Source organism: Gouania willdenowi, chromosome 17 (assembly GCF_900634775.1).
Source record: "Gouania willdenowi chromosome 17, fGouWil2.1, whole genome shotgun sequence".
NCBI lineage: Eukaryota > Metazoa > Chordata > Actinopteri > Blenniiformes > Gobiesocidae > Gouania > Gouania willdenowi.
In genome coordinates, this window is record NC_041060.1 from 5,490,296 (window position 1) to 5,556,313 (window position 66,018).

A 66,018-nucleotide genomic window follows, 5' to 3' on the forward strand; every position below is an offset into this window, starting at 1 on the left:
AACCCAAACATATGGGGCAGGTTGCTACATGCTAAGGTAACATTAAACCTATAGAACTGGTCGTTACATGCTAAGCTAATCAAAACATGTGGGACTGGTTGCTCCATGCTAAGCTAACGCAAATATATGGGACTGGTGGCTACATTCTAAGCTAACCCAAACATATGGGACTGATTGCTACATGCTAAGCTAACCCAAACATATAAGACTGGTCACTATATGCTAAGCTACCCAAACATGTGGGTTAGGGTAGGGAAGAAAAACAACTTGTTTAAAATGAATATGAAACGGCTGCTGTTTGTGTTTTTTCAGATCATTTTGGGTTTAATTGCATGTTTTTCTGCTTCCAGTGAAAGGTGTGTGTGTGTGTGTGTGTGTGTGTGTGCGCGTGTGCGTGTGCGCGTGCGCGTGTGTGTGTGTGTGTGTGTGTGTGTGTGTGTGTGTGTGTGGAAGGTCATGTGTGGGAGTTTCTGGGTGTTTTTGGTGCATACTGCTGCTCCTCTAGGACCCAGAGGAGTGTTTTTATGATTGTTCCAACGTCTGTAGGCATGTGTGCTGCTGATGTTTGCTCTGGCTGAGCTGGATTAGGCTGTAAACGGGTTTGCAGGTGCTCGATCCGAACGTCTCGGCCTCACGTTAACCATTAACACGCCCATATAAGGCAGTTAGTGATTAGTTGGGAGCAGAGCAGAGCGAGGGATGGCTCCTCCCACTCAAACTCAACTCAGCCTTTGTTGGACTCACTTCCTACTCTGACCTTCATCGCCCGCTTTTATCACCTTGGCCGTAAAAACACGCCGTGTTTCGTACAAAGTTGAGGGAGACGATGGCAGCTAAGCATGGAGGTGAAGGTTGAAGGTTGATCAGCGACTTCTGAGAAAGCAGGAAACGCCTTGTTGTCTTTCAGACGATTCACTGCTAACATCATACCTGAGTTCACTTTAGATATTGAGTTTATATCTAAAAGTTTAAATTGAAAACCTCTACTGTTGTGATCATTTTAATCACACTCTCTGCTGCATTAATAAACCCCCTTCGCATTTAAAGCACAACGTCCTTTTTTTTTTTTGCTAACCTCTTTTGGGTCCTGACCCTCGGGTTGAGAACCTGTGCAGTAGCCTCCATCCTTCCTTTATCACATGGTGACCAACACATCAATCACATCTCCACCTGTTCCTCCCCCTGCTCCTAAAGCTGCACGTAATTGGCTACTTCAGGAGCCAATCGTGGAGCTGCAGTTTAAACTAACATTGTTTTTCATTATTAAATAAGAACAAACAAACTGTCACTTTGTTTTAATACTTATTATTAATATTTAGGATGTTATTAGACTGTGATGTTAAAAGGTATGAGAGGCCGATTTAATGCTCCAACTGCACATTGAACCTTTGTCATCATGGATTATCAATAATCATCAGTAATCAATAATCACACACTTTAGGAAAGAAACTGTGTTATCTTGTAAACAATACAAACGTAACACAATCATCCTCCATCTGTGCTTTGGTACGTTAGGACTAAACACACACTGAGGATGTTAACCATCAATAACAACAACAACAACAATAACCAGCTCGATAACCAGTTCATCCTTTACACCAGGGTCTCAAAGAACAGGTTTACATTTAAAAAAGAAACACAAAGTTGACGTGAATCAATAAAACCTGTGCTTTTATTTTGAAGGAAGTTTATTATGTTTATTTTGTTCAAAGTTTGGAAATATTCTTCAGAATGTATTCTTCAAGAATATATTTTTTTTAGAATATTCTTAAATCTTCACAAAGAAGAAATTACTTTTTCTCACAGTTTTTTTCTTGAAATTCCACACACTGATCAATTATTATTCTTATGCTGACACGGATGTTGATGTGTGTGTACTGATGTGTGTGTGTCCATGTGTATGTGTCTATGTATGTGTATCCCTAAGGTGTATCCTGCTCCTTTCTGTGTGTGTGTGTTAAATGAGAGTCAAGGCTTTCAGACGGCGGTGAGCGTAGAAATGGCCTCGCCGTGAACATCTGATAAGAAACAAGGAGTCGGAGCTCCAGCAGACGAGTGTGTGACTTCCCTCTGCCTTCTGTGAACACACACACACACAGACACACACACACACTGTGACTCAGCCGTCAGACAAACACTGTGGCGTTCCAGGCCTTTTGTTAGAGTGAGCGAGCAGCTCTGATATTTTTATCAAACACAAGCTGCTGTTTGCTCACAGAGCTGCTGGAGCTGATTTGAACGCTGACCTCTGCGTGGAGCTCAAGGTCGTATCAGTGCAAACTGCAGCTCTTTGTGTTCAGACCTACTGATGTGACTTCATCACTAACATCACTTCCTGTCTGCATCACGTCCACATCAGCAACATTTCATAACCACAACTTTGAACTGATGGAAAATGTCTCCTCCACATCTATCAGGGCTTTTATTCTGACAGTCTTTGCTTTTATTCTGACCGTCTGTGCAGCTTCTGTTTCATATCTTTCAGATGAAGGAGAAGGAAACTAAAGATTAATCTTTGTGTTCCACATGTTACAGATGGTAAATGTTCTTCTTCCTCTGAGACTTATCTTAGCTCGTAGACACCAGTCCCACATGTTTGGGTTAGCTTAGCACATAGCCACCAGTACCACATGTTTGGGCTAGCTTAGCCTGTAGTGACCAGACCCACATGTTTGGTTAGCTTAGCATGTATCCACCACTCCCATATGTTTGGGTTAGCTTAGCATGTAGCCATCAGTTCCACATGTTTGGGTTTGCTCAGCATGTAGTGACCAGTCCCACATGTTTGGGTTAGCTTAGCATGTAGCCACCAGTCCCACATGTTTGGTTAACTTAGCATGTAGCCACCAGTCCCACATGTTTGTCTAGCTTAGCATGTAGCCACCAGTCCCACATGTTTGGTTAGCTTAGCATGTAGTGACCAGTCCCACATGTTTGGGTTAGCTTAGCATGTAGCCACCAGTCCCATATGTTTGGTTAGCTTAGCATATAGTGACCAGTTCCACTTGTTTGGGTTAGCTTAGCGCGGAGGCTGAGCAGGGGTGGGGCCTGAAGAGGAGGACCTGTGCTGTAAAAACTCTGTATAGTTTGATAATCATGTTTCTGAGAAACAGAATCATCTTTAGTCCTGAATGTTCAGATGTTTGTGAAGATGTGCTTTTATTTCAAAAGGCTTTTATAAAAGCACTTCTAATGGGAGTAACAACTCAGGTTGGATGACCTGGATGATGGATGAATAATTGATGGATGGATGATAGATGGATGGATGACTGATCGATGACCAATGGATGATTGACGGATGGATGGATGAGGGATGAATGGATGGATGGATGGATGTAGCTGTACTCCGACTCAGGAGGAGGAGGAAACAGACACCAGTAAGGAAGCAGTGCGGTTTTCCAAGTCCCACCCTCTCTGTGAACCAATGACTAATGTACTGATGATAAACCACAGAAGAAGAAGAAGAAGAGCATCCATGTGTGATGATGAAGTGTGTCTTTGTTTCTCTGTGACCTTGGAGCTGTAACCTTGACTATGTGGGCTGTTCCAAGCCCCCCCCCCCCCCCCCCCCCCCACAGAGCCGACCTTCTCCTCTGAGACTAAACAGGAACGCACATCAGGCTTCAATAACAGCACTTCTCCACCTGTGTGATGTCACTTCCTCTTTCAGAGAGCCATGCTTCCTGTCTGTGGATGCTACTTCCTGTGAGGTGAGCAGATGAAGCAGTGAGTCCTACAGAACTCATGTTGATGAAGGAGAAATGAACTAATGAACATATTTCCTGTTTACAGATGTTACAGGTAAAGGGGCGTGGCTTAGCTCAGAGGCTTCAGGTTGGTTCTGTTTTAAAGTGAGCGTCACACATTAGTAACTTTACCTGTTGTGTATGAATGTTGTTTATAGATAACTTAAGCTTTTGTGTCTTTGGAGCACTTTGAATCTCTGAATCAGCCAAAGTTTGGTGTTAAAGCAGTGGTTCTCAACCTTTTTTGGGTCGTTACCCCATTTTTACATCACAAATTTGTGTGTTACAATATTCTAGTAGTATTACAAATACAGAGTAGTGTTACAAAAACATAGTAGTGTTACAAATAGAGTAGTGTTACAAATAGAGTAGTGTTACAAAAACATAGTAGTGTTACAAATAGAGTAGTGTTACAAAAACATAGTAGTGTTACAAATAGAGTAGTGTTACAAAAACATAGTAGTGTTACAAATAGAGTAGTGTTACAAAAACATAGTAGTGTTACAAATAGAGTAGTGTTACAAATAGAGTAGTATTACAAATACAGAGTAGTGTTACAAAAACATAGTAGTGTTACAAATAGAGTAGTGTTACAAATAGAGTAGTGTTACAAAAACATAGTAGTGTTACAAATAGAGTAGTGTTACAATATTCTAGTAGTATTACAAATACAGACTAGTGTTACAAAAACATAGTAGTGTTACAAATAGAGTAGTGTTACAAAAACATAGTAGTGTTACAAATAGAGTAGTGTTACAAAAACATAGTAGTGTTACAAAAACATAGTAGTGTTACAAAAACATAGTAGTGTTACAAATAGAGTAGTGTTACAGAGTAGTGTTACAAAAACATAGTAGTGTTACAAATAGAGTAGTGTTACAAAAACATAGTAGTGTTACAAATAGAGTAGTGTTACAAAAACATAGTAGTGTTACAAATAGAGTAGTGTTTCAAATAGAGTAGTGTTATAAATACAGAGTAACAAGGATTAGTGACACAGTGACAAGATGTGCCAGCTCAGTTTTTTTTATACTGCATTTTATTATGAGAAAGTGAAAGTGTGATTTTCCCCCCATTGTGTGTGGTAAAGAAGAAAAGTATAATAATTAAAAAAAACACAAAAATATGATTTTAATCAGTGATTTTTCATCAATAATTAGACATTCTAGGAGACCCCACATGGGGTCATGACCCCAAGGTTGAAAAACACTGTTAATGTGAAAGCTGAGAAAGCGTCCTCACATTTAAACACACAATCATTAAATTAATCAATATGTGAAATTAAATTATTTAAACATGTAAATGTCAACGATCGGCTTTAGTTTCTTATTATAACTGAAAAACAAACCAGTGTTGGTCTTTATGTTGGACTGTAAGACACAATCATTAATATACTAATTATTTTAATAATGATAATACATAATATTCAGACTCATCTGTTTTCTTTAAAATCTTTTTTTTTTTAATGAATCAATCATTAATCACATTATTTTTTATTTTTACTGTTATTATATTTTATTGAAGCCAAAGTAAACAGACCCTCACATTGATGTGACAGAGATAAACAACAACAGGTAAATAAACAACAATTAATTAATACACAACGTTCTGTTTTCTGCTCTTTGGTGGTCACAACTTTCCTTTGAAGGTCTTCATGACACACACACACACACACACACACACACACACACACACACACACACACACACACACACACACACACACACACACACACACACACACACACCAGTGTTGGGGTAAATTATAATTGATGATTAATTACAGTTACTTTGTAATTGTAATTAGCATGAAAGTTCTATAAAAAATGTCAATTATAATTTAACGCTTACCTGGTGAACCTTGTTAGAGTTCCATGTACAGTTCTACACATATGTAGCTAATAATTATTAAAATAAGTTTCATATCAAGTTTTCCCACATTCTACCATTTTTTAAATATATAAATTTATGGGTATAGTGACAGAAAAAAAGGCTCAATGTGAACTTGTATGATTATATAAGACACATAATATAATTCTAATAACAGACGCCCACACCAACAATAGTAATACCAATATTGTCATTGATTATCTGTAAGCCTAACAAGGTAACCAAGAGATGAGAAATTCATTTGATGATAAATAATTTTTTTAAAGGTATTTTACAGCTGATTTAAGACATGAGTCAAATTGAGTCATTTGCATTAGAGATGCTAACAGGAAGCTAACACAAGAGGAAGATTACCTGAAATAAGGCTTATTTATTAAAAGATCAGAAATTGGGATTAATTGTAATTGAACTTTAGTAACTGAGAACAAAATTGTAATTGGCTTTTCACTGAAAAACAATAATTATAATTGGAAAAAACATAATCATAATTGAGTTTTAATTGAACATGGGTAATTGAAGAGGTAATTGTAACAGCAAAAATGTAATTGACCCAAACCCTGACACACACACACACACACACACACACACACACAGTGGATGACAAAGGTTAGGTCACACCTGTCTCTCTCATTAATCATTAGCTCTGCTGCTGCTGCACAAACTGAATAAAATACAACAACCGTCACTTTACACACACACACACACACACACACACACACACACACACACACACACACACACACACACTGATTGATTATTGATATATGGCTGTGTTTATTTATCACAGGGATGTCAAACTCATTTTAATTCAGGAGCCAAATATACAATTGTTTGATCTTATATAGGCAAATGAGCAATTTCAACATTATTGTGCCTGAGTTTATATTTTACACAACTTATAAATGATATATTAACTATGTATATGGCTGTATACAAGATTTTCTCTTTGAGATTTCATTGATTTTGTGAATAATTTTTGGGGAAATTATTTGAAATAATTTCAGAAAAGTGTAGCTCTCTGAACAATTTGAGAAATAAAATGACTGCAGTCATGTGATAAAAGCATGGGAAAAATACCATCCTCCCAATATTGTGAAGTTTAATTGAATTAATGTATTAAGAACGACTGAGAGATCTACAACTGAATTATTTGGTACGGTGGCTGGGAAGTGTCAGGTGAATGCATTTACAGAAACGAACACAAATGGAAAAAGGTCACAACATAAATGCAAAATGGCCACAACGGAAGTGTTTCCTACGGACCAGTATTATGATATGATAGCCTAATATGAAAAATATAAGAGTATCCTAATCAACTTTCACTTACTTTCATACGTGTTTTGATGTCTTCTTGTTCTTCTCTGTTCTGGCGGGTTAAAAACATCCGCCAGAAACGTGTTCGTCTGTAATACCGGTCCGTCGGAAACACTTCCGTTGCGGAAACCCGGTGGCTGGGAAGTGTCAGGTGAATGTATTTAAAGAAATGAACACAAATGCAAAAAGGTCACAACACTAATGCAAAATGGCCACCGTAATTTGGTCATGTATTTACACAATAATTAATGTTTTTTCTGACTTTTTATCATTCTGCTGCGGGCCGAATTGGAGCATCTAAATGGCCGGATTTGGCCCCCGGGCCTTGAGTTTGACACATATAATTTGCCTGCTGCTGGTGGATGGACGGTGAGCTCATGTGATGATAAAGATGATGGAGACAGACGGTCTGTCCTCTGTGTGGCCACGCCCCCTCCCAGCACGCTCCAGTGATGGAGTCTAGACTCACCTGGAGGAGGAGGCGGGGCCTCTGAGAGAGACACAAGTCGCGCGCACACACACACACACACACACACACACACACACACACACACACACACACACACACACACACAGAGCAGTGTGTGTGTGTGATTAGATTAGAAGAGCTGCTGATGGTGATTGGAAGACACGTGATGAAGGTCTGATGGTATCACACACACACACACAGACGCACGCACACACGCGCGCGCACAGTGCTGCAGTTGACACTCTGACGTTTGATCAGCGCATGTAAATTGGACGTGCGCGCGCTCACACTCACACAGAGCGTCTCCCCAAAGTAAACTAATTAGAACATGTGATCATCAGAGAATCAACAAACACGATTCATCACCTCTAACACACACACACACACACACACACACACACACACACACACACACACACACACACGCACACGCACGCACGCACGCACGCACACACACACACACACACACACACCTCCATGAATCTGATCCACCACAAAAATAATACAGACAAATCACACAAAACAAGCTTTAATAATAACACAAATAAAGTAAAAACATGTAAACACAAACAATAAATAAACTGTATGATAATAATAATAATAATAATAATAATAATAATAGTAAATAGGATTAATCATTATTCACAAATGTTATTAATAATAACACTAATTTTGTCAAAAAAGCTGAAGCTGTAATCAACATTTAATAATAAGTAAAAACTGTATACATTTGATGACGTCATGACCTAGATTCTAACAATCTCTAATGTGACCTGATAATAATCAGTGTTAAACAGATAACACCAAAGGAAACCAAAACACTTAGTATACTATTCAATGTCCAATGTAAATCTACAGAAATGTGAGTTGGATTAATTATAACAATGTTTTTTAAAGGTTTCATTTCATATATGTTATCTTTAATTCATCCAAAATATACAATAAAGGTTCACTGGAAGAAAGCTTTCATTTATTACATTTACTTAATAATAATAATAATAATAATAATAATAATGATAATGATAATATTTAAAAACATGAAACAAAAATATTTTACCTGTAATCCGACACAAATATATTTACAGTAGTTGGATCAGAACAATCTGTAAAAGCTTCAAACATGTTGAAGAAATTTTATATTAATGTAAATAAATATATTAATTAATATTAATAAAGACATTTATTTATTATTTAGTCTGACAAACTCAGAAAAGGCCTGAGAATTAAATAAGTTATTATTATTTATAAACGTTTTTCTTTATTTAAATGTTTAAATAATGTAATTACTGAGGCTCTGCGGGCGCGCTCCCGTCTCTCACTCGGTCTGCGGGCGCGCACCCTGCCACTCTGCTGACTTCTGATTGGTTGCCGGCCTCCACAGGCTCCTCCCCTCATAAAGCTCCTCAGTGCGCTCCCACAGTTCCCAGTATTTACTGTTCAGAGCTGATCACTGATGGACCAGAGGCTGGATCAGCAGCTGTAGAAGGAGCTGAAGGTAAGGCAGGATTGGGCACACTCGGTTATTATCGGTTATTATCGGAACGGTTCGGCTCGCTCCAAACTTTCTGCTCGTCCTCATCAGCGGCTGATCTGTGCGTGTGCGCGCTCCCTCTTATCTGAGCTGCTTCTTATCAAAGAGTTATCAGCGTGTGTGTGTGTGTGTGTGTGTGTGTGTGTGTGTGTGTGTGTGTGTGTGTGTGTGTGTGTGTGTGTGTGTTACACTGTGTTTGTGTATGTGTGTGTTACACTGAGTGTGTGTGTGTGTGTGTGTGTGTGTGTGTGTGTGTGTGTGTGTGTGTGTGTGTGTGTGTGTGTGTGTGTGTGTGTGTGTGTGTGTGTTACACTGTGTTTGTGTATGTGTGTGTTACACTGAGTGTGTGTGTGTGTGTGTGTGTGTGTGTGTGTGTGTGTGTGTGTGTGTGTGTGTGAGAGAGAGAGAGAGAGAGAGAGAGTGTGTGTGTGTGTGTGTGTGTGTGTGATCCTCTCCTGGATTCTCATTGTGAATGTGTTACTTTCGCTCTCTCTCTCTCTGTGTGTGTCTGTCTGTCTGTGTGTGTGTGCGCGTGTGTGTGTGTGTGTGTGTGTTCCTTCTGACGTTCCTCAGATGTTTGCAGATGTTCCACTGACTCTCCTCCTGTTCTTCTTCTTCTTCATCATCATCTTCCTCCTCCTCTTCCTCAGGGTGAACAACCTCCAGCCTGTCTGTCTGTCTCTCGTGCACGCGCACAGCACCTCCTGCATGGAGCTCGGTGATCAGTGGTCGTCGGTGAAGCGGGAGGTGTGCAGCAGCAGCCCGGGCTCCCCGGACCGCTCCTACCTGTCCGCGGACAGCCGGGGGCCGCGGACCCCCCCGGACCACAGACCGCTACACTCCTACGTGCACTTCGGACACGGGACCGAGGACCTCCCGCTGTTCACGGACTTAGACCAGGCCAATAAGCAGTTGGTCCTGGGGGGGGACATGTACCAGACGTTGGCCCTCGCGGCTGCGCAGAGCGCACCGGGCTATGAGCCCTCCTCCTCCTCCGGGGGAGGCTACATGCACTCCAGCCCCGCGGCCCCGGTTTTCGTGCCCACCTCCCGGATGGGCTCCGTCATCCCGGGTCTGTCCTACCTGCAGGCGGGGGGCGCGGCCCAGCACGGGCCATCAGTGTGGAGTCAGGCGGCCCCGGAGAGCCCGGACCCCTCCCGGAGCTTCCACTACTCCCCCAGCCCCCCAATTAGCGGGGGGCCCGCCCGGGACAGCGGCTACGGCCCCGGGAGGGACCAGTACGGACTAGGCCGGCCTCTGAGCGGGGGGTACCCCCCCTACCCGCCCTACGGACCCCCACAGCTGGCCTCACCCTGGACCGGACCTCCGTTTGACAACAGCATGCTGCACAGCCTGCAGGGCCGGGGGGGCCCTCTGATCAGAACCCCCAGCGGAGGTGAGACACATAATCAATCATTTTTATTATCAATAATAATAATAATAATAATAATAATAATAATAATAATAATAATAATTTATTGTAAAAATAATTCAGTTTGGAGAATTTGAAACAAAATAAATATCGCATGCAGTGAAACTTGTTAAAAACATTAAATATAAATCACACAAAGTTTCAGAATTTAGCAGATGTTTTATTGACGTTATTAATTATATCATAAATCTACTGCTACTATTTAAAGTAACAGATTCATTTTATTTTTAGGTCAGCTTCTATTTAAATATAAAATTTGCAATAAAAGTGAATTTCTAACGAATATAAATTAAATACAATGAGTGAATCGACACATTATTTCTTGATTTTACTTTATCAGTGAAAAAATGTAGTAAAATTAGACTGAACATATACATATAATGTAAAGCCTGAATTAGAAATTATATCAGAATAATTTCCTTAAAAGAAAAACAAATTATTTCGTTCAATTTTATTTGTGATAAAAAAGAATATTTATTATCATTTTAATTTACTTTTTAAATAAAGCTTAATGAATGTATTGGTTGATCCGGGTTAAACGGACCAATGAGAGTGTTATTAATCATCTTTAATGTATTTAATGTCTCTAATAATGTGTTTAAAATGTGTTTATTGTATTTAAAATGTATTTCATATTGTGTTTAATTGTATTTAATATGTTCTCTTAGTGTCGGAGCTGCTGGACGACATGTCTGAGAGCAGAGAGTGCGTGAACTGCGGCTCCATTTCTACTCCCCTGTGGAGACGCGACGGTACCGGACACTTTCTGTGCAACGCGTGCGGACTTTACAGCAAAATGAACGGCCTGAGCAGACCTCTCATTAAGCCTCAGAAACGGACGGTGAGCGACATCATCATCATCATCATCAACAGACAAAATAATTAAATATAATGTATTATTTATAATATTGTATTGTGTATAATTCATATAAAGTAAAACAATTGAACAAAACCGAACGCATTTAATGTTTAGATGCAGTAAATAATCATTTTATTCTCTGTTACATTTATCATAAAACATTTGATCATCCGCTACACACATATATCTTCACCTTATAAACATACATGTGCTTTAATGTATTAATAATTACACTGATTGGTTATTTTATCATATTAATATATTTGACATGATTACATAATTTATAAAGTGTGACTAAGTTTGTTTCCGATACGTTAAAATGTAACAATGAATCAGTATTTAAATAAACTCTTCATCTTTAGGAGGATCTCCTCCTGCGGTGCCGTTACGCACGTTTTTTACGCGCGGGTTTTACGCACAGACTCAGAAAAACTAAAAAGTTTTAATCACGTGTTCTTTAAGTCGCGCTGTGTGTTTTATGAGTTTATTCACGTCAGAGCTGATGTTCAATGTTGTTCATTGTCATTTTAATGTCCTCAGTCCACGTCCCGGAGGATCGGCCTCTCCTGCGCCAACTGTCAGACTAGCACCACCACCCTGTGGCGCAGGAACGCGGAGGGAGAGCCGGTGTGCAACGCATGCGGACTTTACACCAAGCTGCACGGAGTGAGTCAGACACACACACACACCTGATACACACTCACTGTTCACACACACACACACACACACACACACACACACACACACACACACACACACACACACACACTCTGTGGTTGACCCTCAGCCTGTTCTGTTCCAGGTTCCTCGGCCTCTCGCCATGAAAAAAGAAGGAATCCAGACGAGAAAAAGAAAACCAAAAACTCTGAATAAAACCAAAGGATCTTCTTCCGGTGAGTTTCTCTTCATTTTATTATTTTTTTTCTTCTTCTTCGTTAGTGATCAGTTGTGTATAGTAAAGTGTGTGTTTGTGTGTGTTTTATAGGGAATAACTCGGTTTCTATGACTCCCACATCAACATCTTCCTCTAATTCAGAGGATTGTTCTAAAACCAGCTCTCCTTCTGGGACAGGGGTAAGATCTGCTCCGCTTTCACCCACTCTTCATCATTAATAATGTGTTCATGTTATAGATTAAATGATCATTAATGTGTTCACTTAAAATTAAAGGAGCAGATTCACTTTTAAATCAATTCAAAACAAGAAGACAAATATAAATATTAGAGGGATGAAATACGAAACAAAAAACACTTGGATGGATCAACGATGTGACTCTAAATATTCTGTCCACCTGCATTTGTTTTTGGTAAAAAAAAAAAAAAAAGGTTTAAATGCATAAAAATATTCTAAATATGTAATAACTTAGTATATATGTGCTCACTTAGATTATTATTATTTTCTAAATGTTACTAAATAATTTCTTTAATTTATTGTGTTATTCAAAGTGTCCAAATATCATGATAGAAATCTTTACAAATCTATTCACATGTATTTTCTGCCCTATTTTAATTCTATTTAAGTCCTGTATAACAGTTATAAGAATTTATATTTTAATTTCCATCATAATAATATTTATGCAAACCTTTGCATGATGATGAACATTTTATGAAATATCACGCAGTGAAATCCAAATGTTATTGATCCAAATACTGCTAAATATTGTCCTTTTATAATAATTAACATTTAATTTATGTAAAAAGCTTATCCTAATAAAACCTTTGTTTATCTATTTATTTATTTATTCAAACAGGTTAAAATGCAAACTGACTATATAAAATACACTGAGTGCTCAGAATAAATTAAAGAGATAATAGGTATATATCAACGTAAGAGCAGTTTATACGACCAGCCAACCTTATCAATAAGTCTGTTTGAGTTCTAACTGTTGCAAACCTAAAACACACAAGAAACAAAACATACTGTGATTTTAAAAATAAGAAAGAGCTGAAATGTCACTGTGTTTATCTCTTTAAACAGACACGATTATTTATCTGCACTCAAACAAATAAAGTCTCATGAGTCTTAAAACGCTTTAGTCAAACGTCAGCGAAATCTGAGTTTTTTTCTATACAACATGTGTCTTATAAAGAAAAAAAGCATGAGCAGCAGGAATAATAATAATAGCAATAGTTATAATAATAATAATAATAATTATAATAATAAAGGTTATAATAATAATAGTATACACTAAAATAATGGATGATGATAATTTTATATTTATTTTATTAACAATAATAATACTACTAATAATAATAATACACAGAGGTAATTTCACAGGGTTCAGGTGTAAAGAACAAACTGTTGATAATAAAGGTTTCAGAGGATTTCAGTTCAGCTCAAATATGTTTTAGTGATCAAACCTTTAAAGCAGTGGTTCCCCACCTTTTTCAGGTCGTGACCCCATTTTAACACCATACATTTCCAGTGACACTCGAGACATTTTCCCCGTAGAATTACTTTTTATCATTTTTTTTTTTTTTTTTTTACTGCATTTGAACAAGAATTACATTTGAAAAAGTGAAAGTATATAGAATGCTTATGTTTGAGATCATGTGTGGTAAAGAATAACAATAAAATAATAACAATAATGTATTAAAAATTTAGAAATATATAATTTTAATGAGTATATATTTATATTTATCAATTACTAGACATTCCAGGTGACTCCATTTTAGTTCCAGGTATAGACCCCAAGGTTAAAAAGACTTCTTTAATGTCTACTAAATAATGCAGAGGATGTGATTCTACAAACAGTTCTAGATTATAAAGATTATTCCTTCAATCAATCAATCAATCAATCAATCTTTTATTTGTATAGCGCCAAATCATAACCAATGGTATCTCAAGACACTTTACAGTAGAGCAGTCTTAAGGACGGACTCTTCATTTTATGGATACACACATATGCATATATACGTATATGCACATACATATGTATCCCACACCCAACATGAATTCATCATGGCGGCAAGGAAAACCTTCTGTTAAGCAGCAGGAACCTTGTGTGGATCCCATTCCTATGATGAACAGCCATCCACGTTATGCTGTGTTGGGTGTGTGCAGAGGAAAGGGTGGAGACAGAGTTGTTGAGTCCTATACGTGTGAAACAGTTTAGGTTTGGCCTATTTACATTTAATGGTACAGCAGGCCCAGGTGAAGGCAGGGAGTGGCTAATTTTATCTCTAATCTTATGAATTTTATCGTTAAAAAATGTCATAAAGTCCTCACAGCTGAGGGCTAGAGGAATCATGGGCTCAATAGAGCTCTGACTTTGTGTTAGCCTGGCTACAGTGCTGAAAAGGTACCTCGGATTATTTTTATTTTCTTCAATTAGTGAGGAATATTATGTAGATCGACTATGTCGTAAGGCTGTCATGTATTTACTATGGCTTTTCGTGACTCCTCTGTTTTATTGGAGCGCCACATTCTCTCTAATTTACGGGTTGTTTGTTTGAGTGTGTGAGTTTCAGAGCTAAACCACGGAGCTTTCCTCTGACGTTTAATAGTTTTTTCCCTCAATGGGGCAATTGAGTCCAAGGTGGATTTTAGTAGACTAGCAGAGCTATCGACAAGCAGATCCAGTTGAGAGGGGTTATAATTAATATCATAGTTATTTATTGGATGGTGCACTGAGTTTAAGGCAGCAGGAATGGCCTCTTTAAATTTAGCCACAGCACTATTGGACAGATTTCTACTCGTAACTATTTTATTGCACAGTGCGAGATCCTCTAGGATAATGTTAAAAGATATTAAAAAGTGATCTGATAGCAGAGGATTTTCAGGGTAGACTTTTAGTTCATTAATATCAAGGCCATATGTTAGAACAAGATCAAGAGTATGATTTAAACGATGAGTAGCTTCATTAATAGTTTGAAAAAAGCCAACTGAGTCTATTAGGGACATAAAGGCTGAGCTCAGGCTATCACTATCTTTGTCCACATGGATATTAAAATCTCCTACTATCAGTATTTTATCAGAACTGAGGACTAAGTTGATATAAACTCAGAGAATTCTGATAGAAATTCAGAATAAGGGCCTGGAGGACGGTAAATTATCGCAAATAAGACTGGCTGGCAGGTTTTGATTCGGTATGAGATAAATTTAGAACCAGGCTTTCAAAGGAAGTGTAACTGGCCTTTGGTTTAGGATAGATTAGGAGAGAGGAATGATAAATAGCTGCTACACCACCTCCACGGCCTATGTCTCGTGGCATATGAGTATTTAAATGACTGGGAGGAGTGGCTTCATTTAAACTAACATATTCATCTTGATACAGCCATGTTTCAGTTAAACAGAATAAATCAAAGTTATTTCTGAGATAAGGTCATTTACTAGTAGAGATTTGGATCTCAGTGATCTAATATTTAATAGAGCACATCTAATGGTTTTATGTTTTGGTGTTTCTAGATTTGAGATTTTAATTTTTTTCAGATTTTTATAATTGATAGCTCTTTTATTTGATTTTATGTTAAAATCATTGTGAAATTTGGGTCGGGGGACTGACACCGTCTCTATAAAATAATATTCACCACCATCACAACAGTTGTCATGGCGATGAACACAGCTATCATAATAGCAATGGGAGGGAAACTGTCCTAAGGCAAGCGCAGAGGGGCGTGGAGGACTCCGCCTCTGTAACATGGTCTCATTCATGAGATGTCATAACAGTCACTGTCAGAGCTTTATTGTGAAGGTCTGAGCCTGTGTTTATAACAGAGCGCATCACTAAATAAAGGATATAGAATCTATCAGTTGATCAGAAACCATCAGTTCACATGGTCACTGTAGACCTACACACACAGAGACTGAAGCTTTTTAATCAGTTCAACACCACTCTGTGTTGTGATTCTTCTTCTTCTGACAGAGGAACGAGTCTGTGCTACGTTCAAATGTTCTAAAGTTCTAAAGCAGTGTTTCCCAAGTGTTATTGCCTCATATACACCTTAGCTGATGTTATACATTATTTATTTGTGTCTGCAGGCTTGTCTAAACATGTGTCTCATCCAACATTAACCTTGAATTTAGGTCTTTTTTTATTTATTTATTTCTGATGTTTTGCTCATTTTCGAACTTGAATTTCACCTTTTGGTGTATTTGAAAAAGTTGTGCCACAAATTATTATTGATGGATGAGGAAAAAAAAGTCTGTATGCATGTAAAAAAAATAATAAAATAAATCTAAATGTTAAAAAATAAACTGACAAATGTTTCTACATGTGTACCTCCTGAGAGATGTTCAAGTACCCCTAGGGGTACATGTACCCCAGTTTGAGAAAGCTGCTCTAAAGCTTATGCTGACCTCCAGCTGGTCTCCAAATAATTCTCCAAAGGGTCAAAATCACTCCTACAAAATAAAATGCACAGACCAAACGCTATAGTGACCCACATCATAGAAGCTGTAACGGGTCCTTCACGTCTAAATATAACACAATTGTTGTGTATTTTTGTCCTAAAAGATGGATGTTAAATTATTCTAATGATTAATAATGATGGATTAACCAAAGACAGACCAGAGTCATTTAGAAAATATTGAATTTTATCCTTAAACTAAGCATTTTGTGTATTTCTGTGGATGAAATGTGTTAACGTGTGTATTAATGCGTGTTAATGTGTGCGTGTCCTCAGGTGGGTTCCTCAGCTCTCTCCTCCCCCTCAGACCCCTCCTCGTCCTCTCTAAAGTTTCCCCCCCAGGACAGCCTGTACACCACGGTGTCTCTGAGCCAGTCTGACGTGTCTTCAGTGAGGGACTCATGGTGTCCCTTAGCTTTGGCCTGACTCCGCCCACTGCACCGCTGACTCCGCCCACTGCACCTCTGACACTGGTTTAACTCCCGCTGAGCTGGAATAAGAGGATTTATTACTGGAATATGGACCACAGACACTTTTATTTTTATTCTTCCATGACTGGAATCAAAGCAAGGGGGCGGAGCAACGAATCTCAGAGTATTTATGATGATGAAACCAATGCTGATTGGTAATAAATGTGAGCCTCGCGCTCATGACTCCGCCTCTCTCAGCTTTGTCCTTCATTCTTCTTCTTCATGTGTTCTACAACCAAACCTTTTATCACACTGGAATCCTCCCATCATCATCATCATCATCATCATCATCATCATCATCATCATCATCATCATCATCACAGTGGTTTAGTGTCCACGATCAAGTCAATTAGAACTGTAAAATATATATATATATATATATATATATATATATATATAAAAATATATATATATATATATACTTTTTTTTTTTTAATTACACAAATTTATTTATATATTTAAGGTTTTATGATCAATAAATTACATATTCTTTTACAAATATAGCAAATAAATAAATAAAATAGTCTTATCATTGAATTATTTTTTTTAATTGATTACCAGTAAATTATAAACAGCAAATATTAAAATAAACAATAAATAAAGCTGCACGATGACTCATCACATGATGACGACAAATCTCAGTCCGATAAGACAGTTTGAACCAATAATTTGAACTGATAAGTCAACTTTTACCTTGAATCTGCTCAGCCAGCGCAGCTACATGCTAAGCCAACCAAACAACTGGGACCGGTGGCTATGTGCTATGCTAATCAAACCAGTGGGACTATTCGCTACATGCTAAGCTAACATAACATGTGGGACTGATGGCTCTATGTTAAGCTAACCAAACGTGTGGGATTGTTCGCTACATGCTAAGCTATCCGAACATGTGGGATTGGTGGCTACGTGCTAAGCTAACATAACATGTGGTACTTGTGGCTACGTACTAAGCAAATCAAATGTGTGGGACTGGTCACTACGTGCTAAGCTAACCAAACATGTTGTGCTAGTTGCCACATGTTAAGCTAACATAACATTTGGGACTGGTAACAACATGCAAAGCTAACTAAACATGTGGGACTGGTCACTATGTGCTAAGCTAACCACATATATGGGACTGGTGGCTAAATGCTAAGCTAACATGTGGGACTGGTGGCTACATGCTAAGCTAACCAAACACATTTTGCTAGTTGCTACATGCTAAGCTAACATAACATGTGGGACTGGTGGCTACACATTAAGCTAACTTAACATTTGGAACTAGTCGCTACAAGATAAGCTAACCAAACATGTGAGACTGGTGGCTACATGCTAAGCTAACATAACATGTGGGACTGGTGGCTAAGTGCTAAGCTAAATAAACATGTGGGATAGGTTGCTACATGCTAAACTAACCAAACATAATGGACTAGTCACTAAATACTAAGCTAACTTAACATGTGGGACTGGTGGCTACATGCTAAGCTAACCAAATATGTGGGACTGGTCACTACGTGCTAAGCTAACCAAACATGTGGGACTGGTGGCTACATGTTAAGCTAACCAATTATGTTGGGCTAGTTGCTACATGCTAAGCTAACGTAACATGTGGGACTGGTGGCTACATGCTAAGCTAACATGTAGGACTGGTCATTACATGCTAAGCTAACCAAACATGTGGGACTAGTTGTTACATGCTAAGCTAACCAAACTCTCTGTATGGAGCTCCTCCAGTCTCAGAGAAAGAAGCACATTTATCATCTGTAATACTTGGAACACAAAGATTCATCTTTAGTTATTTTTCCCTCACAAAACAACAGAAAAAGAAACTAAAAGGACCAAAAACTGATTTAAACTGAATATGACTTTACAAGATGAAATGTTGAGAAAAGTACTCAAACAACTCAAAAAACTACAAAAAGGAACAAAAAGGATGAAATGAGATGGAGAAAACTGAAGAAGACCTTTTGATGGATCGTTGGTGAAGAGTTCAGATCTGAAACGGTAAGCAGGGCTTTGGCAATGTTTACAGTTTTCAGAGTTTGGGATCGAGGCTGTTTCCATGGTAACGGGAGGGAGGACGGATAAACACGGCTGCACTGAAATCCTCCCTGTTCTCCTGTGGAGTAGGAATACCTCATCATCATCATCATCATCATCATCATCATCATCATCATCATCATCATCATCGTCGTCGTCATCAGAGGCCGTGAGGAGACGGAGCAGAGCTGAAGGTGCTCTAAGGACAAGAGGGTCCACGTTCCCACCGGAGGACAGCCATGATGTTTCTGTGAGGAAAAGAGACGAGATGAGTCAGCACGTTTCAGTGACACACACACACACACACACACACACACACACACACACACACACACACACACACACACACACACACACACACACACACACACACACGCACACACACTGTTCAAAACAAAGTTAAACTGATAAATAGTTTCATGTGTTTTAAGTAAGCTTGGGCAATATGGACCAAAACTTATATCTCAATATTTTTTCTCAAAATGGCGATATACAATATTAATCTCAATATTTTTAGAAAGACAATTCTGGGTTAAATTTGCTGATGAAAAATGCCACACAGGCACATTTATTAACAAACAGCAGCATAATATGTCCACTTTTGGATTTGTCTCCTCTAAGGGACAGCACATGTGAGTGAGTTCTGTTGTGTGACTTGTTTAGGGGAAGGTCTGGGTTGGGACACACTCAGTGATCCATCTAACTGTGCTTTTCATGCTGTTCTGAGAAGTAACAAAAGCAACGACTCCTAAAATGACTATTTTAATACAAAATAAGCAATAAAATATATACGTCTCAGAAATATTGAAAAACTGTAAAGTACACTGACTGTACTCTAACTATTAAATACTTGTATGATGTCATTTGTACCGTATGATTGTATAGCTAAAAAACAAGTTAAAAAAATATATATATATCTCTCGATATTGTCATTTTTTATATTGTTAAAATAGAAAACTCGATATATCTTGAATCTCAATATATTGCCCAGCACTAGTTTTAAGTAAACAAAACAAAATTTGACTTAATCCAACCTGGATTAATTTATCTCAAATTAATTTAATTTAACTGAAGCTTAACTTAAACTATATTTCACTAAATTCAACTAAACTCCACCTAATTTAACCTAAACTCAGGCTAATGTAAGCCAAACTCAGTTTCACTGATCTTGACTTATTTTACAGTTTTTTCTCAATTCTTAATTCCCTGAACCATTTCTGCTAAACTACAAACACAATTCCTGCTTTTTATTCAATTTGCAGTTCTTAAACACACGTTTTTCAAAACACTGCACACAGTTCTCTACATTTGACACAATTTTCATGGAGAAAATATGTTGTTTTCACAAGGTACACACTGTCATTCAGAAATCTAAAGTAGATCTAAGCACACTGACTCATCACATGGGCAAAACACCTGTCACACAATTTTACATCCGAGCTTTAGCATAAAAAGGCAACAGGTGAGCTCTTCTGTGTTGGACCAATGGAGGCCAACATTGGAAACAGAGGCTTGTGATGTGGATGAGGTGCCGTGGCCAGACTGACATAGAAGAGAGGATGCAGCATAGTTTATTTTATTTTATTTTTTTAATTTTACTGTAACTGTATACAGTAAATTAGTTTGCTTTGTATGTGCAAGTTTGTGTTTGTTGTGATGTACAGTGTAAATTGTTTTTGAGGGAAAAATAAAATATAATTGATCGTGTGTTTGTGTTTTTCTGTGTATAAAAACAATATTCTCAAATATTTTACAACACACTTATATACTGTATGTACTGTCTGTAGTAAGTATAACACTGACCAAAAGAAGGCCTAAGCCATTATGATGAATGGAGAAGAAGTGTTTTCCATTGAGCACATCAGTGTTCAAATGGTTCTTATAAATGTCTATTCATATGATGGTTTGTGTGTGTCATTGTAAAACAAAATACCATTTTGAGAGGAAATTACAATATTTTGAATGTGAAGTTTCATTTTGCAGGAGAATTGAGTGGTTTTGCCAGTATGAGGCATGTTTTCAGAAAATGTGTGTAAACAATGGAGAAAAACTTAGTGCAGGTCAGTGCAGCGTGTTTGTCTTTATGAAACCTCTTTATGACGGTAAACGCTCAGTGAGGCAAAGGTTCACCTGGACAACACACACACACTGACTGTTTCTAAGGTAGGTGAGTGTGTGTGTGTGTGTGTGTGTGTGTGTGTGTGTGTGTGTGTGTGTGTGTGTGTGTGTGTGTGTGTGTGTGTGTTTAAGGTGTGTGTTCATATTGTGCTGCCAGGACTTTGTCAGTAATGTTAGTTAGAGGAAGCAGTTGTGTTTTAAAGTTGTTAAAGTTTTATTGTGCAGCAGGGCTCAGCACACACACACACAAACACACACACACAAAAACACACACGCACACGCACGCACACACCAGGGCTGGGGAAAAGTTGTAATTGTAATTGAGAAAAATCTGTTGCTGTTGTAGACATAATTCAATTGTAATTGAGTTCAGATAAATACATAAATAAAATACTGTAAATATATTTACAGAAATAACACAAACCTGACTTAAAAGAGAATGGGATTAAATGTATGTGTGTAAATATAGTTCAGAGATGAATGCTTTTGATCAATGGAGTTCAACTCATTTTATTTCAGGGGCCAAATATGGATAAGTTTGATTTCAGAGGTTAGGAATCGAACAATTTCCACATTAGTGATACTTTGTATTTCCATGTATAAATGATATGCCAGATATTTTATTCCCCTTTTCAACCCTACTGAGATATCCACAACTAAATTACTTGGTCATTTACGCAATGATTAATGCTTTTTCAGACATTTTTACTTTATCTTGCTGGCCGATTTGAATGTTTTAAAGGGCCGGATTTGGCCCCCGGGCCTTGAGTTTGACACATGGTTTAAACTTTAGTTTTCCGACAGTCTGATGGTTAGCAGGTTGAATCAAGATGAATGAAAATATGATCTAGCCACAATAATGGTGTGTAAAGCAGATTCTGTTGGTGTTTATTGAATCACTAAAAAACTGTTTCTGTGTTTACAACAAAAACTGTTTCCCAACACGTCTGAGATCAGGAACAGCAAACATTACACACACACACACACACACACACACACACACACACACACACACACACACACACACACACACACACACACTGATACATTTTAACTTATCAGGCCAATAATCAATAAAAATCTCTCAGGGCTTTTATTCTGACAGTCTGTGCAGCGTTCGTTTCATATTCCTTGTCCAACACATGTTGTGTCTTTAAGGTGAAGGACAGTAAATGAATCAGAAGCTACGTTCGTGATGTTTTTTATATGTTCTCAGTAATGTGTAACGTTTTTATGAAACATCTCTGCAGTGCAGGAGCAGCAGCCTCTAAAGCTCGTGTGATTTATCGTCCTCTCCTCTGTGGGATTAACTCCAGAGCTCGATGGAGATTTATTAGTGCTCAGACGTTGGAGGGCCTAATGGTGTTTACACAAGCATACTTGGTTCTGAGAGTGTGTCGGTACGACGCCACCACAGCTGATTAGTGCTCAGAGCCAGGCAGAAAGTGACCATCACACATTCACTACAAGCACCAACGTGTGAGAAGTTCATCTGAGGATCTCACTGTAGTGAAGTTAGTGAGGGAATACAGATTTAACCTCACCGTGAACCCCAAACTATCTCTGCCAACAGCGTTGGTTTCTAAGGTTTTTACTTCCTTTTTAGGAGGATGTTTTAAGTTCTGCTTTATTTTCCTTTTATTTAATAATGTGAGCTTTACTTAAATCCTACAGTCTACATTTTATATCACAAAGCCATCGCCTCCTCATCGTTCTGTGGATCCAACAATAACTGCTACGTTCTACCTAGTGCTGTCTAAAGTAACGCCTTAATTTAAAATGTTTAATTCATTCAAAAACATTAACGCAGTTTTGTTTACTTCCAGTGTTGACTGACCCCTGACCTTTGGTTTAGTGTGCAGCCTGTGCAGCCATAGACATAGAGACATAGATCAGATGAATACCACGCAACGATGGGAGACGGAATATTAGGCTGAATGTTGCACTTTAAAAAGTTGTGACACTTAGTGATTATTTGTGTCAGTAGATATACAAGTATATATTACTGAAGCTTTGTTCATGGAACAACTTTAAAACTTCTTTTCTCTAAATATTTATTCTCAAAGTGGTGAGCCTGTACTTTAACATATAGCTCTGGGTTTTCTTATATTCCGTTAGTGATATAAGAAAGATTTTAATTTTATTTTTGCTAAACTTGGAAACTGAGTTAATTCAAAGCTGAAAGAAAGTTAGTAAACTTTCTGTGTGTTGATTATTATTATTATTATTATTATTATTATTATTATTATTATTGTTGTTGTTGTTGTTGTTGTTGTTATTATTATTATTATTTCCATGACTTTCCATAAATAAATAAAATCTACGACAACCTTCAATCTTAAGTAGAAAAATGAAATTAATCACAAATAATAAAAAAATCGATTGACAGCCCTAGTTCTACCACTACTACCATTAATCGTCTCTAATACATCCAGTAATTACACTCCTCGTGTAAATATCACTTAATTTGTTTGTTTTTTGTGAAAACACATTTTTAAAAAGGATTTTTGTAAAAAAAACAAAAACAAAAAACGTCATGTCAAACCGACATTTATTGTCTTTTTATTAACTGAGGGGAAGAAACGTCCGAAATTATAGATAAAATGAAAATAAAGCCAATATGCGGAACTAAAGTGTCCAACTGCTGCTGCTGCTGCTCGGGACATTTAAAGAGACGGACAGAGCAGCGCAAAACACACCAAACAGCGGGAAAAACGGCAGCTAATGCTAATGCTAACACTGAAAGCAAAGAGCTGCTGTGGTAAGAGGCACAGACTTTAAAGTTTGACAGTTCATTTTTTTTTAATTCCTGAATTTTAAATGCCATCTTATTATTTGTTCACAATTTGCTGAGGCATTTCTCACACTGTTTAAATGAATGGTGAAAAGCAGGGAAATGAACTTCAACCCTAGAAAGCTTTGATTGGTGGATGAACGTGCGATTGTGTTGTTGAGCAGGAAGTGGCGTGTGCGTTTTGAACTTTCACTTCCCTGTAACTTCATCTGGATGAAGGATTTCTATCGTGAACATGTCTGTAAATCTAGGAGACTTTTTAAATTCATAATTTGGAGGTAGATTTCTTGTGTAGATTAATGAGCTGAGCTGATTAAAAAGATTTCTGATTCTGATCTAATTTATTGTTGAACCTAAACTCATATTACCTGGTTTAAAGTTATAGTGATGTCTGATTATTTAACAGCTTCTTTAGTAGAAGTTGGAAAACTCATGGGAATGACTTCTTTGTGTATTTAACATTGATCTTGTATTTAATAGTAAGTTTTTTCTGATAACAGCGTGTGAAGCCTGATGGGCATCGCTCTTAGCAATGGCCACACCCACAAACAAAGTCTCAGTGAGAGATGATATAACATCAAAGTTTGGAGGAAATAATGACGTTTTTTAAATCAAGTATAAAGCAGAGAGCTGCTCATTTTGCTCTGTTGATGGACGAGAGCTAAGTTAGCATAGCGCTATAAGCTAACTGTTGATGTGTGTGCGTTCATGTAAACACGCTCACACTCCAATCTGCTACAACACACATGTGTTACAGGTGTGTAGATGCGACGATGTGACACGGCAGAAGAACAGCTTGCTGTGGCGGCCATCTTACTACAGACTAAAGTCCCTCAGCATTCTCTCTGTACGTGAGTAAACATTCACTACATCACAGAATCTGTGGTCACAGATTATTTTTCAGGTTCAACTGTTTTATCCTCTTTCTGTAAACTAAAGAGGTCAACATCTTATACATTTCCTGATTTTTTAGAGCAACCAAAAGCAGCACAAGTTGTTAGTTTGAGTGAAAAAGCTGTTAAATGATCTTATGATCAGGGCAGCATGGTGTCCTAGTGGTTAAAGAAGCGAGTTTGTAATCGGAGGGTCGCCGGTTTGAAACTCACCTCGGCCATCACTGTGGAATGTTGAGCAAGTCCCTTGACCCCAACTGCTCCCAAGGGGCTACACCGTGGCTGCCCACCACTCCTCAGGGATAGGTTAAATGCAAAGATTGAATTGCCCCTCGGGGACAAATAAATCTTCTAAAAAAAAAAATTAAAAAAAAGGGCTGCTAAATGAACTAAAAGACTATTAAATGATCTAAAAAACTCCTAAATGATCTAAAATTAGGCTGAATTCTCTGCTCCAATAGAAAACCATGGGATGTTTACAGGCAGTGGGGCCGTGTGACATCGTCAATCACGTGATTTCAAGATGGAGGAACACAGACTCTAAAACTGTAAAGTAGTCACATTTTTAAAAGTTAATTAAGTGAATATGGAGCATAATAATGTGTTTTATTAGACAGAGATCTACTAATAAGGACATTTAGAAGATTTTAGGCCTCATTTTAAAAAACATTGGAGGATAACTTTAAAGTGTCAGCACAGTAACACAGAGTGGGCTGTGAACTCATGATGACTGTAACAACAACAGCACGGCGGTGGCGTCCTCGTGTTCCTCTGACCACGCAGACCCCTCGACTCAGACCTCCAATTAATTATAGCATCCCTTCCTGTTTCCCTTTTTTAATTAAAGAGAGGAAACGCTTTAAAATAGCTTCTGATTTATTTCAGCACCATCAATTATTGGCCTCAGATTATCATCAGCCGTGTTAATGTGGCGATGGACGGTGTTTGAACCTTCAGTGATCGTCCCTTCCTGCCTCTCAGCTCTAATGTGGGAATCGCTGGGAGGTTGGCAGTGCCCGGGCTGGGATTCAAACTACGTGCCCTGAGTGAGGCCAGCGCTCATCCATCTCTGCCTGCATGTTTATTATTACACCCACTTACTCCGAGGAAAGCAGAAAACGCTGATTTATGCCTCCACTGTTACTCCTTCCTGTTCTCATTTATGAAAACAAAATTCCAGTGAATTCCAGCGGCGAGCTTTGCTCTGCGCTACGCTGTGTCTGCAGAGCCACAGAGTCCATGAGCTGAGGATCTGATGAAGGTCTGCAGTTAAACCTGCTCACATCACTGTGTTTAAACAGAGAAACCGTGTAGTTGTTAAAGCTGTGAGAGAGTCGACTTGTTATTGAAGATCTGTAAAGCTGGAGTCAGTCAGTGAGCAAAGTCAAGGACAAAGTCTACAGAAAACCACAAACACACACACACACACACACACACACATGCAGACACGTGTGATGTGAGAAGCTCTGCCGTGCGTTTCCTGAACTCGCTGCACTTGCCGAGTACCTGCCCGTGTTTTGCAGGCTGCGCCCTCTTCACCTTTGAACTGAAACTCACCTCCAGGCCTCACCCTGCCGCCTGTTTTTCACTGGGAAACAGGAAAAAGGAGGAGAAAGGTCCAGCGTGGACGCAGAGGGAGAGTCGGAGTCATTTCAAACTGTGGAATTTATGTGGCGTCTTTAGTTAGGAATTCTTAAAATTTGGCCTCAGCAGATCACAGGAGGGTCACGTGACTTTAGAGGCAAACGCGGAGCAGAACGTGTGCCTAACAGGATGGTAGACGTAGACGTCTGATCCACGCTGAGGACACTCAGATCAGTTTAATAACATGTAACAGATCAACCAATGAATGAGCTTTTCGTAAGTCATCCACAAAAACAGAAACAGCTACTCCCATTGGTCCTCCTAACTCCTCCCCCTGTCCTTGCACGTAGAAACACCAACATGTACAGAAAGAAACACATAAATACAAAGTAACACACTGACTCCATAAAGATTTAATAAAACACTGGGCACCAATGAGGAAACTCTTAAAGATAGGCTCCACCCCCTCACCAGTTTAATCCCACTTTATTGATTTATCATTGTCTGTTGAAACCTTTAATAACTATAACTGATGAAGTTATAGAAGCTGAAAGTTACAGAAATCAAACATTTTACTTTTTAAAGCTTAAAACACAAAGAAGAATAAAAAAAATACTTTAAATCTTTGCTTTGGTCAGTTTCTCTTCTGTCAAAGGATTTGTGTAGAAAAAGAGTTTCTTTGATATGATTGGCTCTGCAGAGATAAAACACTAACGTGGTTGGAGGAGGACCTGCTAAACACAGTCGTCGGTCCTTTTCCATGTTGCATTTCATCAGGTTTGTCCTTAAAACACTAGCATTTCACCCAAACAAGTGATTGTTATTATTATTATTATTATTATTATAAACTAGTGACTAACTGCTGTAGGTTTATTCTGATTACCTGGTTACACAATACCAAAAGGTAACAGTAGGTGGCGGTAGTAGCTGTACTGCATTTTTAATTTATTTTTTAATGCGATAAAAAGGCAAAACCATTAAAATGTTACACCACCTTCACCTGGACACATGAAAGAAAACACACGGTTAATTTTCTAGAGCCTGGACTTTCTCTTTCCAAATTAACTTGTTCCCTTTCCTTTAACGTCCTGAAATCAGACCAAACATGCTACATACGGTTCTATTGTCATTCATATTTCTCTGCTGTTGAAGTGCGTCACTGATGTGCTGAAGTCACGTGAGATTTTGCGTGAGTCTCTGCGTCTGTCCGTTTGCTAAAATTGCTACACATTGAATAAACCACCCATTTTACAATGGAAAATCGCATAAAATGTGAGATTTTTCCAAAACATGCATGAGTGTATATTTCACTTCATATAGATGTTTTGCTTGATTTTATTCATAAAGAATAATCAAAATTGAAATAATACTTATATTGCGATATTCCGTATTTTCCGTCAATTTTCTGCGATCATGGAAAATTGGTAGGCCGACATTTACAGCTGAGCAGAAAATAAGTAAGAAGCTGTGAGGTGATACAGACTAACCCTTTATAGGGTTGATAGTGTTAATAAATGTAACACTATCCACTGTCACACATCTAGTTTCACCCCTGATTTTACTGATATTTCAATGGAATTTGTTGAGTGTTAGTGACTAAACAGCGGTAAACGCTGGGCAGCGGTTGGTGGGTTCACGCTATGACATCACTGAGAGGAAACCCTAGCCGGCCACGAGCCGTCCTGCCTTCTACAAACAGGCTGCTTATCACAGCAACAACATTTATTTAACCTCTGCAGAAGGTGTTCTCCTCAGGGATCCTCTCAGACTGACCCATCAGGAACCCACACACACACACACACACACACACACACACACACACACACACACACACACAGTATAGCTTGCTGTAGAAACACACTTCTTCTGATCATTAAATTTTACGTTTTAAATCAACTAGTGCAGTGCCCGTAGGAAGTAAGTATTTCTGTAGAAGAGTGGGAGGTTAAGTAGGTTTTTCATAGATGCCCAAATGAGGTTGTGTTTGAGGGTGAGACATCAGGGACATTTAGGTTTGTTGTGAAATGTGTGATAACTATTGCGTTTTCTTATATTTTGGCTTTTAGCAAGGACACTGTAGGGAGTTGATTGTATTCCGATTCCAATTTGTTGTCCTCGCGGATCCGGCTCTCCTCAGACCGGAACAGACTCTGTCCGGACTCGTTTATTGTCATTAATTTACAACAGTCAATTTAGATGCACAGAAAGGGAGCGAACTGCCGGCTGTATACCGCTCCAGCTCGCGCCACTGCAGGAACAAATCAGCGGTCAAGTGAAGCACCGGTGCGTCCGTTGAGTCAGGAGGTTGGGCGTGATGATGGGCCCTCCAGTGATTAGTTGTGGTGCGCACATGACTGTGGACTGGACTGGACTTGATTTTTATATAGCACTTTATCACCACACTGAAGCAGTCTCAAAGCGCTTTACATATCAGCTCATTCACCCAATCACTCTCACATTCACACACCAGTGGGACAGGACTGCCATGCAAGGTGCTAGTCGACCACTGGGAGCAACTTAGGGTTCAGTGTCTTGCCCAAGGACACTTCGACACACAGTCAGGTACTGGGATGGAATCCCCCAACCTCTCGATCAGAAGACAACCCACTACCACCTGAGCCACGGTCGACTGTGGTGGCTTCGGTATCATTGCAGTCAAAACAAATCCGATGTCGCACACCATTGAACCAAGCAGCAGCCATGTTGAAACTCTCAGGTCAGTCTGATCCTGATCCACAGAGATATTTGAGGAACACACACAAACAGACACACAGAGATTCCTTTCTTTTATAGAGAGATGAGTATGTGAGTGCAGAGCTGAGCATTGCTGGGTGCTTTTTATAAACTAATGCAAACCAGTATACACCAATCATAAACCTGTAAAAACCAGTATAAACCAGTTTTAACCAATATAAACCAGTATAACCAGCATAACCAGCATAACCAGTATAACCTGCATAAACCTGTATGAACCAGTATAACCAGTATAAACCAATATAGACCACTTTTAACGAATGTAAACCAGTATTAACCAATATAAACCAGTATAACCTGCATAAACCTGTATGAACCAGTATAACCAGTATAAACCAATATAGACCACTTTTAACGAATGTAAACCAGTATAACCAGTATAAACCAGCATTATCCAATATAGAACAGTTTTAACAATTGTTAACCAGTATAACCAGTATAAACCAATATATACCAGTTTTAACCAATGTAAACCAGTACAAACAGTATAAACTAATATGTACCAGTTTTAACCAATGTAAACCAGTATAAATCAGTATGTTTACTGCAGCGTCACACAGTGTGTTAGTGTTGCTCTGTCAGCTAATGCTAACTAGTCAGTGATTATAAATCTCCCTCTCCATCATAAACAGTAGAGAAAAGAAAAGCTTTGAACTTGGATTTATATATATATATATATATATATATATATATATATTATACATAGTTAATTAAATATTGAACAGGTGTTTTACTTTGACGGGACGTACCACTTCAATCAGGCGTGTGATCCAGCTTTGGTCCTGACAAGCCCTAGCTTATGTTTAATGTCTATATGACAAAATACAATATTAATTGATAATCAAAGCAAAAGTATATACATACATACATATTCTTGGTACTGAGGTACAAATAATGTTTCAGGGAAAGTAACAATAATAATTATAATAATAATAATAATGATTTTTAAATTCAAAAAATTAAATAGAAAACTTATAGAAAATATTCTTTACTGCACCCTTTCATACACTCTTCTGTAGCCCAGAATAACTTCTGTACTTCTCCATCATATGATCTTTGTACCTTTAACAAATATATTTATACATTCCTATATATTTCAATTAATCTGGTAATTCATCCCATAGCTTCACCCACAGACAGATATACATGTACTTTTTATGGTTGTGTAATAGATGGTCTGTTTCCAGTTTAGATCACCTCTGAGGGGATAACGCTCCTCTCCTTCTTTGAACATATTTTGTAAGTTGGAGGGAAGTAAGTTATTTCTAGTTTTGAACATAATTATTGCTGTATTTTGATCCACCAGGTCCATAAATTTTAGTGCCTTTGATTTTATAAATAATGCATTTGTATGTTCATAAAAATCAACATTTTGCACCATTCTTATGGCACATTTCTCTAATGTTCAAAACCCCCAACACATCTTAACAGTTCAGATCTTACTTTGTTTGCTTGAGGTTTCCAGTTAAATTTGTGGTCTAATAACACACCTAAAAAGTTATTTTCATATACTTGTTCAATGTCTACCCTATTTATCAAACCATAGTTTCAGTTTACTTAGCCCTACTGTCACCTTCTCTACTAACCTTTCTAAACAGTCGTCAGAGCAAAATATTAAAAATTGCGTATCCTAACAGATTGCTCTGAGTTTGTCCGTCACTTAGGGACAGACAGCATGAGTCAGCGTTCCTTGGTCTCCCACACTGTTTTTTTCTAATTGGTGAGTTTGAGGAAAGAAATGCAGCTGTGAGCAAAGCAAACAGAGAGAGTTCCTCTCTGTGTGTGTGTGTGTGTGTGTGTGTGTGTGTGTGTGTGTGTGTGTGTGTGTGTGTGTGTGTGTGTGTGTGTGTGTGTGTGTGTGTGTGTGTGTGTGTGTGTGTGTGTGTGTGTGTGTGTGTGTGTGTGTGTGTGTTGTTCTGAGCATAGGATGAGTCTCCGTCTCACAGCACCGATCACACCTTTTATTGTGAAGGAAACACTCAGACACAACACTCACCTGTCCATCACCTTGAACTCACACTTGGTGTCTGACAAGTGAGGAAGGACCTGTTACAGTTCATTTAAAATCTATAAAATAACACACACAATTATTTACATCAATATTATTAATTGTTAATTGCAATTAATTAATTACTGAAAAATAGTAGACAAAATTTTTTGTCGCAGTTTTGCGCTTCAAATAGCGCGGAACCTTTCTCATTTCACGAATTCCTGGTATAGCCATAATAGTGATGCACAGACCACAACACTAGACAGAGGAGAACCAAAGGAGAAGTTGTTGCTGTGCTTCGTGGGCTTTAATTTTAGTTTAATCAAAAACATTGGATGGAAAACTAAAGCCCAGTTGTGTGAAAATTGTTAGAGAAAGAGCTCCTCTAGCCTCAGCTAGCACCTCAATGCTAAACATGTAGCAGCTAGCACCTCACTGATAAACATGTAGCAGCTAGCACCTCAATGCTAAACATGTAGCAGCTAACACCTCAATGCTAACATGTAACAGCTAGCGCCTCAATGCTAAACATAACAGCCAACACCTCTATGCTAAACACGTAGCAGCTAGCACCTCAGTGCTAAACATGTAGCAGCTAGCACCTCATTGCTGAACATGTAGCAGCTAACACCTCAATGCTAACATGTAGCAGCTAGCACGACAATGTCCTAGTGGGAGCAGACAGTGTCTCCAATCCACACTGGACAAGTTGACAGGGTTCAGAGCCAAAATGAATAAGTCCACGAGTGACAAATGAAGTCAGTAGATTGGATTTTATAAAGCGCTTTATCATAGACACTCAAAGCACTTTACAGATATAAGGCATGATTCTTAGTGCACCATCGGCCCCTCCGACCACCACCAACACTCACTCACACACTACATTCATGCTAGGCAATGTGGGTGAAGTGTCTTGCCCAAGTACACAATGACAGATGCCACTGGAGCGACTGTCCCCCACTGTGGCACCTAGAATTCTCAGTGGTCTCCATCCAACTACTAACCAGGCCCAGACCTGCTTAGCTTCCGAGAGCTAATGAGATGACATGGCTGGTATGGTATGGATAAACGATTGTAGTAGATAGTTTACCACTCTCGGTGATAGAGGATGTGGGCGGGGCTAGAAGCTCTTCTACAGATAGCATCGTCTGACCGAACTTATCAAGTGTCTGTTTATTTCATGCCACAAATATTCTAAATATTTTACACTGTTCAGTTTCTAGTTCTCTGGAATGTTCTGCACTAAGTGTTGTTTTTTTTAATTTTGATACAAAACACATTTGTTTTAGAAAGTTTACTAAAAATCCTGAAAAGCATGACTATAGCTTAGCTAAATTTAAGCTAATGCTTTGTGAACAATGCAATCATAATATTCTTTATTCATATTACACATTATGTTAGCACTCAGTGATGGAAATAATAAACAGTATTTAGTTGTTTAAGATCATTTATTGTTTTCATTAATTCAGTCATATATATACTTTACGATTTTATTGATTTATTTATAAATGTTGGGCCTTAAAGTCTGATTAAACAAGTAAAGAATTGGACTGTAAATAATGGTACAACCCGATCAGTAAAAAACTGACTAATCTGTCATCACTCGGCTGACGACATTTGATTCACTCCTGTGTGATATTTTGAGGCCATTCATTTAGATTAATCGAGATTAATTAAATACAAAGTTTCTTGTTAATTAGATACATTTTTTAATCGAGTTCTAATTCTAGTCTAAACCAGTATAAACTACCATAAACCAGCATGAATCAGTAAAAACTAGTATAAATAAACCATTATAAATAACCAATATAAACCAGTATAAAGCAGTACAAACAAGTAAAACACAAAGATATAGAAAACAGATCAAAGACAAACTGTCACGTAGTAAAAACTCTTTTACTCTTCATTCATCACAGTGACATTGTTTTTATTTGACACACAATTATTTATTAGTCCATTAACTTAGCGACTGATTATGGATAATTAGATATGTTTTATCATAGAAGATTAATTGTATTAGTTCTATAGATCTATTTAATATTGAGTTTGTTTTCTTCAGGTGAGACTCAAACATCTTCTTCATGTAAAACTGGAGATGTTCACATCGGGTGAGATCCTTTAAACGGCCAATTGAGCGCTCTGTCAGGCAGAAACACACACACACACACACTCACACAGTGACTCACACACACTCACGCACACGGCCGTCCCTTGAACATCAATAGTTTGTTTATAATTAGCTGTGGCACCTCTCGACTACTTAGAAAGAGTGATTGTTTTAGAAAACGGCCCCCGGGGTCCTGTTGACTGATTAGCCTGTGTGTGTGTGTGTGTGTGTGTGTGTGTGTGTGTGTGTGTGTGTGTGTGTGTGTGTGTGTGTGTGTGTGTGTGTGTGTGTGTGTGTGTGTGTGTGTGTGTGTGTGTGTGTGTGTGTGTGTGTGTGTGTGTGTGTGTGTGTGTGTGTGTGTGTGTGTGTGTGTGTGAATTCCTGTGAAGCTGCTCTGCTCTCTCTGGTCTGACAGCCTCTCCGATAAAGCTGCGGTCAGATAAAGTCTGAGGGCCGCTGAGTCTGAGCTCTGTTCACAATCACTCAATTAGTGCAGCAAGAGGGGGTGAGGGGGGCGGGGCTATAGAGGGTCACTCCTCTAACACCGTCACATTCATCATTACATCCATCATCACATTCATCTCCATCCTCGCTGCTTCATGTCACAGACGCAGAGGAGTGTTTATCTCCCTCTAATACAGGTTCTATGGAGGCTCCCTGTCATTGAGCACTGACTAGTTTGCATTAACATGAGCATTAGCTCACACACTGTGAGACGATGCTGCACTGAAACACCAGTTAGACAAGTGGTGTCCTAAACCAGCTGGTGAACCATGTTAACTGGTGACTTAGTCTGAGTGTTAGCTGGTCATCAGTTAACACAGACACCACTTTGATCAGAACAGCAGTTAAGCTGGACCTGCTGATGGAGTTTGACACAAAGAAGGATTGACCAGCTCTCCCAGTGTTGTTTACTGGTTCATATTTTTTATATTGGTGATACTGGTTTGTACTGCATACTAATTCATGCTGGTTTATGCTGTTTTTACTGGTTATTTTTACTGATTTATGCTGCTTTATTCTGGTTTATACTAATTTTTATTCGTATATACTTGTCTATGTGTCGGAAGTGTCCTTGGGCAAGACACTGAACCTTTAGTTTCTCCCAGTGGTCGACCAGCGCCTTGCATGGCAGCTCAGTCCCATTGGTGTGTGAATGTGAGTGTGAATGGGTGAATGAGCTGATATGCAAAGCGCTTTGAGACTACTTCAGTGTAGGGATAAAGCGCTATATAAATCAAGTCCATTTACCATACTTGTTATTTTTTGCTGGTTCATACTGGTTTATACTGGTTATTTTTACTGATTCATGCTCATTTACACTAGTTTATACTCAATTGTATTAGTCTATACTGATTTATACTAGTTATTTTTACTGATTTATGCTGGTTTATACTGGTTTGTATACTAGTTTATACTGGTTTATTTTTGTTTACATTGGTTTATACTGGTTGTTTTTACTGATTCATGCTGATTTATGCTAGTTTTTACTCATTTTTATTAGTCTATACTGATTTATACTAGTTATTTTTACTGATTTATGCTTTGTATACTAGTTTATGCTGGTTTGTAAATGGTTATTTTTACTGATTTATGCTGGTTTATACCAGTTTATACTGTCTGAGGGTTTCATGGAATACCACTTATACCTGATAATTCATTATCGATATAATTATAATATAAACAATGGTGTGCATTATGTGTTATAGATATAAAATAATAAATTCCAAAGTGTACCAGGTCCTTCCTAACTTGTTCATCATGTAAAGCTCATTGAATGGTTGAATGGCCTTGTGGATGAAATGTGTGAAACAAATACACTTTCCTTCCTTTGCTATTAAAGTACCTAGTTACTGAAAAACACAACAACTCAACGTATGAGTTCACTAACAGAGAAGTGATCTTTAAAAACATCTAAACCAAAGGAAAAGAAAATCAGTGCTAATGTCTCTCAGGCTGATGAATGAGTGACGGCATCATTTGATTGGCTCCTCAGTGACCGGCGGCGCCCTCTGACCCGGGGCTGACCCGTCACCTGCAGACAGCCTGGGTTGGTCCTTTCATCTGATGTTTGCTCTAACGTACAGTAGAGGTTAATCACACACACTCTATACAATAGATCTGATCCTACTAGTGTTTGAGAGGGGATTAACCATCCAACGGCAAACACACACTCACACACACAATGGGTCACACACACAGAGACACACGCACACACAATGGGTCACACACACTTCACCTTCAGCCAGCGGATGTTGCTCTGTAACTGTACACACTCTCTGCGTGCGTGTCTGTGTGTGTGTGTGTGTGTGTTTAATTAATCAATGCCAGTCTGTAGGTGGTGCTGCTGTGCTGAAGTACTAGCTCTGCTGTGATTGGCTCGTAGATAATCCCTCCACAGTGAACTGTATCTTTTATCCAACACTTCCACAAACACACTTTATTAGTCAACAACAGATTATGATTTGTTTATTCAGTCATTTATTTGGCTCCGCCCACACAAATAGCTAGAGAGAGACGAAGTAGGGAGACGAGGCTGTTGCCATGGTAACACGTACAGTAAACATTTCCTAACTGAGAGTTGACTAACGTTATTAGAACGTCTGAACAGAGGAGTGATATTGTGTGTAAAAAGTTTCTACATCAGCACTCAGGGAAGGTCTGTCATTGTCCAATCAGATTACTCAGTCAGAACTAACTGTTGGATAATCAATTTTACTCAATAAAGAAACAACTCACACATATTTATTTATAACAACAAAAGTCAAACTAACCAGAAGTCACAGTCTGTGTTGTAAATGTCCCACTAACGTACTACACATTACAAACTCAATGAGTATATACTGTCTAGTACATACTATGACTATATACTATAGCCCAAATTATAATAAACTTCCATGATTGATAACAGTGGATGTTATTCAGATGAATAAATAAATGAGGTTATCACAGATTCATAGAACAATGGACCATCATGTTGCTGACTTTATGGATGGACCCCAAAAATTTCTCCCCCTTATTCCCCCTCATAGATGACCCTGTCTCCACATGACTGTTCTTCAATGTTCATGTCTGTGTTCAACCACCTCTCAAAATAAAGGTTCCCGCTCTCTAGAACCTTTATTTTGAACAGGTTGAGAACCACTGCTGTAGTTGATCTTCAGTGTGAGCTGCTCAGTGTTGTGTATATGTTGTGTTTGTAGTGAGTCATTGTTGAGTTTGATCCAAACTGAAAATGAACAAACGTCTCCTCTGGACGACAAAACTAAAACATAAATCACAACAAACTACTGCACTGCAGTATAGAGTGGTTCTTTGGTGTCAGTAGTAATGAGTTGAGGCAAGCTCTCACACACACACACACACTGTGATGGTGTCGATCAGTGTGTATTGACCCTGGCGATCTGAGCCTCTCTTTCTCATGACATCATCACGTCACATTTCCTCGGCCCAGCGTTCGTTCAGGAACCGGAGAGGCTGAGAAGTGCTGATGGGCAGAAAAAATAGCTGCTGTTGTTTTAGGAGTTTTTGGCGTCACACTCTCACTATCTGTCACTGCTCCATTGTGTGTGTGTGTGTGTGTGTGTGTGTGTGTGTGTGTGTGTGTGTGTGTGTGTGTGTGTGTGTGTGTGTGTGTGTGTGTGTGTGTGTGTGTGTGTGTGTGTGTGTGTGTGTGTGTGTGTGTGTGTGTGTGTGTGTGTGTGTGTGTGTGTGTGTGTGTGCTGAGAGGTGTGCTGCGGTGTTTGGGCACAGAGGAAGGCGGTGGCTTTGCAGACAGTGGGGGGGGTTTCTCACTGACAGGATCTGGTCTATGTCCTGCTCCGTCTAACGCACACACACACTTATCTGCAGAGCATCTGCTGAGGCGCCTGCGCAGTCAGCCTGTCTCCATCACTGTTTTCCTTCGTCTGCGAGGGCGGAGCTTCACCACCGAGGAATGACCAATGGAATCTGTTCATCATTTACTTCACTTCCTGTTCAAACAGACACACACACCCTCCAACCAAGTGCTGCATGCTGGGAAGTTGGAGTGAGTTGCCGGCTCTCTGAACACCCTCTGTGATGTAGCGTATTGAAGCAGTACTGCTGCCTCCTGTAGGGGGCGCTCAGCGCTCTGACACCATGGACCTATGGGGTTGTATCTGTCAGCAGCTGTAACAGACACACATGTTTGATTATCATAGAGCATGTGTCAAACTCAAGGCCCGGGGCCCAAATCCGGCCCTTTAGAGCAGTGGTTCTCAACTTGTTCCGGCCCAGACCCCCAAAATAAAGTTGCCAGAGACCGGACCCCACTTTAGCTGAAGGTGGTTGAACACAGACATGAACATTGAAGAACAGTCATGTGTAGACAGGGTCATCTATAAGGGGGAATAAAGGGGAGAGATTTTTGGGGTCCATCCATAAAGTCAGCAAAATGATGGTCCATTGTTCTATGAATCTGTGATAACCACATTTCTTTATTCATCTGAATAATATCCACTGTTATCCAGGAAGTTTATTATTATTTTGGCCATAGTATATAGTCATCTTAAAGATGAAAATCATTGTTTTAATCAGAAATAAAATGGGTTAAAAGTGACCCAAAGGTGAAAAGTTAAAACTGGCAATTTAAATAATTTAGTGACTTAAGGTCTTAATTCAATATTTCTAATAAAGAGTTCTTAAAATTCTTACAAGTCATAGTATTGTCCACTCATAGAAATAAATAAACTGCTAAAAGAACTTCTGGAAATCGAAGATCTGTCAATAACTTCGGACACAATCAAGGGAAAGATCAGTGAATTTTATAGGATTCTTGCAAAAGGAGGAAAGTCATCATTTCAGTTGTTAAAGAAAACTTGGGATAATGATTTAGGGTTGACTTTTGAAGATGATGTGTGGTCAAACATATGTGAATGTACATACTCCACATTTACGGGCGACCGTGGCTCAGGTGGTAGAGGGTCGTCTTCTAATCGAGAGGTTGGGGGTTCGATCCCAGTACCTGACTATGTGTCGAAGTGTCCTTGGGCAAGACACTGAACCCTGAGTTGCTCCCAGTGGTCGACTAGCACCTTGCATGGCAGTCCTGTCCCACTGGTGTGTGAATGTGAGTGAATGGGTGAATGAGCTGATATGTAAAGCGCTTTGAGACTGCTTCAGTGTGGTGATAAAGTGCTATATAAATCAAGTCCATTTACTATTTTACTAGCAATAAAATTAAAGGAGCAAATTTAAAATGTATCTATAAATTGTACCTTACACCAGTTAAAATGAACAAAATTTCAAAAGATATATTTATAAAGTGCCCTCGATGCAAAGTGGGGGATGGAACATTTCTGCATATGTTTTGGGAATGTGAGCATTTGAAAACTTTCTGGAGCTCAATCCATTAATTTACACAAAAAACACTAGAAAAAGTCTTTGATATGAAACATAACCTATATTTGCTAAATGATACGCAAATCTCACTTTGGACAGGAGGAAATGTAGACTATTAATTACAATAACATAGCAAAAAAAATTATACTTTTAATCTGGAAGGATTACTCTCCTCCAACTTTTAAGACATTTTTGTCCCAAATATCTGAATTCTTACCAATGGAGAAATTAATTTTCTAAAAATATAGACAGGGTCAAAGTTTTCAAGATTTATGGAACCCAATACTTTCAAGCATTGAAGTTTTCTCTAAAATGTAATCAATATTAAACAATGTTGGTGTTCCTGGTTTTAAAAGTGATGACAATAGAGATGTGTCTGGTGTCTAATAGACATAGCTATAATATGAATGTTGTGGCAGAGAGCATGGGAACCCTAGGTTATGATGTGAAACTTTTACAATCATCCCTATTATTATTATTATTATTATTATTATTATTATGGTTATTATAATTATATCTACCTAATTTGTAATATTTGTATTAACATATTGATTGCATTTATTTGATTCTTTTTAAATTGTTTTTATTTATTTTATTTTCATTTTTCTTCCATTTTTTATGTACTGTATTATGATAAAATATATGGACATTTCATCATTACTCATGATTGTACAGGGGGAGAGGTTGGGATATGAGGGGAAAATACATGTTTATATCTGTATATCTTTTTGGCAACTGTAAAATAAAAAAGAAAAAAATACAGTGTAGAGTGGACAAAAACGGGCAGAAAAAGTGGTAAAACTTGTTCAAAGTGTCAATATTGGAACAATTTAATTTAAACTGGTAAATAATGGGCATGACAAATTGTGATTGTGGTTAATCTGGCAAAGAAACTAAAATCATGAAATATGGGAAAAAGAGATTAAAAGTGACGATAATGGGTCAACATATGTAACATTTTGTGGAAAAGTGGTGGAAAGTGCTGAAAATGTCATGAAAGTGGAAAAAATGTGCAGAAAAGGCCTTGAATTATGATGGAGTAGTGTCAGAAATGGGAGTAATGTAGCAAAAATGCATTAAAAGGAGCAAAATGTTGCAAGAAAAAGTGATGAAAATTGGTTAAAATATGGTGAGTTTGGTGTAGTTGCAGAACAATTGTAAAAATAAGCATCTGGTGAAGATACTGCATGGACTGATATTCTGTACTCACCTACATATAAATGATTTATAAATAATAACATATAAGTGCAAACCAGGGCACATTAATGTTGAATTTGATTTTTTTTCCACTAAAATCCGTGGCCCACTTCATGTCAAACTGCCCCTGAACTAAAATGAGTTTGACACCCTGTCATAGAGCGTCAGGGCGTGTTTTGGAGGCTGTGGCTCTGATTTCCCAGCATGCAACACAAACTAAAATAGAACTATGTGATGTTGCTGAGCATTTGGTTGCCTGTGTGGGATGGAAGCGACCTCTCCGTGACCAGCAACGCTCACTCAGTCCCTTTTGGCGAGCGTTTCATCATCTACGCCGTGCATACGCTCTGATTCTCATGACCTAATGCTGAAAGTCTGCAGCTCTGTTTTCTCTTCTGGCTCCGAGAGTACAGTCCACCACATTCCTCTGAGCAGGGAACTGATGCCATGACTTTAATACCTGATAGAGAACAGCCAACACTGCCCCCTACTGGCACAACATACCACTTCCTGTCCTGTGTACCTGCTTATCATCGCACAACTAGCTCATTTGTGTGTGTGTGTGTGTGTGTGTGTGTGTGTGTGTGTGTGTGTGTGTGTGTGTGTGTGTGTGTGTGTGTGTGTGTGTGTGTGTGTGTGTGTGTGTGTGTGTGTGTGTGTGTGGAAAGAGTTCAACTTAAATTATTGTTTCCTTTCTCACTAAGTAATGCAGTCCTACAGACACTGGCCCTCAGTCAAAGAAAACACATACAAAACAACAACAAAAACATACAAAGGGACAGAAAAATACACACAATTTGTCCAAAAACCCACAAGACAACTACAAACAGAAACATATACAAAATGAGGACAAAAATTCACAAAAGCAAACTTAAACAAACAAAACAATAACAAAAGGGCAGAGGAATAAACAACATTTATACAAACAGATTATAAAAGTATATGAAATGATGTCAAAATAGACAAAGGTACAGAAAAATACACAACATTCCCACCCCCACAAAAAAAAACAAAAAAAAAACAAAGACCAATAAACGGAAAAATATACAAGATGATGACAAAAATACGCAAAACAACAACAATGCTCAGATTGGTCGTTATTTCAAATGCTGAAATAAATGAAATTAGAAGAAATGATCGTATTGTGCAATTTATCCAAACATTAAAAATCGATCAGAATCAGCAGCTCCTCATTTTAATCCATCACTTTTACATAGTTCTAACATTTCAGCCGTGGCTTTAACTCTTCTTCTTCTTCTTCTTCTTCTTCTTCTTCTTCTTCTTCTTCTTCTTCTTCTTCTTCTTCTTCTTCTTCTTCTTCTTCTTCTTCTTCTTCTTCTTCTTCTTCTTCTTCTTCTTCTTCTTCTTCTTCTTCTTCTTCTTCTGAGTCAAAACTTTGGAATCTAAAATGGTTTCCCCACCCCTGGTTAGGAATCACTACGAGTTCAAACTTAGGACTCAAAAACCTTCTTTAAACACAAACTGTGACCTAAAGGTTTGAGTGTAAAGATGGAGGATTCATAATTATTATAAATCACAGAGCAGCTGTCGAACAACAGTGTGCTTAGTTTCAATCTAAAACCCCCTTCAAAATAAAAGCATAATACCATGTTGTCCACTAATGTTGAGAAGCTGTGCTGTAAATCAGGGAGAGAACATTGTAATCAGATTACTGGTTGATGGTGTTGATAGGAAGGCTGTGATTGGCTGTAATGTAGATCACATGTAGACGTGTTTGTCCATTCACTGCTTTTTAAAGATGTTTGATTTGTCATTACGTCCATGAACATGAATATAGCGAAATAAAGTTCCTCGTTAAGAATAAATCGAGTATAATGATAATAGTATAAAAGAATGAAAACAGAGAAGCATTTATCACTTATCGTGATGTGTTAGTATATAGTGACACATGTCAGTGTTTGTTTTGTGTCACGCTGAAGTCGTAGCGTCTGTAATAAATAATAATCCTTGATGTTTGCTTTTCACGGCGTCTCTTTCTGCGTCTGCTTTGGGCTTTTGTCTGGGCATGAGATAAAAGCTGAAGGTCAGAAAGAGCAGGGGGCGGGGCCTCCGTCATGATGTCGGAAAACAGGGATAAAATGTTTGGTCGTTTATGTGTTTCATGTCTGTTTCCTGTCTGCGGTGGGTGTGGGACGTCCTTCAAAATAAAGTTCAGGCGAATGCTCTTGGCCTATAATAACCTAAAGACATATGTCTGGACCTTTGACCCTAAACACCTACCTGCTTATCTCATGTTGGCTCATTTTCACACTTCACTGAAATCTGATCAGAACAAACAGCTGATTATGGAGAACAAGGAGAACATCTGCAGCTATTGTATATACTGTATGTGCTGTAAGGAACCCGTCCTCATTAGTGCAGTGAAGCTTCAGACCATAGATCTACAACCAATAGAGTCTCTCCTTCCTGTCTGTGCTCCCACAGTGAGACGCTGATCAGATACTTTCCTCCAACACACTTTAAATCACCGGAAAACCTCCTCAGGAATGTCTCAGGGATACACTCTGTGTGTGTGTGTGTGTGTGTGTGTGTGTGTGTGTGTGTGTGTGTGTGTGTGTGTGTGTGTGTGTGTGTGTGTGTGTGTGTGTGTGTGTGTGTGTGTGTGTGTGTGTGTGTGTGTGTGTGTGTGTGTGTGTGTGTGCGTGCGTGTGTGTGTGTCAGTCGGTCACTCTGCTTCGTTTGCTCTGAGTTATTTTAGATAGACTACTTTAAAGCTTCTGCAGACAAAGGCCTCATAGATCAATAAATCAAAGATTATTTGCTCCAAAAAGAAAGAAGTAAAAGGTCTAAAGTTAGTCTCCAGAGTAAACACTGTTTTGTTTGGTGCATTGCATTGTGGGATGTGGAGTCCTAGTTGGATACATAAAAGCGTTTTTACTTCATTCTTGATGAGATTTCCCCAGACAAGGAGGACAGTGATTGGTTGACTCCATCTCTGTTCTAGCTGGTTCCCAGTATTTCCAGTGAGATCACATCACTACACCACACAATTTGTTTTTTTTAATTTTATTTTACTCACTCCAACACACATTTAATTTAGTCTGGATTCAGATAGTGTGAACCCAAAAATAAACATTTACCATTCTTTAGCCACAAATCTCAATGAAAACACCAGGAATTAGTTGGAAGTCCCAGAGTTTTTGATGAATCTCACACACACACACACACACACACACACACACACACACACACACACACACACACACACACACACACACACACACACACACACACAGTATCCGTGTGTGTGTGTGCGTGTGTGTGTGTGAGCCTCGCCCAGTCAGTAGGAGTAAAGCACAGTGCAGGTCAACTCTGTGTAAGAGGAGACACTGTGCCAGGCACGGACACACACACACACACACACACACACACTGTGAGGTAACCTTGGGAATCACAGCTGAAGCAGAATGTGGTGTTCCTGGAGGTTTACATTTATGCTCTCCTTCTTTCCTTTTCCAGCCTGTGATTATTATTATTATTATTATTATTATTATTTTATTTTCATTATTATTTTTTATTATTATTACTGTATTACTGTTAATTTATTATTATTATTATTTGTAATATTGTATATATATGTATATATATATATATATATATATAAAATATTATATTTTATATATAGTTTTTTATCATTTCCAGTCATCCCCCTCCTGATGTGGGACCAACACTGACCTTTGTATTTTCAGTTCATGTTTTAATCAACATCATTTCTATCATCATTTAGTGTGTTTTGTTGTTGTTTGTCTGTTCTTTTTTAATTACATTTTATTAGTAAATGTTTCTCTTATTTTGTGTTTTTTGTTGTCGCTTTTGTGTGTTGTTGGTATTATTTAGATTGTTCTCTCTCAGTGTGTGTTTTTGGTGTCGTTTAGTTGTTTCTTATGTCGTTTGGTATGTTTATCTGTTTTTTTTGTGTATGGATCTTGTGTATTTTTCGTTCATTTAGTGTCTTTGTTGTTGTTGTACACTCTCAAGTACCCTGTGTAGTGCCGCTGTGTACCCCTAGGGGTACACGTACCCTCATTTGAGAAACACTGGATTAAATGATAGTTTTGAATAAATGATTGAATTGTTTGGAAATATTCTGCATTTCCCTGGAAGAAAAAAACTGAACTGATGTTTAATGTGTGCGTGCGTGTGTGTGTGTGTGTGTGTGTGTGTGTGTGTGTGTGTGTGTGTGTGTGTGTGAGACCCTGGGGTCAGCCTCTGTGTGTCTCCTTCTTCATGCGCAGCCGATAAATTGTGAGTCTGTCCAACATCTCCACACATCATCAGATGTTTGATGTGAGTCAGAGACATAGACATAAAGCTCAGTTTGACCTGAAGATGTTTTAACAGTAGAACCTTGACAGGAGAACCACACTCTACGTCTGTGTGTGTGTGTGTGTGTGTGTGTGTGTGTGTGCGTGTGTGTGCGTGTGTGTGTGTGTGTGTGTGTGAAGGTCAAACAGATTCACTGATGTCATGTGTTTCTGTTTCTTTTTAATATCTCCTGTAAACATGCTCTAAATGTCTCCAACTCTATCTTTGCTTTGATATAGAGCTTTATTGTTATCATTATTAAAAGAAAGTAGATTAAAGTGATCAGCGCCTCATACAGGGAGCATCGGGTACTACACTGTGTGTTTGACGTCATTTCCATGTTACCTTTAGGGATATTTGCCTCCAGAAAATGGGGGGGATAAAACCCCACATTTTTAATGTTTTCATTTCTAATATTCTACACACTCTCTCTCTCAAGTACCCCCTGTAGTGCCGACACGTACCATCTAAGGTAGGGTACACATATCCCCATTGGGGAAACACTAGATTAAATGATAATTTTGAATAAATTATTGGATTGTTTGGAAGTGTTCTCAATTTCTCTGTAAGAAAACTGGAAAAAAATTTAACTGATGTTTAATCAGTCCTCAGGAATCCTTGTGTGTGTGTGTGCGTGTGCGTGTGTGTGCGCGTGTGTGCGTGTGCGTGTCATGACAAATATCAACTAAAATACAGTATATCCACTCTGTGGGGTTGTTGTAAGCTAAAACAGCTTGGGGTCAAATTGACTCCAGAGGAACACCAATGCGTGCAATATGTGTTCAGCACATTGGAAAAAAAAAAGGCATAATAAATTGTACCCATCAAATTAGTAAAAGTCATGAAATATGATGCAAAAAATAAAGGCAAATATTGTTTTTTAAGTGGTAAACATTGAATGACCCCAACAAACACATTTAACGTGCGTTTGTTGTTTGTGCAACGTTTCTTCAACTCTATTTTCCATGATTGTTGGATAGTTTTTTTTTAAAGACGGACCCTTCACTTCCTGTATGTCCCTGAACCACAGTTTGAGAAACATTACAATATATTCTTCCTTACATGTTGAGGAGACTTGAAGTTTGTCTCTCTAATCTGTCTAAAGTGTGACAATGAGCACAAACACAGGAAGTCTGCAGTGATCAAACACTTTGATCAGCCTGTATTCTTCTACTCATCTATCATTGATCACAAGCACTAGAATAAACAAACACTCTGTGTTTAGTGCAGAAACAATGATACAAAAATCACTCCCCAGCGTTTGAAACTACCTTTTTAAAGGTAAACTATGTGATTTATGGGACAACACTGACATCTAGTGGCCGTTAGAAGAAGTGGATTTTATTGAAAAATTAAATATTATTGTCATTTTTCACAATCTATCAATCTAAAAATGTGATATTAAAATGCTAATAAATACTTTATTAATTATTAATACTTTACATATGAATTGCTATAGAGTTCTTAACTATAAAGTTTGTAAATATATGTCGACTTAAAAACAAGCAGGTATCGATGCACATTCTTCTTTTGTGGAGTTATTACTGAGTGAACGGATACCAAGATCATCCTGTTTTTTTCTTTATTGAAATGTATCTGATTTATTTAATTTTACACTTAGTTCATTCAAATAATAATCCTAATAAATATATTTGTATTGATTATTTATTCATATATATATATATATATACAGTATATAATCTTATCCATTCACGAATCCACGTACATTACACCAAATTAATCCACTTGTAATATGTATGTGTTTGTATCTGCATGTGTATGTATATATGTACTGTATTTACATGTTTATATATATATATATACATTTTATCTTCAATTAATATTTTGTTCAATATTTTCATTTGTTTTTTGATATTAATTTTGTGAACTTTGTTTATTTATTAGTTTTCCTCACTTATCAAAGATTAATTTTCCATTTTCTCTCATGATTTTATAAGTGTGTGTTGTTTATTAGCCTTTATTTGAAATTGTTTGTGTTTATTTAAAGGGGTGGGAGCTCTTATAGAAGCCCTTTGGGCTTCTTTCCTTCCTCGCACCTTAAATGTTGTTGTTTTTTTGTGTGCTAACAAAATAAAAAAATATATACAATCACAGTAAAGTGTGTTCATGGTTTTTATTGTCTTGTGTGGAAATGACAATAAAATCCTTGAATGCACTTTACTTTAATTGTATATTGTAATTTGTGTATTATTATTCTTATTAATAATATATACATACATACAATCAAAGTAAAGTCTGTTCATTGTTTTTATTGTCATTTCCACTTGAGAATGGTAAAAAGAATAAATTTGCAAGTATATATATATACTGTATATATATTAGGAATGTTCCGATACAACTTTTTCACTTCCGATATGATACCATTATTGCAGCCTTGCGTATTGTTCGATACCGATATTGATTTGATACAATATCATCACGAGTCATACTTACTTTTATTACTTATTTTGTAGTGTGGACCGTTAGAAAAGGCTTGATCAAGTGATGTTACTCAAACAGAGAACAATAGTCAGCAACAGTAGATTACTTTGTTGGAGTGTGAACCACAGTCACCTATGGATAGAAGTGCTGGAGCATAAAATTTTATTGGAGCGCTTATATCGGTGAATTTAGATGTCTTCCGATAAAATCCGATATTTGTTTTCTGGCTGATATTGGACCAATATCCGATATCAATATCGGATTGGGAACACCTCTAATACATATATATATATATATATATATATATATATATATATATATATATATATATATATATATATATATATACAGTATATGTGTGTATTTGACAATAACCATTCTCGTGTGGAAATGACAATAAAAACCTTTAACAAACTTTACTTTGATTGTGTACTATTATTGTTATTAATGATAACAATATTATTATTAATATTTACATTATTATTATGTCTGTGGTTTCTTTAATGAATGTATTGTTTCTGTAGTGTTAAATGTAACGTTAAAGTAGAACCAGATGTAATGTATTATTCCCACCAACAGGAGGCGCTGCTCCTTCAGGTGAGAAAACTTTTGTTTTTTAAAACACACTGGGCCGTGCCCGTGCGTGCGTGCACGTCGGTAACGATCCGCGCTCTGTGTTCCCTGGTTGATCGGATCAGATGAATCCGGTTAATGATTTAGTTATAGGAGGGGGTGTGGGGATGTTGTTGGTCTCGAGCTGCAGGAAAAGGTAAAAACACGCGTGTTTTCCTGAACGCTCATTGGCTCACAGCACAATACGGCAGTCACGTGATCGTCCTGTTTTCACCCAGTGCAGCGTGCGGACGGAAGGACTCCAGCTCGGGCTGGGTGGGATCAGGACAGGGACCAGGACCAGTACTTAGACACCATGGCGGCCCTGCAGATGAAGCTGTGCTCAGAACAGACCCGGAAACGCATGGACCCCCGGAGGAGGCAGGCGGCTCTGTCCTTCCTCTGCAACATCTCCCTGGACGGTAGACCCGTGGGGCCGCCCGGGGACACCGAGACCCCCGGCTCTATGCCCGCTACGTGTCCCGGTTCCTTAGCTCAGGAGCCGGACCTGGATCTGGACCCGGACCCGTTCCCGTTCCCTGCCGCCCTGAGCTCCGGCTCGGCCAGAGGGAGGCTGCAGACCTTCACCCAGGGAATGGTCCCCCCCTCCTACTGCAGACACGTGACCCAGAGCTTCATGTTGGAGGGACAAATGGACCAGCAGAGGAACAGGTAACACACACACACACACACACACACACACACACACACACACACACACACACACACACACACACACACACACACTAGAACCAACAACTGAAGGAACCCTGTCAGTGTTTGAATGACACTTTATTCACAGCACGTTCCACCTACTGTATGTTCCCACTATGATCATCACAGAGTACTGATACATCAGTACAGTTACTTGATTGAAATTGTGTTCACGTACAAGTAATTCGTACATAAAATACTCAAGTACAGGTCAAATGTAACTCAAAGTAAAAGTAACTAGTTACGACAGTGTATGAAGGCCACGTTAAAATAAAAAGAGAAATTAGCGCTGCAAGATTAAAGTGGTAATATTTTGAGAATAAAGTCAGTGATTGATGATACTGTGTTGTGAAAATGTAGTATTTTGGATATTAATTATCTTTAATAAATACTCTGCTGTTAACAACTGATCTGATGCATCTATGTTATTATCCACCTTCAGTAAAGGAGGCAGCTACATCAGCAGATACTTTTATTTTGAAAAACTCTACTTTGGCGTTGAAACACATGTTGGTAATTATAATAAACTACAGGTTAAAAAAGACATGGACTTGTGTATTTATTTCAATATTGAACACTGAAGTATTGAACCGTAACTTGAATGTTGTGCATCGTTGCACCACTAATATATATATATATGTATATATATCTGTGTGGGAGAACCAGAGTGAAGCGTCAGACTCTGGACTCAGTGTCACCTCCATCTGTTCAAACCACTTCATTCAGACCTTCATCCTCAGCCTGTCCTCCCTTAGGTCCTCATTTCTGAAAGCCCCAGTCAGCACCTATAACACCAAACATGACTCAGTGATCACAGCTCCTGTAAAATCATGTTTGAATTAAAATGATGTGCAAATAATTGACAAAAAAGAGCAGAGTGGTTAGAACGTGTGTGGATGTTTGTGTAGGTTTTCTCACTGTGAATGGAATCGTTTGTACTGATGGTGAACCAGAGCGTGAGGATGACTGATCCAAAGGTTTAGACATTTGGACAGCAGTGTTACACTGTAACACACACACACACAACAGTAGATCTTTAAGAGAGAGTGTTTGTGCGTTTTTGCGTTTGTGTGTTGTTTTTTCCACTGGTTGAACTTTTTTCCAAACTCATCTTCACTGCTGATCATTTACAGCCTGATCATCATTCTGCCTTTCTATCTTTTCTATCTAAGTCTTTAGATCTATACATTTATATCTATATACCAAAGTCTATAGATCAATACATTTACATCTATATACCTAAATCTATAGATCTATACATCTACATCTATATACCTAAGTCTATAGATCTATACATTTACATCTATATATCTAAATCTACAGATTTATATATTTACATCTATATACCTAAGTCTATAGATCTATACATTTACATCTATATACCTAAGTCTATAGATCTATACATTTACATCTATATACCTAAGTCTATAGATCTATACATTTACATCTATATATCTAAATCTATAGATTTATACATTTACATCTATATACCTAAGTCTATAGATCTATACATTTACATCTATATACCTAAGTCGATAGATCTATACATTTACATCTATATACCTAAGTCGATAGATCTATACATTTACATCTATATACCTAAGTCTATAGATCTATACAATTACATCTATATACCTAAGTCTATAGATCTATACATTTACATCTATATACCTAAGTCTATAGATCTATACATTTACATCTATATACCTAAGTCGATAGATCTATACATTTACATCTATATACCTAAGTCGATAGATCTATACATTTACATCTATATACCTAAGTCGATAGATCTATACATTTACATCTATATACCTAAGTCTATAGATCTATACAATTACATCTATATACCTAAGTCTATAGATCTATACATTTACATCTATATACCTAAGTCTATAGATCTATACATTTACATCTATATACCTAAGTCGATAGATCTATACATTTACATCTATATACCTGTCTATAGATCTATACAATTACATCTATATACCTAAGTCTATAGATCTATACATTTACATCTATATACCTAAGTCTATAGATCTATACAATTACATCTATATACCTAAGTCTATAGATCTATACATTTACATCTATATACCTAAGTCTATAGATCTATACATTTACACCTACATACCTAAGTCTATAGATCTATACAATTACATCTATATACCTAAGTCTATAGATCTATACATTTACATCTATATACCTAAGTCTATAGATCTATACAATTACATCTATATACCTAAGTCTATAGATCTATACAATTACATCTATATACCTAAGTCTATAGATCTATACATTTACATCTATATACCTAAGTCTATAGATCTATACATTTACATCTATATACCTAAGTCTATAGATCTATACATTTACATCTATATACCTAAGTCGATAGAGCTATACATTTACATCTATATACCTAAGTCTATAGATCTATACAATTACATCTATATACCTAAGTCTATAGATCTATACATTTACATCTATATACCTAAGTCTATAGATCTATACAATTACATCTATATACCTAAGTCTATAGATCTATACATTTACATCTATATACCTAAGTCTATAGATCTATACATTTACACCTATATACCTAAGTCATGTAAGGATATAACCTTAATCAGCTAAAAATTGATGCAAATAGAGCAGCATTTTTGGCATTCTGGAATCACACACACACACACAAACACACACGCTGCAACACAAGCTGGACTTTAAAAAACACTTCAAAATTTTCACTGTATTAATGATATGAAAACTTCTCTTGTGTTTATTTTATATGTTTTTTTTTTTCTTTTAAATATGGTGATAAATTAATGAAGTTGTTGTTTATTTTGGGTTCAAACAGTTTGTAAGAAAGTTATAGGAAGAAAATATATTAGCTTAAAAAAATCCTAACAATTTAAATAAAATGATGATAATCTGTTTTTTCTCCAAAATATGATTTAATTTGATCTCTGTGTATTGAAATTAAAAGGAGTTAAAGTGCATCATTACATCAGTGTATGATATGAATTATTTAAAAAGAAAAATTTAATTGGGAACCTAATCAAATTGTTTGAGTGTAGGGTTGTCACGATACTAGAATTTCAAACTCGATATCGATACTCAGGGGAGAGGGAGAAAAAACTCGATACTCTACCATTTTTAATACCACGGGGACAAAAAAAGACAAAAATTTAGAAGTATAATTTCCTTTAATAAAGTTGAAAATACAAACTATGAACAGTATACAAAGTATTTTTAAATTAAGTGAAATGTAGTGCAACATTTAACACTTGCAAACAACAAAAATTATTACACTTTTTTGAGAAAGTATAACAAATTTTAGCAATTTTTCCCTTCTCATTTTTGACTAAAACTGGTTGCGTAGGCCCCCCAGCAGCAGGGCCCCCCAGCAGCAGCACGAGCCGTCATCAGCTGTCAGTGTCATGATGAGGGCCCAATAAAATCTGTTTTATTTTTTTCCAAGTTCCATGTTTTCCACTTACATTTTTTAAAATTCCGTTTTTTTTAGAAATATTGATCATTTTTTTCAGAAAAAAATGTATAATACAAAATAAATAATAATAAAAAACAAAATTACACAAAAATTTGTCAAAATTAAAGTAAGTTGTAGTGACATTGATTATTCTGACTGCTCATTTTTAATTATTTATGTCATATAAAGATGTATGAGAACAGCATTAATGTCACAGTCACCCAATTTCCCCTCAGGGATCAATGGTTTACTGAATCTGATCAGGTTAATTGTTTAGGTTAATTTAAATTAAGTTTATCAAAACTTAAATTATCTTGATGACATCATTCCAGACCATAATGATTAAACAAAAATAAATTGACACAAGGATGCATCAGTTATCTCACCGCTAGAATATTTTACAGTATCAGAAGTTATTATTAACCTACAATGTTTCAGACTCTACAATCCCTGGTATCGATGGTCTCGTCCACAACAACAGAACAACTTTATCCACAGATCTTCTGTAGCTCTGGTTAGATGTTGTTTAAACGCTCTGAGCGGGTGAAGCTGACTCATGTTTTCACGGAGCTCCGCTGCGCTTGACCAGAAACGGACGGAGTTTCACAGACACAGCAAAGTTAAACGGGCACTGATGGCTCTGTGTTTAAGAGTCAGTGATGATTTGGTGCAATTTTAGACAGTGTTTGATGTGTTTTAGGCAGTGTTTAATGCAGCCAGGGCAGGGGCGGGGTTCCTTGCCTCACGGTGACGCCGTTTCATGTTGATTCTGTCCACGTTTAACAGTTTTCATTGGTTGATTCCTGGAATTATAGGGCCCTATTAGTGTTCAGCTGTGTGTCTGTTTGTGTCTGCAGCAGCGAATACAGTTGTCATTTGAAACAGGCGAGGAAAAAAAACTGGAGATGAACCATAGATGTATTTAGAGGTAAACACGGCACTGTTAGTATCTGATACTAACTTTTTGGCATCGATACTTTATTCAGTATCAAGTTTTTTAACAACACTAGTTGAGTGTATCCTTATATCCCTAATGTTCCTATGTCTATACTATATAGATCTACAGGTATTGATCTATCCAAACTGTCAGGTGAAAGTTTGAATTACCTTTCTGATGAAATGACTTTAGTGTGGGAAGTTGTCTGTGTTGCTGGTTGTGAGTGTGTACTATTGAACAGTGTGTGTCTCCTGTTCCTCAGACGGAGGCTGATCTCACAGAGATCATCTCTAGAGACCCTGGAGGACATCGAGGAGAACGCTCCGTTACGCAGGTACGAGGACACGCCCACACTCTGAGGACCACGATGATGATGATGTTGCTATGATGGATGTGATGAAAGACAAGCTCCTCCTAAACACTACTTCCTGTCTTGTGTTGTGCGTGTCAGGTGTAGAACTCTGTCTGGTTCTCCTCGACCGAAAAGTTTCAAGAAGATTCACTTCATCAAGAACATGAGACAGCACGACACACGCAACGGAAGGTAACACACACACACACACACACGATCTGAAGTCACATGATCTTCACAGAATCCTCAGTGACACACTGAGTCATTGACACAGGCCAAATGTCTTTCATCATTCTGCAGCTCAGAGATGTTTAGATACAGGGATGTTACAGCTCAACAGGGAATCGAGCTATCTCGTGACATGTTTATAAACAGTAACATTACATGTTGTGCAAACAAAAGGTTGAGATCAGTGTATAGCTTCCTCTCTGCAGCCTCGGGTCACCAGGTATACCACTGACCAGCTGATCTGTTACACCCAGAGGAGAGATGATGGCTCACTGTGTGTCTGTGTGTTCATAGGATAGTCCTGATCAGTGGCAGAAGATCCTTCTATAGTGTATTTTCAGTGCTGCCCTATCAGGACTGTAGCCCAGCGGGGTACGTATCCTCAGCATGTGTGTGTGTGTGTTTGTGTGTGTGCTCACTGCGCTGCTCTGGCTCCCCCTAGTGGCTGCTAACCGCTGCTAATGGCTGCTAACTGCTCGCTAACAGGAGCTCTGTGTGAAACGGTGCTTGATCTAGTTTAAAGGAGACGATGCAGAATGTTTCCTCGAGGCTTCTGTCCTGCATGTGTTTGTGTTGGAGCATCGGTGCTCAATAATTACCAGTGCAGTAATTATGGGCTTTCTGTCTGCACGCACACCTTCACTTCCTGTCCCTGAAGGAATGAGTAACAGCCACAGCACAGACTGACTGGAGCAGATCTGTGCTGTATATGTCTGTGTGTGTGAACCTTTGTTATTGGTTCATCACTGAAGACACGCCTCCTCTGCTGCTACTCGCTGTTTATTTCATTGATCCTTCCTTTAATAGGGCGAACACTGGACATCACACACACACACACACACACACTTCTCTTCTGCTGTGGGACCTTTTGGAGTTTAACGCTGTAGATTTACCAGAAATGATGATGATGATAAAGATAATCATAGTGATGATGAAGATGATGTCCTTCAGGGAGCTGAAGGTGGAGGGGGGCCGACAGCGTCACCCATCGGGGGGGGTCAGTGCTAAGGAGATGGTGGTGGGCCTGGAGGGGGTGGAGCTAGGAGCAGACGGGAAGGTGAGCTTTGATCACATGACCACCGTGGACCACTGAATGAAGCCGTTGACCTGCTGCTCCTTCCTGTTTCCTGTTCCAGACGGTGTCATACACACAGTTCCTGTACCCCACCAACGTTCTGAGTGCTCGTAGGAACACCATCGACTCCACAGCCTCGTTCTCCCAGTGCAGGAACTCTAGTCACCGAAGCCTGAGTCTGGGCCGGGCCAACAGCACCCAGAGCAGCCTGGACACTGGTGAGGAACCACACTAGCTCCTACACATGTTAGAACCATGGTCAGAGAACTGGAGAACAGCTTGATAGTCTCAGCAATGTTCTAACGTGTATTCCTCAGAATACCAACTCCCTGTGGTTCTATTATGATTTTCCAGTGGTTCCAACATGTTCTCCTTGTGGTTTTAATGTTTTCCCAGTGGTTCCTACATGTTCTCCCAGTGGTTTCTACATGTTCTCCCAGTGGTTTCTACATGTTCTCCCAGTGGTTTCTACATGTTCTCCCAGTGGTTTCTACATGTTCTCCCAGTGGTTTCTACATGTTCTCCCAGTGGTTTCTACATGTTCTCCCAGTGGTTTCTACATGTAATCCCAGTGGTTCCTACATGTTCTCCCAGTGGTTCCAACATGTTCTCCCAGTGGTTTCTACATGTTCTCCCAGTGGTTTCTACCTGTCCTCCCAGTGGTTTCTACCTGTTCTCCCAGTGGTTTCCACCAGTTCTCCCAGTGGTTTCCACCAGTTCTCCCAGTGGTTTCCACCAGTTCTCCCAGTGGTTTCCACCAGTTCTCCCAGTGGTTCCTACATGTTTTCTCAGTGGTTCCTACATGTTCTCCTGGTGGTTCCAACATTTTTTCCCAGTGGTTCCAACATGTTCTCCTTGTGGTTCTAACATGTGTTTCTTTCGTTAGGAAATGATGTGCTGGAGTTCCGTGAGTACGATCCTAACCTACTGGACGATCCTCAGTGGCCTTGTGGGAAACATAAGAGAGTTCTGATCTTTCCGTCCTACATGGTGAGTGTTCTCCGGCTGTAAATTTGTTCTATGTGGCGTGTTGTTGTGGTTCTCGCTGAAGGTCGACCCGTTGTTTTTGTGCAGAGTGAAAAAAGAAAAGCTCTGCCAAACAAAAGCGGCAGATTCCTCCCGTTCCAGGAAGGAACTCCACATTCCTCACATTCTACGCGCCTCGTGTTTGCAACGTCAACATTAAAGAATCGCTTTAAAGTTCTCTCACTGAGAACTGATAGAAAACCCATGAGAACGTGAATGTGTTAATAATCCATTAGTGATTTCTACATCACTTTTCCTCTGAACTCATTTAAACAGGAAACAGGATTTATTAAATACATGGAAATAGTTGTTAATAACTTTATTTAAATCACATTTTTCTCATAATTAAGATGTTCCTGGAATATTAGCTGAATATATTAGTCAATATTGAATAAATAACAGTGCTTATAACCAGTGGTAATTAGAGGTAAAACTTAATGTGAATTAAAATAAAATTTGACTTAACATTGTGAGGAAAGATTCCCAATATAATAAAAGATGGCTTCAAATGGGTTTTTAATACCTTTATACATTTCACATTGGATGTCTTTCTAAAGAATAGTTAAATTACAAGAGTGATCTCTTATTAGGCCACGCCCCCTCCAACTCTGATCTGATGTTTAGTATGATTTTGATTTTGATTGTTTTTTTTTCCATTCTTCATCTTTATTCATAGCTCAGTGTGTTCTCTTCATAAAGTATTTTATAAACAAGGGAGACGTATCTAGTTTTATTTGTTCCTTTACTTACTGATGGTTGATGTTCGTAGAGTTATTTTATGCTAATGTTTATGTAAATAATGCTTCAATTGTAAGTATTTATAAAAGTCCTGATTTTGGAGATGATATTTTTGCTGAAGTTGCTTTAAGTCATTGGTCCACAGTGATTACACCATATTATGATTAATTCTAGCTCATCTATATCTGGAGCTGATGAGTTTCACTGCTTTTCTGACCTTTGACCTCCTATTATTATTATTATTATTATTATTATTAATAAGACATTTTAGCCTAGGGGTCAATCTGACCCCAGAAAATGATTTTCAGAAGATTGTTGACCAAGTTTTTGTTTATTTGTTGAATCCATAAATAAACCCTTGATAATGAGATATTGACCTGTTCTCTAGCGCCACCATCAGGACAAACTTTCACATTAGAATGAATTTATCTTGAATAGTTTTCATATAAAATCTTCTCAGATTTTCTGAAAACGTTAACCCACTCATTCCATACATTTATATTTACAAAGGGAATCGTTTGAAGGTTCAATTCTCTAACATGTTGTGTTTTTTTCTGCTTCCTGAGAAAAATATGTCGTCAAAGTTTTTAAAGTTTGGTACGTCAACCTTCCAAGTTCTGTAGGACACATAAATGTTTTCAATCTAATTCTGACAGATTAATGTTCAGAGCCATTTGTTTAATGTATTAAAGGAAGTTATTGGACTTTTTATTGGTAAGGATTGCTAATATATTAATTCTAATAGTTCATATTCTCCCTCCCAGTGAGTTTTCATAACTTAGTGAAGATTGTATTGTTGGATATTTTATGCATCATTTATATGTGGAATGACCAAAATTCTGTGGCCCACGTTGAGATCAAACTAGTCTGTGTTTGGCCCTGAACTAAAATGAGTTTGATAACCTGCTCTACAAAAGTTTTAGAACACCACACTTTTTCTACATTTTTTTACTGAAAGTTATTCTGTTTGTTGTGTCATTGCACTGTGAAATGAAAGCATAGAACAAATAAGAAATGTAGGTAGAAAAATAAATCATTGTTTGTGTGTGTTTTCAGACAACTGTCATTGAATATGTGAAACCTTCAGACCTGAAGAAAGACATGAACGAGACGTTCAAGGAAAAGTTTCCTCACATCCGCCTCACGTTGAGCAAGATCAGGAGGTTAGACACACACACACACACACACACACACACACACACACACATTATTGCTACTTAACTCCCATTTATGACGCTTCTCTTTATCAAATTTCATTGCCTTTTCTGAAATTGCTTATAAACCCTTTCCTCCACTTTTCCACCTAATGTCACATATGTTGACCCATTGTTGCCACTTTTAACCTCTTTTCACCATATTTTATCTTTATATTTTCCAATTTAATCACATTCAACCACTGTTTTTCCCTACATGCTTAAATTCCATTACCCACTTTAATTTGCAACCTTTAACCAGTTTCTGTGGTTTTTAAAATCCCATTTCACCACCTTTTCTAACATTTTTGGTAACTTTTAATCCATTTTATTTCTGATTAAATTAAGGATTTCTATCTTTAAGATGATTATTTACTATGGGCCAAATAATAGTAAACTTCCTGGATAACAGTGGATATTATTAAGATAAATAAATAAATGTGGTTATCACAGATTAATAGAACAATGGACCATCATTTTGCTGACTTTATGGATGGACCCCAAAAATCTCTCCCCTTTATTCCCCCTTATAGATGGCCCTGTCTCCATATGACTTCAATGTTCATGTCTGTGTTCAATCATCTTCAGCTACAGTGGGGGCCCTCGCTCTCTGGGGCCTTTTTTTGGGGGGGGTTACGGCCTTAATAGGTTGAGAACCACTGGTGTACAGATTTTTCAGTGATTATTAATGTCTCAAGCTCTAAATGTAGTTTTTATTTAAACTAGTGCTCAGATTTCAATGTGAATAGTTGGTTCATTCAGAGCTAGCGTAGCTTCCTGCAGCTAATGCTAACAGAGGTGTGTGTTGTGTGCCTCAGCCTGAAGAGGGAGATCAGGAAGCTGTCCCAGGAGGAGTGTAACTATGAGGAGATCACTACGGCCATGGCCTTCGTCTACTTTGAGAAGCTGGTGCTGCAGGGGAAGCTGCACAAACATAACAGGAAGCTGTGCGCAGGGGCGTGTCTGCTGCTCGCCGCCAAGATAGGAGGAGACCTGAAGAAACACGAGGTCAAGCTGCTCATCGACGTAAGACGCACATTCCTGTCCTTTCACAATAAGAGCTCTAAATACACACAGAAAATGGACACTTCAGAATGTTTGAAAACAGTTTTATTTTTACACTTGATTGTGAAGTGACGTCACTTTAAACTTAAATAAAGTCCTGCTCATGTGTTTGCTGCCCCCTGCTGGTCAGCTCTGGTCCTGTTATTGATCCAGTAGATCAGTTGATGTTCTGAATGAATGTTCTCTCTTTCTCTGTTTCCTCCTCAGAAGCTGGAGGAGAAGTTCAGGGTGAACCGCAGAGAGCTCATCGCCTTTGAGTTCCCGGTCCTCGTGGCTCTGGAATTTAACCTTCAACTCTCTGAACAGGAAGTGATGCCCCACTACAGACGTCTGCTACAGACTTGCTGACAGCAGTCAACCAATCAGGAGCAGCTCCTCCTCCTGATCACGTGACACAAACCAAAGGTTCTCAACTGTCGTGGCTAAGCTAAGCTAATCAACACACTTTAGTTTCACATGACACTAGACATATTCACAGTAGATCTGCTGCTGTTCGAGGGAAATTAAATGATTCCCATATCGTAGACAGGTGTGGTGAGAAAAAATGTGACCAGTCAGAGTGGTGGCTGGAGTCTTTTTCCTGGAGCCACCATTTGGTCAGGTCACGGATTTTCTCACAACACCAGTTTTTGACTTTTAAAGACGATCTCACCTGAAAACAGGTTTTCATTTAAAAATACTAAATACATTTTCTTTTCAAAATAAAAGCCCTGCCACCTGAGTTGAGAACATGAGGTTTTGTGACTGTCGACCATTTTTTCTTCAAAGTGCACTTTTAGCTTTATTTTCTAACGCCTGATGAAGACGATGATTGTCCTCATCACTGCTCTATGTTAGAGTGTCTGTGCCGCACAACCACAGAGAGGAAACTCCAGTGGTGTTTTATACCAACTGGTGACCATGGTAACTGGTGACTGTTAGAAAACAAAGTATTTTTATTTCACTTTAACAATAAACAGCAGCCAGCAACGATCAGCATTAAGTCTTGAGTTTTTTCCTTTTCTGAACATTTCAAAGTAAAGCTTCTTTCAGATTTCTCCACTTTGGGATAAAACTTGTTTCAATTGAATCCATTTGACTTAAAATGATCATGCTTTTATTTTGGTGTGTCACTTCCTTCTTTTGCAGTGACAATGATGTAATCACTCTGCCCTACAGCTCTTCTATACTTTTTGATCAACAAACCAAAGATCTGGTTTAAACTTTAAGGTTCAGTGTGTAAATAAAGTCTGGCTTGTTTAAACCTGTTTCTACTCTTTGTTTTAATCCATAAAAAGAACTGAAAAATAAGCTTGAATTAATCATTCATTTTTCATTTTTAATGCGTACTACAGCCTAATTTCAGAAAAAAAAAAATCTAATTTTTTTCCAATTTTATGCCTTACCTCCGTTTTGAGGCGTTTGAAATTTTTTCATAATTTTTTTGCCTTACTAGAGTCTTACGTCCGTTTTGAGGTGTTTAAAAAAAATTTGCTCGTTTTTATGCCATGCTATAGCCGTACCTCCATTTTGAGGTGCTAGAATTATTTCGCTCATTTTTATGCCTTACTGTAGTCTTACTTTTGTTTTGAGGTGTTAAAAATGTTTTTCGCTCGTTTTTATGCCATGCTATAGCCTTACTTCCGTTTTGAGGTGTTTAAAAAAATTTCATTCGTTTTTATGCCTTACTGTAGCCTTACCTCCCTTTTGAGGTGTATGCAATTTTTTCATTATTTTTATGCCTTACTATAGCCTTACCTCCGATTATAGGTGTTATTTCGCTCGTCTTTATGCCTTACTTCCGTTTTGAGGTGTTTGAAATTTTGTCATCATTTTTATGTCTTACTATAGTCTTACCTCCATTTTGAGGTGCGAGAAATGTTTTCATAATTTTTATTCCTTACTATAGCCTTATCTCCATTTTTTTTTCGCTCGTTTTTATGCCTTACTATAGTACGATGGAGCATTGTAGTCAGTAAAAATAATATTTTTTTTAAATCCGTTTTCCGAATAATTTTTTTTTTATCGTTTTTCCGAAAATAATTTTTTTTAAAATCTGTTTTCCGAATTAACATTTTGTTTAAATCCGTTTTCCGAATTAATTTTTCTAAAAATCCGTTTTCCGAATTAATATTTTTTTAAAAATCCGTTTTCCGAATTAATTTTTTTTTTCCTGTGGGGATTATCTCGTAATGTTTTTTTTTTTTTTTTTTTTTTTTTTTAAACACAGAGACTGGTTCTTGGTCGGAGTTCATCACAATGGCGTCATCCACAGTGCTGGATATTCATCCATTTATTTATTTTTACTTTTCGAGTTAGAATATGAAGATATTAAGGATTTGCAGTCGGCACAACTTTAACATGAGTGACAGACAGGTAAAGAGGATACTTTAGTTCTAGAGGATACAGTCATCGTAAAGCATACTCGGAGCTTGGAGTTCTGGTTGAATTCATTAGCAACAACTACAATACTACGGGCAACTTCACAGATAATAATATTATTAATGATGCATTGGATTTTATTTGGTGCTTTTCATAGACACTCAAAGCGCTTTACATTGATGTGCATCGTTCTTTCACTCCACACACAGTGGTGGTAAGCTACTATTGTAGCCACAGCTGCCCTGGGGCAGACTGACAGAGGTGAGGTTGCCATAGTGAACCATCGATCCCTCTGACCAACACTGACTCACACACTACATTCATACGATGGATGTACATGGACTTGAAAATGGTTCTATTTGAGTTTTTCAGCGTTTCCTCGTCCCTACAGATGCAGACAATAGCCTTGATAGTTACTGACCCTCAAAGTAACACCACCAGTAATGTTACATACAGCACTAAGATAAGACTGTACAGTGAATAGTGAATGTGATCATGTCCCTCTGTCACACATTGATCACTTGTAGTTTTATGTCCAGGGGGATACAAATACTTCCTGAGTGTTTGTGGAGCAGCTCAGAGACTAAACAGCTGTTCTGTGTGATCATGGTCCAGTGCAGTGGAGGCTTTGTCTTCTCCAGGATGGATGGAGTCTTCTCCAGAGTCTGTCATTCTGCCACCAGAGTCCAGCTCTGTGTCCACCACAGATCAGCCCTCTTTACCAGTCTGTACAAACATCAACCCCCCCACCCACCCAACAACCATAGCATGGAAGGTCCAGTTGACAGAATGTTATATATGTCACTCACATGTACAACACAAAACAATGTTTGACTGTTTGACCTACATAAAGATATTACATTAAAAATAAGGAAAAACACTAATTTCCTTATGCTTTCGTGTCTTATTTTCTCTAATGAAGCACGTTATTCATACATACTGTATATCAGTGTAGTGTCAAATGTGGTGATTCAACAATGTTGGCCACAAATGAAGTGAAGCAAAGCAGATGAGAAAGTGTTTTATTTCTATTAACAACAGGCTGAGAGGAAACTTTGGTCCATGTGTAACACAGCAGTGATGGTTCCAGCATTTATCCTCTGCTTCAGTGGATCAATCACATCTGAAATGAAAAAACAATAAAGACACACTTAATTTTCTTCTGTTTCTAGAATTATCTTTTGATAATGTTTGTTGTTGTTAGATTTAGTTAGTTTAAACTATAAATAAATAATTACGTCTCTGGGCACAAAACGTCCTCACAGTATGTGTGTAATAAACACTGGTTATCATCCTGTAGCTGTTCACCATCATTAGCTCACATACACACCATATAGCCCTGTGTAGCACATATTCTAGCATGTTAAGCAGTAAGTTGGATCACGTATACCTTCTCTGATCAATACAAACAACATTTTCACATTTGATCGTCGAGTTCAGTTGAAAACGTGTGTAGAACTTAACTTCGATTTTGGGTGACTTTTGATTTTCGTAATTTTTGGTGCCTAACTGTTTTCTTTTGCCCTGTTTAAGTATGTGCATTATATTTGCAGTAGATTTAAGGGTCTAATAATAACCTTAACTCAATTTTTTTGAAATTTGAAAAATATGCCTTACTTTCGGGTGAATTTTGATTTTCGTAATTTTTGGTGCCTTACTGCTTTCTTTGCCCTGTTTAAGTATGTGATATATATTTGCAGTAGTTTTTAGGGTCTAATAATGGCCTTAACTCAAATTTTTGGAATTTTTGAAAAATATGCCTTACTATAACCTTACTTTCGATTTCGGGTGACTTTTGATTTTCGTAATTTTTGGTACCTTACTACTTTCTCAGCCCTGTTTTGGTATGTGCATTATATTTGCAGTAGTTTTGAGAATTTAAGAATGGCCTTAACTCAATTTTTTTGAATTTTTGAAAAATATGCCTTGTTATAGCCTTACTTTTGAATTTCGGGTGACTTTTGATTTTCGTAATTTTTGGTACCTTACTACTTTCTTAGCCCTGTTTAAGTATGTGCATTACATTTGCAGTAGTTTTTAGGGTCTAATAATGGCCTTAACTCAATTTTTTTTTTTTTTTTTTTTTTTTAAAAATATGCCTTGTTATAGTCTTACTTTTGAATTTAGGTGATTTATGTTTTTTGTCATTTTTTGTGCTTTACTGCTTTCTTAGCCCTGTTTAAGTATGTGCATTATGTTTGCAGTAGTTTTTAGGGTCTAATGATGGTCTTAACTCATTTTTTTTTTTTTTTTTTAATTTTTGAAAAATTATGCCTTGTTATAGCCTTACCTTTGATTTTGGGTGATTTATGTTTTTTCTCATTTTTTGTTCTTTACTGCTTTCTTAGCCCTGTTTAAGTATGTGCATTATATTTGCAGTAGTTTTTAGGGTCTAATGATGGTCTAAACTCAATTTTTTTTTTTTTTTTTTTTTTTTTGAAAAAATATGCCTTGTTATAGCCTTACTTTTGATTTTGGGTGACTTTAGTTTTTTGTCATTTTTTGTGCCTTACTGCTTTTTTAGCCCTGTTTAAGTATGTGCATTATATTTGCAGTAGTTTTTAGGGTCTAATGATGGTCTTAACTCATTTTTTTTTTTTTTTTTTAATTTTTGAAAAAATATGCCTTACTTTTGATTTTGGGTGATTTATGTTTTTTGTCATTTTTTGTGCCTTACTGCTTTCTTAGCCCTGTTTAAGTATGTGCATTATATTTGCAGTAGTTTTTAGGGTGTAATGATGGTCTTAACTCAATTTTTTTTTTTTGAAAAAATATGCCTCGTTATAGCCTTACTTTTGATTTTGGGTGATTTATGTTTTTTGTCATTTTTTGTGCTTTACTGCTTTCTTAGCCCTGTTTAAGTATGTGCATTATATTTGCAGTAGTTTTTAGGGTCTAATGATGGTCTTAACTCAATTTTTTTTTTTTTTTTTAATTTTTGAAAAATTATGCCTTGTTATAGCCTTACTTTTGATTTTGGGTGACTTTAGTTTTTTGTCATTTTTTGTGCCTTACTGCTTTTTTAGCCCTTTTTAAGTATGTGCATTATATTTGCAGTAGTTTTTAGGGTCTAATGATGGTCTTAACTCAATTTTTTATTTTTATTTTTTTTAAAAATATGCCTTGTTATAGCCTTACTTTTGAATTTAGGTGATTTATGTTTTTTGTCATTTTTTGTGCTTTACTGCTTTCTTAGCCCTGTTTAAGTATGTGCATTATGTTTGCAGTAGTTTTTAGGGTCTAATGATGGTCTTAACTCAATTTTTTTTTTTATTTTATTTTTTTCAATTTTTGAAAAAATATGCCTTGTTATAGCCTTACTTTTGATTTTGGGTGATTTATGTTTTTTGTCATTTTTTGTTCTTTACTGCTTTTTTAGCCCTGTTTAAGTATGTGCATTATATTTGCAGTAGTTTTTAGGGTCTAATGATGGTCTTAACTCATTTTTTTTTTTTTTTTTAATTTTTGAAAAAATATGCCTTACTTTTGAATTTAGGTGATTTATGTTTTTTGTCATTTTTTGTGCTTTACTGCTTTCTTAGCCCTGTTTAAGTATGTGCATTATGTTTGCAGTAGTTTTTAGGGTCTAATGATGGTCTTAACTCAATTTTTTTTTTTTTTTTTTTTTTTTTTAATTTTTGAAAAAATATGCCTTGTTATAGCCTTACTTTTGATTTTGGGTGATTTATGTTTTTTGTCATTTTTTGTGCCTTACTGCTTTCTTAGCCCTGTTTAAGTATGTGCATTATATTTGCAGTAGTTTTTAGGGTCTAATGATGATCTTAACTCAATTTTTTTTTTTTTTTTTTTTAATTTTTGAAAAAATATGCCTTGTTATAGCCTTACTTTTGATTTTGGGTGATTTATGTTTTTTGTCATTTTTTGTGCTTTACTGCTTTCTTAGCCCTGTTTAAGTATGTGCATTATATTTGCAGTAGTTTTTAGGGTCTAATGATGGTCTTAACTCAATTTTTTTTTTTTTTTTTTTTTTTTTAATTTTTGAAAAAATATGCCTTGTTATAGCCTTACTTTTGATTTTGGGTGATTTATGTTTTTTGTCATTTTTTGTGCTTTACTGCTTTCTTAGCCCTGTTTAAGTATGTGCATTATATTTGCAGTAGTTTTTAGGGTCTAATGATGGTCTTAACTCAATTTTTTTTTTTTTTTTTTTTTTTTTTTTTTAATTTTTGAAAAATTATGCCTTGTTATAGCCTTACTTTTGAATTTAGGTGATTTATGTTTTTTGTCATTTTTTGTGCTTTACTGCTTTCTTAGCCCTGTTTAAGTATGTGCATTATATTTGCAGTAGTTTTTAGGGTCTAATGATGATCTTAACTCAATTTTTTTTTTTTTTAATTTTTGAAAAAATATGCCTTGTTATAGCCTTACTTTTGATTTTGGGTAATTTATGTTTTTTGTCATTTTTTGTGCTTTACTGCTTTCTTAGCCCTGTTTAAGTATGTGCATTATATTTGCAGTAGTTTTTAGGGTCTAATGATGGTCTTAACTCATTTTTTTTTTTTTTTTTTTTTTTAATTTTTGAAAAAATATGCCTTGTTATAGCCTTACTTTTGATTTTGGGTGATTTATGTTTTTTGTCATTTTTTGTGCCTTACTGCTTTCTTAGCCCTGTTTAAGTATGTGCATTATATTTGCAGTAGTTTTTAGGGTGTAATGATGGTCTTAACTCAATTTTTTTTTTTTTTTAATTTTTGAAAAAATATGCCTTGTTATAGCCTTACTTTTGATTTTGGGTGATTTATGTTTTTTGTCATTTTTTGCGCTTTACTGCTTTCTTAGCCCTGTTTAAGTATGTGCATTATATTTGCAGTAGTTTTTAGGGTCTAATGATGGTCTTAACTCATTTTTTTTTTTTTTTAATTTTTGAAAAAATATGCCTTGTTATAGCCTTACTTTTGATTTTGGGTGACTTTAGTTTTTTGTCATTTTTTGTGCCTTACTGCTTTTTTAGCCCTGTTTAAGTATGTGCATTATATTTGCAGTAGTTTTTAGGGTCTAATGATGGTCTTAACTCAATTTTTTATTTTTATTTTTTTTAAAAATATGCCTTGTTATAGCCTTACTTTTGAATTTAGGTGATTTATGTTTTTTGTCATTTTTTGTGCTTTACTGCTTTCTTAGCCCTGTTTAAGTATGTGCATTATGTTTGCAGTAGTTTTTAGGGTCTAATGATGGTCTTAACTCATTTTTTTTTTTTATTTTTTTTTTTTCAATTTTTGAAAAAATATGCCTTGTTATAGCCTTACTTTTGATTTTGGGTGATTTATGTTTTTTGTTTTTTGTGCTTTACTGCTTTTTTAGCCCTGTTTAAGTATGTGCATTATATTTGCAGTAGTTTTTAGGGTCTAATGATGGTCTTAACTCATTTTTTTTTTTTTTTTAATTTTTGAAAAAATATGCCTTACTTTTGAATTTAGGTGATTTATGTTTTTTGTCATTTTTTGTGCTTTACTGCTTTCTTAGCCCTGTTTAAGTATGTGCATTATGTTTGCAGTAGTTTTTAGGGTCTAATGATGGTCTTAACTCAATTTTTTTTTTTTTTTTTTTTTTTTTGATAA

At 37.4% G+C, this 66,018-nt stretch overlaps 2 protein-coding genes across 4 annotated transcripts; both read left to right on the top strand.

Moving 5' to 3' along the window:
* Nucleotides 1–8,848: 8,848 nt before the first annotated feature.
* Nucleotides 8,849–17,254, top strand: gata6 (GATA binding protein 6). Its single transcript, XM_028473602.1, has 7 exons — nucleotides 8,849–8,913; nucleotides 9,600–10,345; nucleotides 11,050–11,222; nucleotides 11,781–11,906; nucleotides 12,043–12,133; nucleotides 12,226–12,314; nucleotides 16,864–17,254. The coding sequence occupies exons 2-7, from the start codon at nucleotides 9,658–9,660 to the stop codon at nucleotides 17,011–17,013; spliced, it is 1,317 nt and encodes a 438-aa protein (XP_028329403.1). The 5' UTR covers nucleotides 8,849–8,913; nucleotides 9,600–9,657; the 3' UTR covers nucleotides 17,014–17,254.
* A 6,638-nt stretch (nucleotides 17,255–23,892) lies between these two features.
* cables1 (Cdk5 and Abl enzyme substrate 1) lies at nucleotides 23,893–59,321 on the top strand. 3 transcript variants are annotated; one of them, XM_028473736.1, is made up of 11 exons: nucleotides 23,893–23,955; nucleotides 24,746–24,835; nucleotides 52,664–52,735; nucleotides 52,853–52,945; nucleotides 53,276–53,353; nucleotides 53,933–54,038; nucleotides 54,118–54,274; nucleotides 54,943–55,046; nucleotides 56,877–56,983; nucleotides 57,832–58,039; nucleotides 58,286–59,321. In XM_028473736.1, the coding sequence occupies exons 4-11, from the start codon at nucleotides 52,917–52,919 to the stop codon at nucleotides 58,424–58,426; spliced, it is 930 nt and encodes a 309-aa protein (XP_028329537.1). In that variant the 5' UTR covers nucleotides 23,893–23,955; nucleotides 24,746–24,835; nucleotides 52,664–52,735; nucleotides 52,853–52,916; the 3' UTR covers nucleotides 58,427–59,321. The 3 variants fall into 3 exon arrangements, with proteins under 3 accessions (XP_028329537.1, XP_028329535.1, XP_028329536.1); XM_028473734.1 differs by lacking the exons at nucleotides 23,893–23,955; nucleotides 24,746–24,835 and adding exons at nucleotides 47,323–47,414; nucleotides 47,497–47,929; XM_028473735.1 differs by lacking the exons at nucleotides 23,893–23,955; nucleotides 24,746–24,835; nucleotides 53,276–53,353 and adding an exon at nucleotides 47,443–47,929.
* The last annotated feature ends 6,697 nt before the right edge of the window (nucleotides 59,322–66,018 follow it).

Excerpts from the sequence above, each read along its gene's own strand:
- gata6 (XM_028473602.1), top strand. The coding sequence starts at position 9,658 with ATGGAGCTCGGTGATCAGTGGTCGTCGGTGAAGCGGGAGGTGTGCAGC. Across the intron at positions 11,223-11,780 it reads TTAAGCCTCAGAAACGGACG|TCCACGTCCCGGAGGATCGG; the intron begins GTGAGCGACATC and ends TAATGTCCTCAG. Across the intron at positions 11,907-12,042 it reads TTTACACCAAGCTGCACGGA|GTTCCTCGGCCTCTCGCCAT; the intron begins GTGAGTCAGACA and ends GTTCTGTTCCAG.
- cables1 (XM_028473734.1), top strand. The coding sequence starts at position 47,574 with ATGGCGGCCCTGCAGATGAAGCTGTGCTCAGAACAGACCCGGAAACGC. Across the intron at positions 52,736-52,852 it reads GAGAACGCTCCGTTACGCAG|GTGTAGAACTCTGTCTGGTT; the intron begins GTACGAGGACAC and ends TGTGCGTGTCAG. Across the intron at positions 55,047-56,876 it reads TGATCTTTCCGTCCTACATG|ACAACTGTCATTGAATATGT; the intron begins GTGAGTGTTCTC and ends GTGTGTTTTCAG.